The 72089-nt window shown below is 44.9% G+C and overlaps 1 protein-coding gene and 1 long non-coding RNA gene across 2 annotated transcripts; both read right to left on the reverse strand.

Annotated features, from left to right (window-relative positions):
• Positions 1-2533: 2533 nt before the first annotated feature.
• Positions 2534-47593, reverse strand: LOC108444079 (mucin-19-like). The gene is made up of 33 exons (XM_037543392.1): positions 34244-47593; positions 34064-34148; positions 33785-33940; positions 33495-33703; positions 33292-33380; positions 32946-33064; positions 32443-32598; positions 31049-31257; positions 30821-30906; positions 30601-30728; positions 29868-29993; positions 29530-29720; positions 29327-29421; positions 29106-29236; positions 26514-26638; positions 25828-25945; positions 25535-25747; positions 24067-24237; positions 23181-23318; positions 23010-23059; positions 22740-22872; positions 22132-22214; positions 21185-21311; positions 19688-19878; positions 18823-18913; positions 18536-18683; positions 17322-17503; positions 17016-17171; positions 10413-10546; positions 9728-9861; positions 5123-5217; positions 4028-4271; positions 2534-2836 (listed from the first exon to the last, which is right to left on the reverse strand). Exons 1-33 carry the CDS (start codon positions 47362-47364, stop codon positions 2751-2753), a joined length of 17520 nt encoding a protein of 5839 aa, XP_037399289.1. The 5' UTR covers positions 47365-47593; the 3' UTR covers positions 2534-2750.
• An 11082-nt stretch (positions 47594-58675) lies between these two features.
• LOC108415125 lies at positions 58676-60062 on the reverse strand. Its single transcript, XR_005131163.1, has 5 exons — positions 59996-60062; positions 59820-59848; positions 59652-59673; positions 58840-58867; positions 58676-58729 (listed from the first exon to the last, which is right to left on the reverse strand). It is a non-coding gene; the product is annotated as an uncharacterized LOC108415125 (long non-coding RNA).
• Positions 60063-72089: the final 12027 nt, after the last annotated feature.

Genomic DNA, 72089 nt, shown 5'->3' on the forward strand with positions numbered 1-72089 from the left:
ACCCTTTTAGTGGTAACACCAGGGAGTGTGGGGGAAGAGTGTCTAGGGAGGAGGCTTCCTTGTTGATTTCGTCATGCGCAGCACTGCAGTAGTGACGCAAGTCCCTGATTGGTCGTGCCTTTATATTCTACCGGCCCTGCGTGTTGAGGATTGTTTGGCATGGTGTGCGTTAGCTGTCTGAGCTTGACGGTTCGTCGTGATTTCACTGTCTAAGTACACATTTAGTGATCTGTGGTATTAGTAAGGTTGCATATTGGTAATTGATGTGTTGGTTAACACTTATAGATTGAGAGCTGTGCCTGAGAGTCTTAGAAGAGCACATTTTATGGGTACTTTGTGCGGTGTCAAGAGATTTTATGAGCTGCGGAAGCAAGACAGTAGCAAGAAGCCTGACGCATTCTAGGTTGGTATTTTAGGAATTTGTAGTGATACTTTGTAAATGTAATAGAGTACGTTTATTTATGCTGGTCTAATTTTTATTTTATTAGACACAGAAACTCCCAGTAGAGGAATACAAGTAGTACCACTTGCTGAAAACAGACCAGTCCCAGTGAGCAAGTGCTTGAAGGTAATGGGGGGTGTGGGTGAGAGTGGTTGTGCGTGAGCCTACCTTTGCGAGGGAATGTATACAAGTTAATGTCCTGTTTTTGTTTTATTCCTCATCGGCACCAGTCGCTGTTTTGTTATATTATTTTTTTATTTCTTTTTTGTTTGTGCTTTGTTTGCTGTATGTTTTTATTATAATAACAATAAGGACTTATTGCTATTGTTTTTAGTTCTTCCTGTTCTGTCTTCCTGTGTCTATTTGAGACGGGCAATTGAGTGATGTGCCTGGTGTTGTCACTGCATCACGAGCCCTGAAGAATTTGCTCTGCAAGTGAGATTGGAAGCTGGCGGAAGAGTATATTTTTAACTAGAATAAACAAGTGTGAATTTCATTGTGATATTAATAACTTTGATAGTAAGTTTTGTTTTCTCCAAAGGTGCTGTTGGTGGGATGCTGTCCAGTGTGGGGTTGTGTGAGATTTTGTAGTGGTTTTGTCGGACTTCACCAGAGTGCGGTGGTTTTACTGCACAGAAGGAAGTTTGATGTGAACCATTTGTCCATTTTATAGTGTTAAACCCTCCACTGGAGTTGTGACCACCACAGTGGCCTGGAGACTTTTTGTGGTTTTTTTTGTTGTTTTTTTTGGTCTTAAACTTTGGTATTGTTGACCTCTACTTTGTTTGCCGTCTATACTCATGCAGTTGAGACCCCTGTGAGTGAGGAAGGGTCACCCAAGTGATTGATGGTGTATGCAGGTGTGAGGTTGTTTTGCCAGTGTTGATGTGATTGTCTTTGGGCTAAATTGGTACACCCCATCGCCTGTTACATTCAGTAAAACTCTCTGCCTCTTTAATAAAAATTTTCTTCATTTAAAATTTTGTTCATTTAAAAGGTTTTAGCTTTTAATCCACAGCAATAAAGAAAAGAAATTAACTTCAAAATTAAATTCTCTTCTGCCTTAAATTTTAGAAATTTTACCATAGCCTGTTAACAAATATTCCAATCAAAACCCAGTTTTTGCTTTATAGTGCATTTTTCTGATCTCACAAATTAAATTAACAGTCTGCAATGCTAATACTAATAGAAATTTAAAGTAACATAACAATGGTTGTTAAATTAGAATGTTCTGAAATAAACTTGTATTATTAAGTACAAATAAAAATTCATGTTAGTGTTGAACTTAACTGTAAAAGGTTTACAATTTCTATTTTGTTTCCAAACGGTAAAAGTTTAATTACAAATAATGTTTGAACTGTTAATTTTTTTATTCTTGAACTGAAGTGAAATAAACTGTTACCTGCACAAATGTAATTATTATATGTAAGGTTTTATTATTTACTGTTTTACTTAACTACATTTTTCCAAGAAAATTTTTTTTTCTAAGCCGCTTCTCCCTCAGGGTCATGGGGGGTGCTGGAGCCTAACCCAGCGGTCATCGGGCGGAAGGCAGGATACACCCTGGACAGGTCGCCACTCCATCGCAGGGCAGACACACAGACACAGACAGTCACTCACACCCAGGGGCAATTTAGCATGTCCAACTGGCCTGACTGCATGTCTTTGGACTGTGGGAGGAAATCGAAGAACCCGGAGGAAACCCACACAGACACGGGGAGAACATGCAAACTCCACAGAGAGAGGATCCCGGTCGCCTGGCCGGGGAATTGAACCCAGGCCCTCCTCGCTGTGAGGCTTTTTTTTAGCCTCGCTTTTTTTTAAAGCCCAAAAAATCAATTCAAACATGTAAAAATGAAAATTTCATCACGTCAAGAAATGTTAATATATGCTTTAATACAGTTTTATTTGGTCTTTCATAGTGGTGGAAAGTGATACTTGGAAAAAAACAAACACAAACCAGTAGTTGCATGCTAAGTTTATTGAGCACAAATTAGGAAGTTAACACTGAGGTTTTTGTTAATCAAGATTAAAAACAATTCATAATTAAGAATTATTAAATTAAGAATTTCAAAATTGATTTTAGTCCCATCCCAGTTCAAATCAAAATAAAAGTAATCTTATATGCTAAAACATTAATAAACATCTACAGAAATTACATAAATATTACTGGATTGATTTGTCTGTATAATTATAAACAAGTGAAACAAATATTAAGTGTTTTAAAGTGAAACTGTATAGTGAGTTAAATTAGAGTGCAGTGCATTAGAAGTGAGCTATGTGTGAGGGTTATTTGGGCTGATGGTTATCATAGTGTGTGCAGTGTGATGGTCAGAAGTCCTACACACAGAGAGATGAGCCACAGTCCTGAACCACGGTGTACAACAGCTGAACCTGAAACAGATACACACTGTCAGTTACAGGACTCCAAGCATTCAATAAGCATTTCACTTCTGCTCAATGTAAAAAAAAATGTCATTTTAACTTTAAATTCAGTGCCTTAAAATTTTGAGTTAACAGAATTTGAATGGTAAGTTTCACTGAACAGGAATCTGTGTTTTAGTATGCCAATATACATTATATTATAAATTATACATTAAATACTTATATATAGAATATGAGTATATAAGAATTTTAGACCGTATATAAAGTAAAAGGCATAAAATGTAGGACAGCATGGACAGTTACTTTAAGTTAAAACCCATTTTTTTAGTGTGTAATAATAAAATGTGTTGGTGTTACAGTTTAATCTGATGTTATGCTACATTACAAAACACAGCGGCATGTAACCGTGTTTTCTCGTGATGTGAATTACATTTTTAGCTAAAACTATATATATAAATTATTTCCTTCTGTTGTAGTATAAATACTGAAGCTGAATCATGAACTACACTCATTAAAAAGAATGAACTTCTAAAGGTACTTTAGTTAAGACAGCAGTTCTATGTAGAACCACATACATGATACATACAGCATGATGAAATGGTTCTTCAGACTGACAAAGAATGTGATATCTACAGTTCTGTATGTGGTCTCTTTGGAAAAGGTTTTATTGGGAAAGCACCAAAAAGGATTGTTCAATTGTTATAATGTCAAGCATGTAACAGTAGCAGAATCCTTTGTGGTGCAACATAGAACCATAAACAACTTATTCTCCATCAATCTGATGAATGATTACACCACGTAGAGAACCATTTATTTATGCCAATGGTTCTACATCAATTTCAGAATGAAAGCCATTAAAGAAAAATGATGAGCCAAACTGAAATGCAATGCTGCAAGAAGTTGAAAACTTCTTACTGTAGATGCCAAGAAACAGGTTTTCAGCAAAGCAGTAATGCTACTAAATTATTGTGTCTGGTTTGTACTATTAATCTTTTGGATATTAAATATATTTATGTTTATGTTTATGGTTACATTTTTGTCTCTCTTTAAAAGTATAAAGCCAAAGACATTATGTGTGTAAATGTAAAGTGGACATATACACAGGAGGCATCAAAACTGTCTAAATTCCTGTTTCCTCCTCACTGTAGCTCAGTGCTGGGTTCTTCTATGAATGACTGGTTTTGATAAACAGTGTCTTACCCGTTGTGTTGACGGTCTGGTTGGTCTGTGTGATGGTGATGCTAGTTAATACTGTTGTGAACGTAGTGGCGGGTGCAGCCGTAGAGCTGACGGGGTCCGCTTTGCCTCCTGAAAGTCCGAGTACAGCCAACTCAGAATTGTACTGCTGAGCCGCCCACATCCTGACCGTTGTGGTGTTCTCAAACAGCTTCAGGTCAGCCTTGTTCTGTCCCATCAGGCTGATCACTGTGTTTACATTCAGGGCCTGAAACACAAACATGAAAAAAATCACAGAGTTAGAGCTTTTCTGGAAATTTGATCATTCAATGTATAAAAATTGTATAAATTTTTAATAGGTTTATAGTTTTTTTTTCTTAGTAAATAAAGAGCGACTATGTTACAGAAACTTTTTCTTTTTGATCTTAACTTCTCTGACAGATAAAAATAAGATTCTCACAAATTTGTATTACATAATCAAATCTGATCTTAATTTAGGAATGTTATCTGATCTTACAGCATCTTGTCTCCAGTTAGGAAACCTCCTTGATCAAAACCAATCATCATTATCAATATTGACAAATATTGGCCAAAACCAAATTAAAAGTGTGGCAATTTAAGTTCTGTATATTGTGAGAGTGCCCCCTGCTTTTTATGGAAGCATCACTGCTCCCTAGTTTCAGTCTCCATTTCCTAAATGGAGAAAAGCCGCATGGTGAGGAAAGCAGCTATTATGGAAAGCTTCCCAGAAGAGTGGAAGCTGTTATAACTGCATAGGTATGCAGCTCCATATTAATGCCCACGGATTTGGAATGGGATGTCCAACAAACGCATTTAGGTGCACACATTAATTTATTTTCTCAGAGAACATTTTATTGATTTTACCATAAAATTTTGCTGCACACTTGGCCATTTAGTGCAGCTCCAGCAAACAGAGCAGATGAAGTCCAACACATCTTCTTCAGAAAAAGTACAACATTATATGTCTAAGTGAGTTTAGCAGATTCTCTTGTTGGCAAGAACAGCTCTACCCTGCATTGTGGAACAGTATCAGTGGACTAAAGAAGCCAGGCCTGGTAGAGCCATTCTGTTCTAGTCAACTAGATGACTGTTTCATACCTTGATCACATCTGGGTTCAGATTCAAGAAGGTGGTGATGTCCATGCTGACGTTCAGAGCAGAAAGAGCAATTATGTCCTCCACAGGAGCTCCACCTAAACATACAGACAAAATAAATTAAATTTAGCAAGACTGAATTACATGAAATATGGACAGTAAACATTCTCAGACATCAACATCATTCCTGGGAAAACATGGCAGTGATTTTACCACAGAAACTCAAGCCAATATTAACTGGCAGTTACTTGCCATCTTTGCAATTTACTTTTTTTTTAAACTATTGAATTATTATGCAGTTACAAGCATAAACAGCCTGAAGCCATCTTGCTTCCTAGATGTTGATACTTATTACTTCCCAACGGAAGGCAGACAGCGCAAGCTCAATAAAACTTCTGAATTGGTATTTCCAATAGTGTCTCAATATATACATTTTCTGGTGTCATTTCTTTACATGTTTTTGCTTCAACCCAATTAATAAAAAGACACCCAGCTAAATTCTAAATAAATTCAATAACTGAAATTAACAATTGTGATTGGCCTAGTGCTACAGATGTGCTCTGGACTCCAGTGACCAGTATCAAGTGTGCTGCAATGCAGTGTGCAGTACCTTTAGAAGGCTGCAGTAGTCTGTAGACAGAGTGGGTTGCCTTGAGACAGCTACATTAATCTATGGACAGTGTGTACTGGCATTTAGACAGCTTCATTAGTCTACAGACAGTGTGTAGTGGCCTTTAGACAGTTACATTAGTCTATAGACAGTGTGTAGTAGCCTTTAGACAGCTACATTATTATGTAGATAGTGTGTAGTGGCCTATAGGCAGCTACATTAGTCTATAGACAGTGTGTAGTAGCCTTTAGAAGACTGCAGTAGTCTTCAGATGATGTGCAGGACCTTTAGACAGTAAAATATGACATAAAAACACTATGGTATGATATTTTCTTTAACTCTGAAAGCTAATGAAGTGTATAAGCCTTGATAAAATGCTAAATATGATAGTGATATGATATTGGGCTCCAATATGCATCCAGCTGTGTGCTATCTGAAAACACTATGTGTGATTTTTTACTTTGTATGGAATGTGTGAAGGGGGCGCAGGTTTAAAGCTCCAGATCCCAAGAGAGAGATGGGCCACTCATTTTCTCCCTTTTAGCTTCAGAATAAGGTATTTTAATAGAAACCAGATGTGGACTATACCTTATGTCAAAAACAACTGGGGTATAAAAGCATGCACTCAAAGCTTTGTGGGCAGAGAAAATATTGGCTGGTTACTAAATGCAAATAAACATCTTTTTCATGCAAGAGACGGGTGTCAACGAAGAGTTTCTTCCTTCACCTTCACAGCACAATCTTCTTCTTCTTCTTCTTCTTCTTCTTCCTCTTCTTTCAGCTGCTCCCTTTAGGGGTCGCCACAGTGGATCATCTGCCTCCATCTTGCCCTATCCACTGCCTCCTCTACTTTCACACCATCCGTCTCCATGTCCACCTTCACTACATCCATAAACCTTTTCTGAGGTCTACCTCTTCTCCTTCTACCCGGCAGCTCCATCTCCAACATTCTTTGCCCAATATATCCACTATTCCTCCTCAACACATGTCCAAACCATCTCAACCTGGCCTCTCTGGCATTATCTCCAAACTGCTCCACCTTCACTGTCCCTCTGATCTGCTCATTTCTAATCTTGTCACTCCCAACGAAAATCTCAGCATCTTCATCTCCGCCACCTCCAGCTCAGCCTCTTGTCTTTTAGACAGAGCCACATTCTCCAAACCATACATCATAGCAGGATGTACTACTATCTTGTAAACCTTCCCTTTCACTCTTGCTGCTGTCCTTCTGTCACACATCAGCCCTGACATCCGTCTCCACCCATTCCATCCTGCCTGCACCCTCTTCCTCACCTCTTTTTTGCACTGTCCATTGCTCTGGATGGTTGACCCAAGATATTTGAAGTCATCCACCTTTACGACCTCTACTCCTTGCATCTTCACCTTTCCACCTGCCTCCCTCTCATTCACACACATGTATTCCGTCTTGTCTCTACTGACCTTCATTCCTCTCCTCTCCAGTGCAAACCTCCACCTCTCCAGATTCTCTTCCACCTGCTCTCTACTCTCACCACAGATTACAATGTCATCTGCAAACATCATGGTCCATGGAGCCTCCTGCCTGACCTCATCTGTCAACCTGTCCATCACCATTGCAAACAAGAAGGGGCTCAAACTGATCCCTGATGTAACCCTACCTTCACCTTGAAACCATTTGTCACTCCAACTGCACACCTCACCACTGTCTCACTATCCTCATACATGTCCTGCACCACCCTTACATACTTTTCAGCTACACCTGACTTCCTCATACAGTACCACAGTACTGTCTTGGCACCCTATCATATACCTTCTCTAGATCCACAAAGACACAATGTAGCTCCTTCTGAACTTCTGACTCTGTACTTCTCTACCAACACTATCAACGCAAAAATTGGGTACTGTGGTACTCTTTCTGGGCATATAACCAAACTGCTGCTTACTTATCTGAACCTCTCGCCTTAGCCTTGCTTCAACAACTCTTTCCCATACCTTCATGGTGTGGCTCATCAATTTTATACCTCTGTAGTTACTGCAGCTCTGCACATCACCCTTGTTCTTAAAAATGGGGACCAGTACACTGCTTCTCCACTCATCAGGCATCCTCTCACTCTCCAGGATTTTGTTAAACCTGGTTAAAAAGTCCACTGCCTTCTCTCCTAAACCTCCACAGGTATGTCATCTGGACCAACTGCCTTTCCATTCTTCATCCTTTTTAAAGGTGCCCTCACTTCCACGTTACTAATTCTCTGCACTTCCTGATCCACTATCTCTCCCCCATTGTCCTCCTTTCTCTCTCGTTTTCCTCATTCCTTAGTTCTTCAAAGTACTCCTTCATCCACTCATCACTCTTTGTTCACTCACTAGTACATTTCCCTCTCTATCCATTATCAGCATAACCTGCTGTACATCCTTTCCAGCTCTATCTCTCTGTTTAGCCAAATGATGCAAGTCCTTTACTCCTTCTTTACTGTCCAGCCTCTCATACAGCTCTTCTTCTGAATGCGCTCCTGGGCTTCCTCATTCCACCAGCAACTTTCCTTGTCTTCTTTCCTCTGACCAGATGAAACACCCAACACATTTTTGCCAGTTTCTCTCACCACCTTAGCTGTAGTTTCCCAGTCCTCAGGTAGCTCCTCGCTGCCCCCAAGGGCCTGTTGCAATTTTTCCCTGAACTGCCTGCAACCATCCTCCTTCAGCTTCCACCATCTAATCTTTGGCTCTGTCTTCACTCTCTTCCTCTTCTTTGTTTCTAATCTCACTCTACAGACAACCACCCTATGCTGCCTTGCTACACTTTCCCCTGGTACCACTTTACAATCTCCAATCTCCTTTAGGTGGCATCTCCTGCCAAAGATATAATCCACCTGTGTGCACCTCCCTCCACTCTTGTATGTCACCCTGTGTTCTTCCCTCTTCTGAAAAGACGTGTTCACCACAGCCATTTCCATTCTCTTTGCAAAATCTACAACCATCTGACCTTCCGCATTTCTGTCTTTCACACCATACATACCCAGCACCTCTTCATCCCCTCTCTTTCCTTCACCACCATGTCCACTGAAGTCTGCACCAAACACCAATCTCTCCTTTCTAGGGACATCATCTACCACTTCATCCATCTTACTCCAAAATTCCTCTTTCTCCTCTAACTGACAACCAACCTGTGGTGCATATGAACTGACCACATTCAAAATCACACCATCAACCTCCAACTTCAGGCTCATGATCCTGTCTGACACTCTTTACATCCAGAACACGTTTCCCAAGCTGTTCCTTTAGGATCATCCCTACTCCATTTCTCTTCCTCTCTACACCATGATAGAACAGTTTGAATCCACCCCCAATGTTCCTGGCCTTGCTTCCTTTCCATCTGGTCTCCTGGACACACAGAATATCTACCTTACATCTCTCCATCATGTCTGCAAGCTCTCTGCATTTACCAGTCATTGTCCCTATGTTCAGAGTCCCTACTCTAACCTCCACACTCCTGCCTTTCCTTCTCTCTCGCTGCCTTCTAACCCGTCTTCCTCCTCTCCTCTTTGATGGTCTTCGACGTACAATAGTCCAATTTCCACCGGCACCCTGCTGGTCAACAGTACCGGAGGCGGTCGTTGTTAACCCGGGCCTCGACCGATCCGGCATGGCAATCATATTTGTGATCCGCATGATAGTTTTGGCACAAGTTTTACGCCGGATGCCCTTCCTGATGCAACCCTCACCATTTATCCGGGCTTGGTACCGGCACCAGAAGTACTCAAAGTACACCCCAAATGGCTGGTTTGCATCGCTATTGAAATAAACCACACTAATCAGAGCTGGACAGGCCTACTTACTATTGCTAAGCAGAAATGAGATATTCTGCATTTATGGAAGAGAAGTGAGGTGGGCTTTATTCATGAAAATGCATAATTTTTTGTCTTTGCATTATGGAAAATCTTTTTTTGACTTTACAGCATTTTGCACAGATTAAAGACTAAGATGAAATGAGAACTTGTTCATAGCTTTTTTGTGGACGTTACCCAGGTAAGAGCTGATGAGTTGGTAGTATGCTGTTGGGTCGCTGTGTTGAGTGCTGAACGAGGACTTGGCAATGCTGTACAGAGCTGATTTCTGATCAATGGAACATGAGGATACATTCATAGCGTTCGCTGACCTGCAGAAAGAAAGAAAGAAAACAACTCAGGACTTTTTACAAGAGTTTTAAACATAAAACACTAGTTAATCTACACCTTTTGTTGTTATCTGTAAGACACAAACAGCTACAGATGAGAAAGCACTAAAATATGCAGTTCATCCATCCATCCATCCATTTTCTAAGCCGCTTTTCCGTCAGGGTCGCGGGGGAATATGTAGTTCAATGAAACCAAAACACAAATCCATGAAATTCTTCCATTCACTTCTCCCAGAACAGGTGGGTCAATGGGTACGAATGTTATTCCTTCAAATTTACTACTTCCAGTAGATTTAAGTGGACTGTCAGTTCCTGCAGAAGCTCTACACCAGGCATGTGAAGATAGTGAGACACTGTACTGTAGTTAAAGTGTGGGTACTGCTTGAATATCTTACTCAGTTAAAAGTGTGTAGCCAAAAATATCCTTGAGTAAAAGTCAGATAGCATCTACATTTTAAACATACTCAAGTACATAAAATTAAAAATAACAAAAGTAAATGTATTACATAATGTCTACTGAAAAGTGTACTTACTTCAGGCTTTTAGCAGTGATGGATTTGAGGACACTGGAATCCAAAGAACAGAGGTTGGAGCTGATTGCGTTTATCTCAGCAGTTCCCAGAGTGTTAACAGCCACGCTCAGATACTTCATGATGATCGCTTTACTCTACAACACACAAACACAATATTCAAGCTTCACACAAACTCATATGACAAAACCGGGTGACAGAGAAACAGACTTCTCAAAAGCGCCCCTAGAAGCCCTTACTGCAGCCTTTGACTCTGTGCAGGCCAGTCAAGTTCTTCCACACCAAACTGGCTCATCCATGTCTTTATGGACCTGCTTTGTGCACTGGTGCGCAGTCATGTTGGAACAGGAAGGGGCCGTCCCCAAACTGTTCCCACAAAGTTGGTGTCACGATTGGCCCTGCAGTTACCCCTCCTGCCCACAGGAGGTCACTCTCGCCCCAGTTCTAGCACTCACTCACCTGCATCTAATCTGTAATTAGCTCAGTATTTAAGCACGCTGCTCTGAACTCACCTTGCGACGTCTTGTCTTCCCATAGCCATTTCGAAGCGTTTTGTCCTTTCTCTGTGTTTTTTGTGTATGACCTTGCTCTGTTTGAACTTGACCACGATTTAGGATTTCCCTTTGTTTGTATGCCTCTGGATGATCTTTCTTCTGTGTACCCCGACTACGATGATTGGATTCCCCTCTGTTTGTACGTTTTTTGGATTGGTTTAACCTTATCCTCAATAAACCTGCGATTGGATTCTACCCTGGTCTCGCGTTACATAAGACGTCGCCCAAAATGGATCCAGCAGGTTTGGAACAACGGCTGACTTCCCAGGACCAGAAACTGGACGAGTTGGCACAGCTAGTCCAGGGTTTGTTGCAGCGAATTTCCACGCCGGCAGCCCCACATGGCCAGGATTCGGATCAAGCTGCGAGTCCCGAACCACGAGGCCATCCTTCGCACTCCTCTGCATTTATAGCTGTACCTGAACGTTATGACGGCTCTCCGGGTATGTGCAATAGTTTTCTAATGCAATGCACTCTCTATATTACTCACAATCCCTCACAGTTTCGCCTTGAGACAGATAAAGTGCATTTTGTTATCTCGTTGCTCACTGGCAGGGCTAAAGAATGGGCCACTGCTCTATGGACAGTAAATAGTGCGATATTACAGTCCGAGAGCCGGTTTCTTTCTCAGTTTAAGGCTGTGTTCGACCATTCTCCCACCGGAAAAGAGGTGGGATCTCAAATATGTGACTTAAAACAAGGCACCCGCTCTGCGGCTGACTATGCTCTGGACTTCCGCACGCTCGCGGCGGGCAGTGGCTGGGGTGAACCTGCGCTAAAGACCATGTTCATGAGAGGGTTAAGAGAGGATGTTCAGGCTGAACTGGTGTTTCGTGGTCCTGAGCTGACTCTTAATCAGGCTATTGAGGCAGCCATATCTCTCGATACATTACTCCGTGGAAGAAGGAGGCTTTTGAGGGAGTCCCTTCCTCCTGTTTTTTTGGGAGAACCTTCTCCACGTGAAGCTGAGCCTATGCAATTGGGGAGGACACGGTTAACTCCGGAGGAGAAACAATGCAGGCGCAGAGAGGGCCTGTGTCTGTACTGTGGTCAAGCTGGCCACTTATGCTCATCATGCCCGACTCGTCCTGGTCAAACCAGGACGGCAGAGGTAAGCGTGTCATTCACTGATATGTTGCTGAATCACATGTCTATAGATGTTACGTGCATACTGGCCGCTGAGACATTTTCTGTATCAGCCCTTGTAGATTCGGGAGCAGCTGGGAATTTCATGGACATTGCTTTGGCGGAACAACTCAAAATCCCCCTCCAACCCATGAACAACCAGCTGAGGATAAAAGCTCTGGATGGTCGTCCCCTGGGCACAGGGACAGTTACCAAACAAACACCTGACATCGACCTCCAGGTTGGACTCTTTCATCGAGAAAAAATATCCTTTTTTCTCGTTGACTCTCCCGATCACCCCATTATCTTGGGATATACTTGGTTGGCTAAACATGATCCTGTCATCTCATGGAAACATGGGGAGATTCTCAAATGGAGTAATTATTGCCAGGACCATTGTCTCGACCTGCCATGTCGTGCTACGACTATTGAAAGCCCAGAGGAACCGGATTTTTCGACCATTCCGGACTGTTATCACGACATAATGGAGGTATTTAGCAAGGAACGCGCCACCCAACTCCCCCCACACCGTCCCGGCGACTGTTCCATTGATCTGTTACCTAATACTACTCCCCCCGGGGTCGAGTGTATCCTTTGTCAGAACCAGAATCTCAAGCACTTGAGACATATATAGATGAAGCTCTTGCGATGGGCCACATCAGACCCTCCAAGTCTCCATTTGCTGCTGGGTTCTTTTTTGTCCAGAAGAAGGACGGTGATCTCCGTCCTTGTGTGGATTATAGGGGTCTCAATGCTATTTCTGTTAAGAACCCATATCCGTTGCCCTTAGTCCCCTCAGCCCTGGAGAAGTTGAGAGACGCTCAATGGTTCACTAAATTGGACCTCCGGAGCGCCTACAACCTCATACGTATAAAGGAGGGAGACGAATGGAAAACGGCATTTGTCACCACCAGAGGGCACTACGAGTACCTGGTCATGCCCTTTGGTTTATCCGGATCTCCTTCCGTTTTCCAGGCGTTTGTTAATGATGTCCTAAGGGACATGATAGACAGGTGGGTCATAGTTTTTATGGATGATATCCTAGTATACTCGTCCTCCCTCTCGGAGCACATCAGACATGTGAGGTCCGTGTTACAGAGACTGCTTCGCCACAGATTGTTCGTGAAGGCCGAGAAATGCAAGTTCCATGTGCAGGAACTCTCTTTTTTGGGATACGACATTAGACCAGGAGGTGTCAGCATGAGTACTGACAAGGTCAAGGCGGTAGTCAATTGGCCACAGCCGAAAACTGTTAAGGATATGCAAAGCTTCCTCGGATTTGCCAATTTCTACCGTCGCTTCATCAGAGGCTTCAGTATGGTAGCTGCTCCTCTCACCGCCTTGCTCAAGGGTCAGAAGAAACACCTGCTGTGGACACCTACTGCTGATCTTGCGTTCAAGGCTTTGAAAGAGAGATTCACCACTGCGCCTATTCTGACGCACCCTAACCCAGATCTGCCTTTTGAAGTAGAGGTGGATGCGTCTGATACTGGGGTAGGGGCTGTGTTATCCCAGAGAACCGGAGTGCCACCCAAACTGCACCCGTGTGCGTAATTCTCACGTAAATTGAATTCTGCCGAAAGAAACTATGACGTGGGAAACCGGGAGCTCCTGGCCATGAAGTACGCTTTGGAGGAGTGGAGACATTGGCTGGAGGGTGCAAGACATCCTTTCTTGATTTTCACGGATCACCGCAATCTGGAATACATAAGGTCGGCTAAGAGACTCAATGCCCGTCAGGCTCGCTGGTCTTTGTTTTTTAATAGGTTTGATTTTTCTGTCACCTACAGGCCTGGCTCCAAGAACGGAAAGGCAGATGCTCTTTCACGCATGTTTTCCGTCACCGAGGATGCCAACCACTGTGAACCTGAGGCTATACTCCCTCACTCTTGTGTCTTAGCACCTGTCAGTTGGGATCTGGAGGGAGAGCTACAATTGGAATATGCCACAGATCCGGTCCCCGCTGAATGTCCCGAAGGTAAAATGTATGTACCCAAGACCATGCGCACTCGTGTACTGACAATTGTTCATGCTTCCCCTAGCGCTGGACACCCTGGCATGAGACGCACCGTGGAGTTGCTTCAACGCAAGTTTTGGTGGCCTACCTCTGAAGAGGATACTCATCGCTTTGTTAAAGACTGTGAGGAATGTGCCAAGAGCAAGACTCCTCGCTCCCCTCCGTCGGGGTTGTTAGTCCCTTTAGAAATCCCTAGACGTCCATGGTCTCATTTGGTGGTAGACTTCATCACAGACCTACCCTCCTCCAATGGTAACACTACTATACTCGTGGTTATAGACCGGTTCTCGAAGTCCTGTCGTTTGCTACCCCTTAAGAAACTACCCACAGCCTGGGAGATGGCTGAAACCTTATTCGAAATGGTATTCAGGTTTTATGGTCTACCCGAGGATATAGTATCCGACAGGGGCACCCAATTTACTTCACATGTATGGCGGGCCTTCTGTAAAGTCCTGGGCTTCAACATCAGCCTCAGTTCAGGATACCATCCCCAATCCAACGGGCAAGTGGAACGTTTAAACCAGGAGATTGGACGTTTTCTTCGCTCATACTGCTCACGCAATCAACATGACTGGAGCTCGTTTCTCCCTTGGGCGGAATATGCACAGAACTCCCTGATCAGCTCTGCCACAGGTATCACACCTTTTCAATGCGTCCTAGGATACCAGCCTCCCTTCCTCCCTTTGGATTCTGAGCCTAGTCAGGTACCAGCAGTAGATGAATGGAGGAATAGGAGCCAACAAACATGGGAGGAGGCTCACGTACGATTACGAAGAGCCGTCCGCCGCATGGAAGTACAGGCTAACCGGAGGAGAGGTCCTACTCCAGCCTTCCAGGTTGGACAGAGGGTTTGGCTGTCAACACGTGATCTGAGACTACGACTTCCTTCTAAGAAGTTAAGTCCACGTTTTATAGGTCCCTTCCGTATTATCAAAAGGGTTTCTCCAGTATCTTATCGTTTAGAGTTGCCTTCACACTATAGGATAGCTCCCACTTTTCATGTTTCCCTTCTCAAACCTGTTTCTGCCTCTGCTACTCAGATTTCTGTGCCGGTGGCTGACCCTCCCCCACCTCTGGACATCGACGGAGCCCCAGCCTACTCAGTGCGTACCTTGCTGGACTCTAAACGTTGTAGGGGACGACTGCTCTATCTTGTGAACTGGGAGGGCTACGGGCCGGAGGAGAGGTCATGGGTTCCGGCTGTGGACATTCTGGACCAATCCCTTATCAATGACTTCCACAGGGCTCGCCCTGATCGTCCTGCCCCCCGTCCTCGTGGTCATCCTCGTAGAGCAGTTAGGTCGGCTGGGGCCGACCGTCAGGGGGGGGGTTCTGTCACGATTGGCCCTGCAGTTACCCCTCCTGCCCACAGGAGGTCACTCTCGCCCCAGTTCTAGCACTCACTCACCTGCATCTAATCTGTAATTAGCTCAGTATTTAAGCACGCTGCTCTGAACTCACCTTGCGACGTCTTGTCTTCCCATAGCCATTTCGAAGCGTTTTGTCCTTTCTCTGTGTTTTTTGTGTATGACCTTGCTCTGTTTGAACTTGACCACGATTTAGGATTTCCCTTTGTTTGTATGCCTCTGGATGATCTTTCTTCTGTGTACCCCGACTACGATGATTGGATTCCCCTCTGTTTGTACGTTTTTTGGATTGGTTTAACCTTATCCTCAATAAACCTGCGATTGGATTCTACCCTGGTCTCGCGTTACAGTTGGGAGCATGAAATTGTCCAAAATCTCTTGGTGCTGAAGCTTTAAGAGCTCCTTTCACTGGAACTAAGGGGCCGAGCCCAACTCCTGAAAAACACCCCCACACCATGATCCCCCCTCCACCAAACTTTACAGTCGGCACAATGCAGTCAGACAGGTACTGTCTCATGGCAACCGCCAAACCCAGACTCATCCATCGGACTGCCAGACGGAGAAGCGTGATTGGTCACTCCAGAGAACACAACTCCACTTTACACCACTGCACTCCACGCTTTGCATTGCGCTTGGTGATGTAAGGCTTGGATGCAGCTGCTCGGCCATGGAAACCCATTCCATGAAGCTCTCTACGCTGTTCTTGGGCTGATCTGAAGGCCACATGAAGTTAGGAGGTCTGTAGTGATTGACTCTGCAGAAAGTCGGTGACCTCTGCGCACTATGCCCCTCAGCATCCGCTGACCGCTCTGTCATTTTACGTGGCCGACCACTTCGTGGCTGAGTTGCTGTCGTTCCCAATCACTTCCACTTTGTTATAATCCCACTGACAGTTGACTGTGGAATATTTAGTAGTGAGGAAATTTCACGACTGGACTCGTTGCCCAGGTGGCGTCCGATCACGGTACCACGCTGGAATTCACTGAGCTCCTGAGAGCGACCCATTCTTTCACTAATGTCTGTAGAAGCAGTCTGCAGGCCTAGGGGCTCGGCTTTATACACCTGTGGCCATGGAAGTGATTGGAACACCTGAATTCAATGATATGGATGGGTGACTGAATACTTTTGGCAATATAGTGTATGTGACCAATCAGAGCAGAGTAGATTTGTTTACCGATTTCAGATATTCAGATGTATTACGATTTTAATCTATATTGATCTGTTGTAGATAAATTAACCCCTTTTAAAGAACGAATGTGACCGCTATGATAATTTTGAGAGAATTCTACCCTCAAAATCTCTTGCCATCTATTTGGGCATATTGCATACTTTTGGTATCATGTCTGTGGATGTCCTGACTTGGGATGCCATTTGGGACAGGGCTATAGACTTGCTGAGCTGGTTTGTCCATGTTACAAGCTCCACCTAGTGGATGCCTGTGAATTCATAACCAGCAGTGACCATCAGCTGGTTCCTGTAGTAAAGTTCTAGCCACAACTAAAATCCATTACATCCCACAAACAGGCACACATAGACATGCTACCTGGTCTGAGGTCCAGTCTCCATTAATCAAATTCATCAGAGAGGACAGTGTGTCAATTGTGGTGATGTTCCACTTGCTGATGTCACTAACAGTGGCCACACGAGACACAGCATTCAGAATCTGCACCACACCGTCAGAAAGGCCTGATGGGAACAACTGCAACAACACACAAACACAGACCATCAAAAAATTCTCATAACCACATGATCCAAAATGCTGTAAGAGGAACACATGCTTGCTGCATCATAGTAGGTCATAAACAGAAATTCTCATCATCCATTGCAGATGGTCTGAAGAAATGCTGACCTGGTTTAATTTGCTCAGAATGCTTGTCAGGAAGCTGGAGTCTATGACTTTCTCAGTGATGGCTGCTATGTTGTTCTTCAGTAATGTGTTGTCCAAGCATGCATCAAACTGGGTGGAGTCGTAGCCAAAAGGGAATGAGGGATCTGCAATTGTTGCCTTTGTGATGTTGCCTGTTGTGCATGCTGTCAGGCACAAAGAGAAAATAGAAATTTGATTAAGGAACCAGGAGTTTGCATATAATAGCCACTTAAAGTGGGCAATGTGGTGTCCCACAAAGCAACATTTTAAGACGCTTGCAGTTCCTCCTTTCAAACACCATAAACACTGTTTCTAAGAGTTGGTGATGCAGATACACATGAAAGGAGATCATGTTAAAGACATAAAAGCCTGGATGACCAGGAACTTCCTTCTGATAAACAGTAATGAAGCACTAATACTGCAAATTTGTCACACCTGCTACCAATCCACATATGCTTCAGGACTACAATTCCCAAGATCCATTGCAGGATCATGTGACCCAAGTCACAACACCATTGACCTATCAGAGATCCAGATCACCTGAATACTGATTCCTCACAGCTGTGTAGTATGGTCATGTGATAGTTTTGGATAGATGTAAGCCCGGGCTTTAGGTCAGATCTTTACGAAGTATTGTTTTCTTTTGAACATTCTTTCCTGTATTTATTATCTGCGTGTATGACTTCCTACAAACATCTTATATTGGCTCTAACTAGTTTGGAATGCAGCAGCCAGAGTGCTAACCAGGAAAAGAGCATATTACTCTGCTTTTACTCATCTCACACTGGCTTCCTGTTAAGCTCCACGTTGACTACAAGGTCTTGCTTATGATATTTTACGCAATCTCAATGGCTGATCAGTTAAAATGTCATCACATTTTTGTGATGGAATTAAAAAGTCTTCTGCAAATTAAATATTATTATTAATTATTATTTATTTATAATTATTATTACTACTAACACAACTAATACAGTCACAGCACATATATACTTCTGTTAAATTACTTCTGAAAACCTTAAAATCTCCCAGGTGCTCCTTGAGGAAAAGGTTTTGGATTTTGGTGCTAGTGAGCACCAGAAAAGGGGACCCAGTAGATCTTTTATTTATAATTACTACACTTGTGAAGATACATAAGCAACAGAGGACACAATCAAATCCTATAGTCCCTCTGTGCTAAAATTTGTAATGTGGTATACCTGCTCTTGTGACCGCTCTGGCTTTGGTGTTAATGCTTTTTGCTGTAAAACTGTTGGCTGCTTTAAACAATCTCTCGAGTTTCCAATTCTGGACTTTCTGTTTCCTCAGGGTTGGAATGAATGAACTCAGGAAGGTTGTTGTTGTCGTCTTCAAGAGACACACAGGAAAAACGTTTACATGGCACACCCAAAAATCAGATCAACACAGATAAAAAAGCAGATTACACAGGAGAATAAGTGAATGAAGTGAAAAAGACAAACATCACCAATGAAACTGCTTTACGTACAGAGCTAAATTTGCCCCAGAAGCTTTGGTCGAGGTAGAGGGGCAAGATGCCCAGCTGGTCCAGAGTCTGCTGTGTCCATGTTGAGGGATTACTGAAGACAAACAATGTGTATGAAACTTTATATTCACATACACTTGAGTACAAGTACACAATGATGAAAACCTAAATGATTATCCAGTGACTATTAGTACTGGACATTCTCTGGACATTTAACAAACCTCTACACTGACCAAACAAGTCCAAATGTAATAAAGGCCAGTCTCTTTGAAGTCTGATCTCCAAATCCAAAAAAGTCAGCCCAATCAAACACATAATAGCCCAGCACTTTCTTTAGGTAAATGATTTTGATATTATCGATGTTGAAAAAGAACATACATGCACCCATGTTTGCGTTTTAGGGTGCTTCTATGTTTCATAAAAATAGAAAATGGAATCCTGTCTATAACTGTGTCTAAACTATAAAATGGACTTCTAGAGCAACTATCTAGATTCCGTAAATTCTTTGGGAGTCTTTGTGTCCTAATGATGGGCTAATGTTTACAGTTTATCTGTGCCATTGTCTGCCACTTTGTTTTACGTGGGTCTGTTTTTGTTGCAGAGGTCAACTACCCTTACATATCGTGGTCTGTGGTCATAATGGTCTGTGGTCAGCCAGTCTGCACATCAATCACATTGTCTCTCCTTGTTCAAATAAGTAATACTTAGGAACCAATTATATCTTTGTTGCTTATTTATTTATTAGTTTTAATGCTGATTAGAAAATTAGCACAACATTTTGGTCACCTTCATAAAAGTGAACACAAAACATTTTGAAGCTTCTCCTACAGCTGTTCACCATAAGCACATAAGCTAATGTCTTTCTTACCCATAAGAAGTGTTGCCAGAGAAGAGCAGCGTCTGTATTGCGGTGACTTGAGAGTCAGAAAGATCTCCACAGTTCTTCAGTTTCTCCAGGATGAGTGGGTCAGAGTTCTGGATGTAGGTGGGGTCCAGTGTGCAGGCCATATTACCCAGAACCTCCACCTGAGTCCTGTTCAGACTCACACCAGATATACCCTACAAGAGCACAGATGATGTGTGAGTGTGACAACGTCCATGTAGAAGTGGATCACCTGCCAGTCATATGTACTTTTGAAAAGGACAGTCACATTATGGGTGCGCTAGAGTGGAATTATGTGCATTGTGCTGAACATTTAATTGGCACTGTGTTGCAGCATGGGGGGAGGTGTGGTGGAACCAAATGCAGCCAGAATTTTTATCTTTACAGTCATTTTGTGACACTGGGGCATCAGCCCATACCAGATTCGAAGTGTCTGCCTACGTATTGGCAGACCAACAGTTTACCACGTCTTCGCTGGCTCAAGAAGGGAAAAGCTTTCTTGTTGTTTCTGATAAAAACAGAGCTCTGTGAATTAACCACAGATCTAAGCTGGGCTCCTGATGGTCCATCTCAGCTTTCTTCTCAGATCTGTTTGGCTCCTGACTGAATTTCTTGTTTCTTCTTCCTTTTCTTTTCTTGCCTTTTTCTCAAATACAAACCTTTTTCTACTGTAACGTTCGGCCCTTTTGGAAGGCACGACAGAGAACTTTTGCTGTTGTGGGCATTTAAGCTGAGCCCAGCAGGTGTGACTCCTCAGTGATATTTAGTGCTGGGCATTCTGGGACTTGAAGTTCCTTGACCCAGATCCACCAGCTCTTCTACTGCACTGCCTTGGCCTCCTACCTGCGACCACCAGCACAGGCTAACCCCTGACATGGTGCTCTTCTACCATTCCTTATTCTCAAACACATGGGTGGTCTATTTTTGCTTCAAGGCCCTGTAGAGACCCTTCTGAAATGTAATAGAAAGCAAAGCCTAGAAACGAGACTCTTACTGACATTTTCGGTTGGATGCCTTTCTAGGAGTGTCCAAAGACCAAAGTCAGACAGTCACTTCTCCCCGCAGTTAAGACGCTTATGATCTGGTTAAAGCTGATTTAGGACCAAAGCAAAATAAGCTTTGTGGAAAGCAGACACATCTGTGTTTTTATGCCAGAGGACACTTATTGCTGTCAGACTCTATTCAGTTGTACTGGTTCAGCTGTGATGTCATAAACCACAAAGCTCAGCCGGCCTGTGTGTGTAACAGAAATGGACGAAGTACAATGAGTTGTTATCCTTTTAACTGTCACCCCATGAAACAGCATCCCTGAAGTTAAAGGGGGTGCTGTTCCCATACACTTTGCTCTACAGTCATGATCTGACAATAAGCATAACTGGCCCCTCTTTAGTCTTTCACTACCAGTAACCATGCAACAGACACTTTCTTGCTTTTGTGTCCATTTCTGCATAGGTACTGTGTGGCCACAGGTGAGCGGTTTACCAGGCAGTCCTTTGCTTTCGTGAACAAGGCAGACTGTCTATTGAGGACGCTGGAGAGAACCGAGAAATCCGCTCCACCCAGAGCTTTGAAATACGACCCGCAGTTCACCTTCGTCAGTGTCTGAAGGCTACAACACACACAAAGACATGAATCAGCTAATTAAGCAAATTACAATGAAATCATTTTTTCAGATTTTTAGATAAATTGCATCTGTAACATCTCGTAAACTGCAATCTCCAGAATATAGAAACGGGACAGATGTTTGTTTATTTCGGCGTGTTTAGTCAGTTCTCTTCCACTCGTGGATAACTGCACTGTCTAAAAGTTTATAAAAATGTGGTAACTTTAACAAAGGCTTAGCTCCGCCCCCTCTCTGGACAATCTAGTCATGCCATATATTAATTTCTAAACTTGTTCTGAGGGACGTTACAGACGATACACTGCTCATGTGAATTTATGCTGGTCTATAAACTACAGAAGTACCTGAAATTGTTTATAATAATAGTAAACAGTGTTTTCTTGATTTAACAATAAAACACTAATAATCAGTTCTATTTTTAATTTATTTCATTTCTCTGGAATGAAACATGTTTTTTTTATCAAATGCTAGATCTTTGGTTTTTGAAAGTAAATAGAGAACATCTCAAATCTCAATAAACAATGGGGCATCGATAGTCATATCTGTTGTTTTAAAGTAAACTATCCTCTGTAGTCTCAGGCCTCAAATAGATATCGACTGCCCCCAAAGAGACGTACTATTTTACTTTGAAGAATAATTTAGAAACATAATAACAGCCCCTCCAAATAAAGAGTGCACTAATAGTTAATAATGTGTTGACTACAATCTTCACCACAGCTTCAACTTTTGAATACTTTTGGTTTGTATTTAAATTTACAATTTCTTATTAGGAAGCAGGTGAAATGTTACTTGTGAATCTGTTACCCACTTGTAGTACAGAAGCATGTCAGCAGGAAGGTCAGTGAAGGTCAGATTTGAATCATCTTTCACGTAGTTGTACATGCAGGTCAGCTGCAAAACAGAATGCTCTGCGTTAGATGACGTCACCACTGACCACTGAACACTGCGTACCACTGGTGCATAACATTTATCTTGAAAATAATAACATATCTCCATGTTGCATCTAAACTGCTCTAAATCCAAACAGACTTAATGTAATTTCTTTATAATGAAACTTGGTCCAAACTTTAATTATACACTTCTATAATCTGACAACAGTGTAGTCACTTTGCAAGTCCCTGTAGTTACTGAATAATAAGCCTTTTGTAATAAGCCTGGGATTTTAAGGGGCTCAGCACAGATCATCTACTTGATATATTCTCAGATAAATATATTTTAATGTCTTTTATCACAGTAACAATAAATGTCATCACACTGCCTTCCTACAGCCGAGTATGACGCAGGCTTTGGTATGTGAGTGGCTGAAAACCTTGATGATATAGAATTAGATCTTCAGGATAAGCACTGTGTTTTACTTGCTGTGGTAATTCCTGAATGACCCGCTAATATGACCTGATTGAGTAATGCTGTATGTACCTGAGGCTCTTTCAGGACGACCTTGTTCCTGCCAGCACGTGCTCTGCAGGCTCTCACCAGCTGTGTGACTTTTGAGCGTGGTAGATTCTGAACTGCACTGCAGGTGAATCCCTGCAGTATTGATTCAGACAGCCTGCAGGGGGAGACACATGCACATTTTAACACCTACCAACCTGTATGTCTTAGTACTGAAAATGGCATGTAAACATCCAGTGTGGTTGGATAATGGAAGGATTAAATGTATTTTCTGCTTGGCTTGCGTTAACTCACTCTTCTGTGTTGTCACTGGCGCTGGCCACTGAGCTGAACAACACCACCGCCTAGTAAAAAGAAAACAGAGAAAAACATTTAAATGTTTGAAAGATTAAAAGACTTTTTTAATTTTATGTGAACCTACTTACATCATCACTACTAAGATGCATCAGCAATATGTTCTGTTACCTGTTCTGGTCTCCAGCTCTTCTTGTTAATGAGTGTAATATTAACAGAGGTGGGAGACGACAGCAGCACTGGTGGGATAAACCCTGCCAAAGCATCTGGGACATTCTCCACCACTTTAGTCTGATCTATAGAGACAATCTGGAAGAGAAGGTGGGAAAAGAACTGAATAAATTTAGCTTGGGGTTGAATTTTTAATAATAACATTTGTAATCTATAAGGAAAGTGGTCAGAGTGCCCTCTAGGCTTGAGCCTTGATGATCGCCACTTCTCATCTATCACAACTATCAATCACGTTGCACAATGTAAGTGTCTGAAAACAAGTCATTTGTGGATTTAAGTTTCATGAGTAAGAGCTACCAAACCATACTCAGAACAAATAAACCATATCAAGAACAAATTAACTGTACACAGAGCTACTAAATCATATCGCAAACTACCAAACTAAGAACAACCAAAAAACAAAAATTACATTATAACATTATATCAGTGTTACAAATGATTAACTGTCAGAGAAAGACTGAAATAAAGTTATTATAAGACAATTTGATGATGCTGATGACATCACTATCACCCATCCATAGGGTCACTGACAGTGAGCCATGGGTTTTGTAGTTTAATTGAAATTTAATCTTTATTGTTGTTTCTCATAAAATATTCTGCTATTAGTGTTTTTGTGCTGGTCTGATTGCATAATGATTGTTTTAAAAAGGATTTAGCTGTAAGAAATTTTTCAGGCACTTTCCCTACCAATGTTCTCTCAATCACTGGGGCTAAAAATGCATGATGCAGCTGTGTCATTTTTGCCTGTGGTAGATTCTGAACTGAGCTGCAGGTCAATCCCTGCAGTATTGATTCCGACAGTGTGTGTATGTGTATATATGTGTACCTTCAGTACGTATGTTTCTTGAAGGATCACTGGGGCTGTCTGAATGTTGGTGATGAATGTTGGATTCTGGGAAACGGTGAAAAGTTCAGTGGCTGGAATTTCAAAGATGGTTGCTGAGGGAACACCTCCAATGAGTGTACCCAGAGTCACCAGGGCGGAGCCACTGTTGATCTGTCAACAGTTAAACAAGAAGAAATCCTCAAAACCCAAAATCAAAAACAAAGTCATGACGCATTATGGTATGTAAGCTTAAACAGAATATACACCACAGATTCTTTGGTCAGCACACTGAACTTGAAATTTGTAATGACTTGGCAACCTGCTAGGCCACCTCTGGCTGCTAAGAGGGGCCAGAGAGCCAGGACTGAGTAATTAGGGCTGAGCGGTAGCAGCTGTGGGCATGCTACTTAAGGGGTTCTTACACGCTGCTCGGCGCTCAGTCTTGAGTTCACACTGCCATGCACCTTTTGCTTTGACTCAGCCAGGAACCTTTGTAGCCATTTCAAATTTCAAGACTTTGCTTTTCTCAAACTGTCGAGCATGAAAATATGTTTTTAAAAAAGGTTGAGGTGAGGGTGAGATTATAGGAGGGAGTTTTTCTAATTCAATGTTATGGAGCCCTCATTTTGAGTCATTCTCTTAAGTCACTGCCATTGATTGTCATCCCTTGGGGTCAGTCTTCATATATGACAGCACTGTCAACTGGGTTTCTTTCTGCTTATTCAGGCACTTGCGTTCCAGCAAGTCTTAGCGTTCCCCTGGCTGCAACTACATAATCCACGCCTCTATTGGCTGACTCAATTTGTGGCAGGCTGGGGCCTTCAATATAAGGGCTCTTGCCTCAAAATTCCCACAGCGGACCCACCACCATCTAAGGCTTTCTCTACCGACACTGACGAAAGCCCCACTGGGTGACAAGACTTGTCAGAGGTATTTAGTAAAGGCAACAAGGTTCAGAACCCTCTAAATACCTCAGCCATTGAGGCACTGCAGCAGGCATCCATCTCCACTAAGTTGGACCTCCATGGTGCCTTTAACGTATTTTGAGTTTGCCAGGGAGACAAGTGGAAAACAGCTTTTATCATGCCCTCTGTCAATTATGAGTTCAATCCTTACTCAGGGTGGACCCCCTCACACTTTATAAAATTGAACACAGATGTTGCAGTTCAATTACTAGAATGTCACTCAATATCTGCTGTCTGGCTTCCCTTCTGCTTTCCAGTAATTAGCTAATGAGTTCTCCCCCTTGTAGTACATACATCATGTCAATGCTACAGAATCTCCTGAAGAACTGCATGTTATAGTATTGGTTCCACCAAACAGTGTCTTTTCTCAGGTACGTAACTGAGAAGGGGCATATTTAGAACCCAGACTCGTTTACTACAGAGCGATGATGCTGCAATATGTGTAAAATGTGGTTTGGCATTACTCTGATTAAATGAGCAAGGACTGTGTAATGTACACTCACACTGAAGCCAGCATTAGTGATGCTCTGGATGATGTTGTTGACCTGACCCTGGTTCCAGCCTGTGATGACGCTCAGTGATGGCAGATTATTGTTAATGACATCGGGTTTAGCATCACTGATCTGGCCTTCAGTCAGACCAATGCTCTGGTTGCCAAGTGACTTGATGGTATCCGAGGACAAAGTGGGGAAGTTTGCCACAAGAGCCGCAGTAGCCTGAGTGAAGAGCAGGATTTTGGGTAACTAAGACTATTACAGAATGCCTGATAAGAAAATGAGCTTAACTGATGATTTACCGCTTGACTAATTTGTTGACAGGATTTATTGAGGCTCTGCAGGATGGTCAGGCTGTCTGCAGTTGTCAGAGACACAAATACAGAGCCAGGAGCTCCACACAGGAGGACACCTGGCAAACTACACACAAACGTAAACCGGTAAACAATTGAACAAGTAGATAAAAAGATAATGTGTGGCAATAAACATGAGAATCGAAGGACAGGTTCTGTGTTTATAAGTGGTCTGAAAAAGTTTGTTGTATATTATGAATCCTGAGAGGGTTCACATTATGATTCTGGATGTATAACTGTAGTATTTAGTGTGTAGTGTGGTACCTGAGGGGACTGAAGTTAGGATTCTGGATGTATAACTGTAGTATTTAGTGTGTAGTGTGATACCTGAGGGGACTGAAGTTAGGATTCTGGATGTATAACTGTAGTATTTAATATGTAGTGTGATACCTGAGGGGACTGAAGTTAGGATTCTGGGAGTATAACTGTAGTATTTAGAGTGTAGTGTGGTACCTGAGGGGACTGAAGTTAGGATTCTGGATGTATAACTGTAGTATTTAGTGTGTAGTGTGGTACCTGAGGGGACTGAAGTTAGGATTCTGGATGTATAACTGTAGTATTTAGTGTGTAGTGTGGTACCTGAGGGGACTGAGGTTAGGATTCTGGATGTATAACTGTAGTGTTTAGTGTGGTACCTGAGGGGGTTGTATTTTGGATTCTTCATATATAGCTGCGTGCCGTAGTATGTGGTGACATTGGATGAAATCCCTGAGTTGTTAAACAGCTGAATATTCTGTGAGTTTTCCAGGAACACACCGATCTACAGAAGACAATCAGACTCAGTAAGTTATAAGTAGTATTGCACCAGTAAAATGATCATATTGGCATCAGTTCTGAGACTGGCATTTAAACGTGGTCTTTCTATTAGCAATAGAGAGTACAGATATAATGAAGCATTTTCCAACACACGTGTTTAACTGGGTGAATGTAGATGGCCCTTAATTGAAGCAGTGGTGTGCTGGTGGTGTGGGATGGCAAGCAGTAGTAAAAATGTTCATAATAAATATTGCCAGTATTTTGAGTGAGACACTAGTAGTTACATCTTTTCTCAATGAATAAGTTTTACCAGTTTCCCAAAAATGAGACAGATGATACAGTATTCATACAGTACAAATCCCTCTAATGTTATTCCCTAAAGCTGAACTACCGTCAGGGATGTTAGCTGAATGTCAGTCAGAGATCTTTCAGTAGCCCCTCATCTGCTGCAGTGTAGTCATTTACACTCTGAATTAAAGTTAGTCCAGGTTGTTTTTGAGGGAGTGAACATTAGAGAGATGTTTGAAAGAACCTGTCAGTATCTTTGAGTAATGATAGTGTGATGTGGCAAAATCTGCCCTCACCATGAAGACATCACTGCCATCTCCTTGAAGCCGCTGGTGTTCTCATCTCTGGAGTATTTTTTTACATAATGACTATTGGTGCTTGAGATGTTTAAAGGCAGTGGTTTATTTTTAAGCATATGTGAGGCTTTGAGCCATAATCAGGCTTAGTGTGCTGATTGACCTCTAGTTAGGGCTGAACAAATTGGGGAACATATCTAATTGCGATTCTTCTGACCATTATTACAACTTCGAATTACATTGTGATTATTTTCTATTTATTAAAAATCAGACCTGTTCTTTTTACAAGATGAGAATACTGACTTTTTCTGGCGTGAGGTTTTACCCATGAATACAGTATGTCAGACAGCCAGTAATGACTGTAGTGTTGACTGAACTATAGCAGTCTAAACAGTTGTACATAACACAAAAATATTTTTTAAAAATTCCTCTTTGGCTCTCAACGAAGGCGGTCGCACTTTCTCCCTCTCCTCTCCCTTATCTCTCCTGCTTTGCTTCTGTGTCTAGTCTACTGTATGAGCTCTTTACTGAGAGACTCTCTCCGCGCTGCTCAACAAACTATAAGAAATAGATTTGATCAAATGGTCTCTCAATGATACTAACACCATCTTCTCAATAAGAAGTCTGGTTTCAGGGGAACCAGCTGGCTACACGATGGACACATGGGAGAGGTGGCGTGTCGTGTACCTGGCGGCTCTCTCCGTGGAGGATATTGAGGATGTCTACCTATTCGGAACCATGATCGCAGGTGTTTTGCTGATTGGATTAGGCATTGCCCTGGTGTATCGAAAAATTCGCAGGATGGGGGCAGCTGTCCATGGCCCCTTGAAGCTGCCTGACATGATTGACGTGGTGGGCAGAGCTGTCAACACTCAGACTATGACTGTAAGTCGTACCCTGGATAACATCGTGGAGAAGTTGGCGGCTTTGCAAAGGAAAATGGATCATTGGAGTGACCATAATGGACTTGGTAAGCTACCGTAAAAAATTACGGCTACTCGCTCAAAGCCTGCAACCCCTTTCTTATCTGCTTTCGGCTCCCCGTATCAGCGTGGGCCTTGGCCTTGGCTGGTACATCACATCTCCCCCAGAGGAACACTGCTGCAAGACGCTCTTCATCCTCCTCCACTTCCCTGGATCTGCTGATTGTTGACTCTGCCTGGGCCCGATCAAGGTTGTCTCCATGGCAATTTTGCTGTGTTATCGCCATACCACCCTGCGAACTGAGATACCTGGACTGGGATGCCGAGCAGGGCGCCTTCTTCAGGCCCTTATCCCCCCCTCCCCTTCCCCCTCCACTCCCTCCTATCCTCCCTCCTACCCCTCCCCCTTCCCAACGCCTTCGCCGCTTTTAACAAGCCGGTATGGTATGACAGGTCTGTTGATCAGCGCCGGATTAATGGCTGCAGATCCGGATGGCCACTTTGCTGTGCTGGGTTTGTCCGCACCCCCCCGCCCCCATCCCCATTGCAAGTCATTGTCTCCTCCCTCACCCAATGTATCCCGTTTCTCTGTAGTTTTTCCATTATTCCTGTCTTCCTGTCCTGTCTCCCACCTTGTCATATTGTATGTGCTCGGATGTGTTGATAAAAATTTCGCTGGTTACTTTGGTGACTATGTGACAATAAAGGCTTCATTCAAAACTTACCCTTACCACTACCATTACTGAGTCAGAGATGCTGCTGTATTCATTGCTTAATTTAGTTTTTATATTTTACATGCCATTCTTTCAAGCTTAGTATTTGCCATAAAAAAATAAGTGGTGGAATGGTGTAAATATCAGGATGTAGAATTAGGCTAATCAGGTTTGACAGAGTTAGTATCAGTGTTGGTAGATACTTGATGAACAGGTCTCGGCATATTCATGCAATTATGTCTGTGTGTTACCTGGCTGCCTGATACAAAGGACTGGAGATCAGTGAGGGAGATGAAGGTGATGAAGAATCCAATGTTATTGGCAAACCAGGCAGTAGAGTTCAGGAGAGGATTGGAGGAGTTATAGCAGCGTGGAGAGCCATCTAGAAGATACCACGAAAATACACATATAGACACATATATGAATGTAAATATACACAAATTAAAACACAGAGCAATGTAGCTGTGCTTACCGCTGCTGTTCAGATAAGCCTTCATAGAGCTGTACACAACAGCTGGAGTGAAATCCGTGGCTGAGTAATTATAGCTGTTCCCCAGGACTGAAACCCTGCTCAGAGAAATACAATCATCAGTCATTTCTGAACTATTTTAGATAATAAAGTTATTTTATTTGTGCTCCGAGAACAGTTTAGCGCTACACCAAACAAAGACTCACAGTTTCCTGTATGACAGGCAGGAGGCGCCACTGAGCTGGGTGGGGCTGATGAGCTGAGAGCTGAGGAGGGGCAGGTACTGAGCCAGTCTGACATTAAACCACTGATCCACCTCATCCTGAGACGCGCTGAGAGCACGAGACCAAACGCACCCCAACGTCTGTCTGCCCACAGCTGCAGATACAACTGGCTGCTGCACAGAGAAACAGAGGGAGGAAAAAGAGAGAAAGAAGCAGAAAAGAGAGATTTACATATGGACCACTGCAGTAAACGAGTCTCAGAGAGTGAAACTGGGAGAGAACGTGCAGAAATGAATGAATGAAAGAGGACACAGCTGTACCGTCTGCAGGTACTGGTTGGTACTGTTGTAGTTGTTGAGGAGCGTGCAGAGGTCTGACCCGTTCCTGACTGTGTTCAGCCCATTCAGAAACACGCTCAGTTCTGCTGGAGAGATGGAGCCCAACAGCTACAGAGCACAGAGGAGAGCAACTCAGTCAACTCAGTCTCACCACTGCTGACAGGCCTTATGGGCACATTAGTGACAGTATCATCAGTGAGTCCTACGCTGTATTACTGACTAGCAGCATCACTCAGTGGCCCATTATTTGTTTTATTGATTACCAATATAACAGAACTACTGGCAGACTGTATTACTGGATGACTTTATTATGTCAGTAATTAGCAGTTTAACTGATTCTTTGGCTATATTAGTGATGGACTCACAGTCTAAAGTACATTAAAGTAAAGCTTAATGTGGCCAGATTTGCTGTCTTGCTAGCTGTCAATATTTAGTACCTCCTAACTAACGACAGAAGAACATTACTCATCGCTGCCCTCTAAAGGTGGTTCTGCATCTGTCAGAAGTTAGAACTTATCCTTTCTTATTTACATGCATTTCCACCAACCTAACAACAACAGCTCAGTCCACTGCCACTCTGTTCATCCTGAAATGTAAACATTTTGAAAGCTAAGAGCTGTCAGACAAAAAAAAATGACAGCAATCAGGCGATTACGAAATAACTGACGGGCCTGCTCATCTGCTGTACTTCCGGCTGATACCTAGACGTAAGTACCTCTTGCTGTCGGCTGGCTGGGATGAGGGACAAAAAGGTACTCAGGTCAGGAAACCCAAAACTGAGGAAGGAGTTCTTGAGGAAGGCATAGAAGCTCCCGCCACTGTAGCAGTCCAAACCATTCAGCCCTGTGGAGCAGAAAACAGCCACAAAACAGTCAAAACATTGTTTGTAAACATTTACTGTGCACTCTATGAGCATGAGAGTGAGCATGTTATACCAGTGAGGAGCTGCTGGATGTTGCTGTAGATTTGGGTCTGTGTGTCGCTGTTGAAAGACGATCTCACAGAGTCCAAACTGCTCACTCTGTTACAGCACAGATAAACATTAATCACAGTCATGCTACACAACGCTGAACACCTGAGCCCGCTCTAAACAATCAGCAGAAATGAAGCACTGCGATAAAATCTGCTCATGTCCACAATATGCTCTTTGAAGAATTTCTCACGCTGTCTGTCTGGTGTTGCAGCTCCTGCCTCCGATGATGCTGAAGTATGGTGTTACATCTGCAGAGGAGAGGCTGGAGAGGAGCGGCCTGAGCCGAACGGTCACCCACTGCTGCACTTCTGAATCAGGCACTGCTGCAGAGGACAGTCTCAGCAGAGCCGCCTGGAGGAAAGCTTCCTTCACCGCAGGGGAGTACAGTGACCCATTCCGCTGAGATTTTACCAAACATATCAGGAGACGAGGTTAGAGATACAAGCACCACACAGCATTAGCTAAAGCACAGTCTGCACCACCTGTCTGGGAACATCCAGGCTTCACATTATATGTGCTTGCTGAACATCTCATTCCAAAACCATGTGCATTTGTACGAAGTTTGGCCCTCTTTGCTGCAGTAACAGCCTCTGGATTAATTTCCATTCAGCTACAAGAGCACTAGCGCGATAGAGCTTGTTTCTAATAAGGCCTGACTTACAGTCAGCATTCCAGTTTATCCCAAAGGTACTGGATGAAGTTGAGGTCAAAGCTCTGTCAGGTTGTTCTACACCAAACTCACTTTGTGAAAGGGGGGCACTGTCCTGCTGGAAACAGCCTTGTCCAGACTGGTACCACAATGCCCGGAGACACACAGGTCTCTGAAATATGATTGTACGCTGTAGCATAAAGATGTTCTTTCTGTTAAAACCTAATCCATGAAGATCAGTACTTGTGCTAAAGTAGTGAGTGTTCTGACCAAGGATAGAATCTCTGCTTTAGAATCTCTTGGGCATGGATTTTATACGGTGCTGGATGTGTCGTGCAGGAATGTTGTACCTTTTGGGAATTATTATGTTGTGCAGTTGCTGCAAATAAGATACTGTTTTCCTGTAAACACCTCTTTCTACCTCATCCCAAAAATGCCTGGGGACTGTGCAGGCTACCAAAGCAATGAAAACTTGATGCTATGTTCCTGGAACCATTAGGTGAGGATACAGGCCTTGTAATATGGCATATTATCATGCTGGAAGTGTTGTGGCATGCTGTTAGACTGGATAAACTGTAGTTGATAAAGCAAGTATGTTCTTCATTCTTCATCAGGTCCCTTTATGTGTACCAGGAAAACATTCCCCACACACACACACACACACACATACATATATATATGAACATGAATTGTGATGGTATTTGCTTGGTTGTGACTCATCTCTTTACATATAATCATCATTATAATTCTTGGGAAAAATACATGGAAAGGCACAGAAAAGTGCATGGAAAGCTCTGGACAAAGCTAGAACCTCTACACCAAGTTTGAATTAACCACATTAAATTAACCACAAGCTCTTGATGCATCAATAAGTGAGTGTCTGCCTATCGAGAGAACTATGAATGCGTGATCTAACACAGAGAAGTTTTAAGTACCTGGATGCTGGAAGTGAGGTTGTCAAAGAAGGAGGTGAATTGGTTCGGGCTGACAGCTGCCATCACAGTGTTTACATCCTGGGGAACAGTAAGTCGAGTGGGGTCGGAGCAAAGTTCTGCCAACTGGGATGAAGTTAGAACCTCTGCTGCATTTACCTGAGAGAAAGAGAAAGTGTGAGAGGAGGGAGAACCAGTTACAGAGTTTATGAGAAAGAGATAAAAGTAAGGGAAGAGTGGGAAGGAGTGAACAACTGGTCACCAGCTAAATCAGCTTGTGTTTTGCTGTGGACGCTGGTAGGCTGGTGAAACTGCATGACCACGCTGGGTTAACCAGCAAAAGAAGAACCAGACCAGCACTAGACCAGCATAAACCAGTTGTTCTGTGCTGGGCTTTTCAGCAGGGTTAAGATTACTATGGTGGTTCCCGCTGAGTCCCAAGAAGGTGGCCTTATGACTGCACGACTTTATAGTAAATGCACACTTCAGAATGCTTTGTAACTCACTCCATTGAAGTCACTCTTCAGGCTGATGAAGTCAGAAAATGAAGCAGAACTCCTGAATTGGCCAAAATTCTTCACCAGCCAGTCTGAGTCGTTGCTCCCGGGCAGCACACAGGACTGACCTGAAACACCACATTGTGTTACACAGACTGAATATCATCACATATAACCATTAGATTCAGTCATTTACTGCTGCCAGGAGTCTTGGAAACACAGCCATGGTCACAGTGCAGAAGGGGACCTAATCAGAATAGAATCTGTTTTCTTTCATTCCACTGAACAACTAACGATTGTTTCACAATCTAAGACAGAAAGAAAGAAATGTTAATATGCCATTCATTTTAATTACCTTTGAGGAAGGGCTTGATGAAATTACTGATGACGGACAATTTTTGCTTATCTTGCATGGCCGGTTCTTGTGAGCTAAATGCTTGTACCCTAGGTTGGATAAGAAGAGATCAGATGTTGTGAAGGATTGTTTGCTTTATCTTTAAAATGTTCATGCTTTAAATACCATCTGCAATGTTCAACATTTCCACTGCCCATACTTACACAACTTGGTAGGTCTCACAGCTGAAGGTCCTGGAACTGAGAATGGAAAGGAAGTTTGCAGGCACTGATGATAAAAATGGTCTGAGCTGAATCTGGAACCACTGGGTGATGAAAACGGCATCCCTTAGCTGTGCAGTACTGAAGCTGCTGACTATCACGTCTCCGATGGCATTAAGAAAAGATGGGTCAGGCAGAGTGATGCTGGGGGTCTGTAAGAGTCAGTGGATATTTCAATGTACAATTCAGACCAAATGTTTAGTTTTACTGCAACACAAGTGAACATCCCATACCACGCTGGAGTACTTATCCAGAGCTGCCGGGAGAGGTGCTGCAAACTTTTGGAGGAAAAGCACCCAAATGTCTTTAGAGTAGACCACGTTGCTTGGCAGTTTGCAAGTCAGTAGTTTGAAGAGATCATCAGAGGACAGAGCAGCAACCTTAGAGGACTAGAACATACAAGTAAAGACAAAAAAGAAGAAGGAATATAGACAGGTATATGACAGAAAACCTGATACCTAAAAAGATCAAACCTATGAATTGATTTATTTTTGCTCTATTGGAAAACTCACGGATGAACAGGCATATTCAGAGATGTTGAAGTTGCAGAGCACAGCAGAAACATCTCCAGACAACAGCTGATTCTCTAGTGTATAACTGTGAAGAAAAAAATTTTGTCTAATATTAATATATTAATACATAATATCTTTGGGAATATCCTCTTACTTTTAATTTCAACAAACATAGTTTACCTATTTACACCTTGGCAAATGATCTGTGGTGCCATGGTAGTGGAAGTAGGTATAGTGACAATGGTGATGGTGGCAGAGGAGGTGATTTCACCAGTGGTGATAATGGTACTTGCACTGGAGCTGACACTAGGGCTCATAGTGACCTTGGATGGTGTTGCATTGTTAGAACTAATGGTAATTCCAGTTGTGGTAATGGCACTGGTAGGTTCATCAGTGGGAATAGGAGTATTTTTACTAGGAATTGTGCTGTTGAGACTGATCTTGTCACTAGTGCTGGTAGTTACAGTAGTGCTGGCAGCAAAGGCTTTTGTAGCCTTATGGCTGTCTGTGAAAACAGGAGGGGTGGTGGTGGTATTAACAGTGGTTTTGAAAATGGTAGTCATAGAAGCAGAAGTGTTGTTGCTGACTTGTGTGTTATTATCATATGTAGTGATGCCACTGGCAATGGTGCTGGTGCTGCTGGAACTCAGAATAGGACTGACTGTAGTGTTGTAGCTTGCAGCAGTGGCAGTGACACTGGTATTGTTGGCATTGCCAGCTATGGTGTTGACAGTGGCAGTGCTAAGACTAGCAATGGTGATAGTGGTGGTGTTGAAACTGACTGTGGGACTCACACTGGAGTTGAGGCTTGCATTGGTGGCACTGATAGTGGTGTTAACATTGTGAGTGGCTGAGTTAACAATGGCACTGCTGACACCAGCAAGGGTGATGGTGGTGTTTACAATGGCAGGGGTACTAATGTTGGTGTTCTGACTTGCAGTAGTTGCACTGGCATTGGTGTTGTTAACATTATTAGTTGTGGTATTAACACTCACAGTGCTGACACTAGCAAGGGTCATTGTGGTGTTTACCATAGCACTGGGACTAACAGTGATGCTCTGGCTTGCAGTGCTGGCACTGATGGTGGTGGTGTTGAAATTGCCAGTTGTGGTGTTAACGTAGGACGTACTGCCACTAGCAAAGTCAACAGTGCTGTTGAATATAGCAGTAGGAGTGATGGTGGTGCTGAGGCTTGCAGTGGTGACACTGGTGTTAGTGTTGTCCACATGGCCAGTTGTGATATTAACAGTGGCAGTCCTCCCAGAAGCAATGGTGACGGTGGTATTTGCACTTGCAGTGGTAGTGACATTGGCGTTCAGGTATGCAGTGGTGGTACTGAAGGTGGGGTTCTCAACATTGCCAAATGTGGAGTTTATAGTGGCAGTGCTGCCACTACCAAGGGAGATAGTGGTGTTTACAATTGCAGTGGGACTGACAGTGGTGATCTGGCTAGTAGTAGTGGAAATAATGGTGGTGTTGTCAACATTGCCAGTTGTAGTAATAAGAGTGGGAGTGTTGGCACCAGCAGTAGTGACAGTGGTGTTGAAATTGACATTGGAATTGACACTGGAGTTGAGGCTTGCAGTGGTGGCACTGATGGTGGTGTTACTGACATTACCAGGTGTGTAGATAACATTGGCATTGCTGCCACTACCAAGGGAGACAGTGGTGTTGAGATTTGCAGTGGTGGCAATGATGGTGGTGTTGTTCGCAGTGCCAGATGTGGTGTTCATGGTGCCAGTGCTCACAAGTGCAGCAGTGATGGAGCTGTTTACACTTGCAGTGGGACTGACAGTGGTGTTCTTGCTTGTACTTGGAGAAATAGTGGTGGTGGTGTCGACATTGCCAGTTCCAGTAATAAGAGTGGGAGTGCTGCCACTAGCAATATTGAATGTGGTGTTGAAACTGACATTGGGACTCACACTGGAGTTGAGGCTTGCATTGATGGCAGTGATGGTGGTGTTACCATTTCCAGTGGCGGAGTTAACATTGGCAATGCTGACACCAACAAGGGTGAGGCTTGCACTGGTAGCACTAATTGTGGTGGTACTGACATTACCAGCTGTGTAGATTAAATTCGCATTGCTGCCACTTCCAAGGTTGACAGTGGTGTTGACCTTGGTGGTGGGAGTGACAGTGGTGTTGAGATTTGCAGTGGTGGCAATGATGGTGGTGTTTTTCACATTGCCATTTGTGGTGTTCTTGGTGCCAGTGCTCACAAGTGCAACAGTGATGGAGGTGTTAACAATGGCACTGCTGACACCAGCTAGGGTGATGGTGGTGTTTACAATGGCAGGGGTACTAATGTTGGTGTTCTGACTTGCAGTAGTTGCACTGGCATTGGTGTTGTTAACATTATTAGTTGTGGTATTAACACTCACAGTGCTGACACTAGCAAGGGTCATTGTGGTGTTTACCATAGCACTGGGACTAACAGTGATGTTCTGGCTTGCAGTGCTGGCACTGATGGTGGTCTTGTTGAAATTGCCAGTTGTGGTGTTAACGTAGGACGTGCTGCCACTAGCAAAGACAACAGTGCTGTTGAACATAGCAGTGGGAGTGATGGTGGTGCTGAGGCTTGCATTGGTGGCACTGATAGTGGTGTTCCCATTGCCAGTGGCTGAGTTAACAATGGCACTGCTGACACCAGCAAGGGTGATGGTGGTGTTTACGATGGCAGGGGTACTAATGTTGGTGTTCTGACTTGCAGTAGTTGCACTGGCATTAATGTTGTTAACATTATTAGTTGTGGTATTAACACTCACAGTGCTGACACTAGCAATGGTCATTGTGGTGTTTACCATAACACTGGGACTAACAGTGATGTTCTGGCTTGCAGTGCTGGCACTGATGGTGGTGGTGTTGTAATTGCCAGTTGTGGTATTAACGTAGGACGTGCTGCCACTAGCAAAGACAACAGTGCTGTTGAACATAGCAGTGGGAGTGATGGTGGTGCTGAGGCTTGCATTGGTGTCACTGATAGTAGTGTTCCCATTGCCAGTGGCTGAGTTAACAATGGCACTGCTGACACCAGCAAGGGTGATGGTGGTGTTTACGATGGCAGGGGTACTAATGCTGGTGTTCTGACTTGCAGTAGTTGCACTGGCATTAGTGTTGTTAACATTATTAGTTGTGGCATTAACACTCACTGTGCTGACACTAGCAAGGGGCATTGTGGTGTTTACCATAACACTGGGACTATCAGTGATGTTCTGGCTTGCAGTGCTGGCACTGATGGTGGTGTTGTTGAAATTGCCAGTTGTGGTGTTAACGTAGGACGTGCTGCCACTAGCAAAGACAACAGTGCTGTTGAACATAGCAGTGGGAGTGATGGTGGTGCTGAGGCTTGCATTGGTTGCACTGATAGTGGTGTTCCCATTGCCAGTGGCTGAGTTAACAATGGCACTGCTGACATCAGCAAGGGTGATGGTGGTGTTTACAATGGCAGGGGTACTAATGTTGGTGTTCTGACTTGCAGTAGTTGCACTGGCATTAATGTTGTTAACATTATTAGTTGTGGTATTAACACTCCCAGTGCTGACACTAGCAATGGTCATAGTGGTGTTTACCATAGCACTGGGACTAACAGTGATGTTCTGGCTTGCAGTGCTGGCACTGATGGTGGTGGTGTTGAAATTGCCAGTTGTGGTGTTAACGTAGGACGTGCTGCCACTAGCAAAGACAACAGTGCTGTTGAACATAGCAGTGGGAGTGATGGTGGTGCTGAGACTTGCATTGGTGGCACTGATAGTGGTGTTACCATTGCCAGTGGCTGAGTTATCAATGACACTGCTGACACCAGCAAGGGTGATGGTGGTGTTTACAATGGCAGCGGTACTAATGCTGGTGTTCTGACTTGCAGTAGTTGCACTGGCATTAGTGTTGTTAACATTATTAGTTGTGGTATTAACACTCACAGTGCTGACATTAGCAAGGGTCATTGTGGTGTTTACCATAACACTGGGACTAACAGTGATGTTCTGGCTTGCAGTGCTGGCACTGATGGTGGTGGTGTTGAAATTGCCAGTTGTGGTGTTAACGTAGGACGTGCTGCCACTAGCAAAGACAACAGTGCTGTTGAACATAGCACTGGGAGTGATGGTGGTGCTGAGGCTTGCATTGGTGGCACTGATAGTGGTGTTCCCATTGCCAGTGGCTGAGTTAACAATGGCACTGCTGACACCAGCAAGGGTGATGGTGGTGTTTACAATGGCAGGGGTACTAATGCTGTTGTTCTGACTTGCAGTAGTTGCACGGGCATTGGTGTTGTTATCATTATTAGTTGTGGTATTAACACTCACAGTGCTGACACTAGCAAGGGTCATTGTGGTGTTTACCATAACACTGGGACTAACAGTGATGTTCTGGCTTGCAGTGCTGGCACTGATGGTGGTGGTGTTGAAATTGCCAGTTGTGGTGTTAACGTAGGACGTGCTACCACTAGCAAGGACAACAGTGCTGTTGAACATAGCAGTGGGAGGGATGGTGGTGCTGAGGCTTGCATTGGTGGCACTGATAGTGGTGTTCCCATTGCCAGTGGCTGAGTTAACAATGGCACTACTGACACCAGCAAGGGTGATGGTGGTGTTTAGAATGGCAGGGGTACTAATGTTGGTGTTCTGACTTGCAGTAGTTGCACTGGCATTGGTTTTGTTATCATTATTAGTTGTGGTATTAACACTCACAGTGCTGACACTAGCAAGGGTCATTGTGGTGTTTACCATAGCACTGGGACTAACAGTGATGTTCTGGCTTGCAGTGCTGGCACTGATGGTGGTGGTGTTGAAAGTGCCAGTTGTGGTGTTAACGTAGGACGTGCTGCCACTAGCAAGGACAACAGTGCTGTTGAACATAGCAGTGGGAGTGATGGTGGTGCTGAGGCTTGCATTGGTGGCACTGATAGTGGTGTTCCCATTGCCAGTGGCTGAGTTAACAATGGCACTGCTGACACCAGCAAGGGTGATGGTGGTGTTTACAATGGCAGGGGTACTAATGTTGGTCTTCTGACTTGCAGTAGTTGCACTGGCATTGGTGTTGTTAACATTATTAGTTGTGGTATTAACACTCACAGTGCTGACACTAGCAAGGGTCATTGTGGTGTTTACCATAACACTGGGACTAACAGTGATGTTCTGGCTTGCAGTGCTGGCACTGATGGTGGTGTTGTTGAAATTGCCAGTTGTGGTGTTAACGTAGGACGTGCTACCACTAGCAAAGACAACAGTGCTGTTGAACATAGCAGTGGGAGTGATGGTGGTGCTGAGGCTTGCATTGGTGGCACTGATAGTGGTGTTACCATTGCCAGTGGCTGTGTTAACAATGGCACTGCTGACAGCAGCAAGGGTGATGGTGGTGTTTACAATGGCAGGGGTACTAATGCTGGTGTTCTGACTTGCAGTAGTTGCACTGGCATTGGTGTTGTTAACATTATTAGTTGTGGTATTAACACTCACAGTGCTGACACTAGCAAGGTTCATTGTGGTGTTTACCATAGCACTGGGACTAACAGTGATGTTCTGGCTTGCAGTGCTGGCACTGATGGTGGTGGTGTTGAAATTGCCAGTTGTGGTGTTAACGTAGGACGTGCTGCCACTAGCAAAGAAAACAGTGCTGTTGAACATAGCAGTGGGAGTGATGGTGGTGCTGAGGCTTGCATTGGTGGCACTGATAGTGGTGTTCCCATTGCCAGTGGCTGAGTTAACAATGGCACTGCTGACACCAGCAAGGGTGATGGTGGTGTTTACAATGGCAGGGGTACTAATGCTGTTGTTCTGACTTGCAGTAGTTGCACTGGCATTGGTGTTTTTAACATTATTAGTTGTGGTATTAACACTCACAGTGCTGACATTAGCAATGGTCATTGTGGTGTTTACCATAGCACTGGGACTGACAGTGATGTTCTGGCTTGCAGTGCTGGCACTGATGGTGGTGGTGTTGAAATTCCCAGTTGTGGTGTTAACGTAGGACGTGCTACCACTAGCAAAGACAACAGTGCTGTTGAACATAGCAGTGGGAGTGATGGTGGTGCTGAGGCTTGCATTGGTGGCACTGATAGTGGTGTTCCCATTGCCAGTGGCTGAGTTAACAATGGCACTGCTGACACCAGCAAGGGTGATGGTGGTGTTTACAATGGCAGGGGTACTAGTGTTGGTGTTCTGACTTGCAGTAGTTGCACTGGCATTGGTGTTGTTAACATTATTAGTTGTGGTATTAACACTCACAGTGCTGACACTAGCAAGGGTCATTGTGGTGTTTACCATAGCACTGGGACTAACAGTGATGTTCTGGCTTGCAGTGCTGGCACTGATGGTGGTGGTGTTGAAATTGCCAGTTGTGGTGTTAACGTAGGACGTGCTGCCACTAGCAAAGACAACAGTGCTGTTGAACATAGCAGTGGGAGTGATGGTGGTCCTGAGGCTTGCATTGGTGGCACTGATAGTGGTGTTCCCATTGCCAGTGGCTGAGTTAACAATGGCACTGCTGACACCAGCAAGGGTGATGGTGGTGTTTACAATGGCAGGGGTACTAATGTTGGTGTTCTGACTTGCAGTAGTTGCACTGGCATTGGTTTTGTTATCATTATTAGTTGTGGTATTAACACTCACAGTGCTGACACTAGCAAGGGTCATTGTGGTGTTTACCATAGCACTGGGACTAACAGTGATGTTCTGGCTTGCAGTGCTGGCACTGATGGTGGTGGTGTTGAAAGTGCCAGTTGTGGTGTTAACGTAGGACGTGCTGCCACTAGCAAGGACAACAGTGCTGTTAAACATAGCACTGGGAGTGATGGTGGTGCTGAGGCTTGCATTGGTGGCACTGATAGTGGTGTTACCATTGCCAGTGGCTGAGTTAACAATGGCACTGCTGACACCAGCAAGGGTGATGGTGGTGTTTACAATGGCAGGGGTACTAATGTTGGTGTTCTGACTTGCAGTAGTTGCACTGGCATTGGTGTTGTTAACATTATTAGTTGTGGTATTAACACTCACAGTGCTGACACTAGCAAGGGTCATTGTGGTGTTTACCATAGCACTGGGACTGACAGTGATGTTCTGGCTTGCAGTGCTGGCACTGATGGTGGTGGTGTTGAAATTGCCAGTTGTGGTGTTGACGTAGGACATGCTGCCACTAGCAAAGACAACAGTGCTGTTAAACATAGCACTGGGAGTGATGGTGGTGCTGAGGCTTGCATTGGTGGCACTGATAGTGGTGTTCCCATTGCCAGTGGCTGAGTTAACAATGGCACTGCTGACACCAGCAAGGGTGATGGTGGTGTTTACAATGGCAGGGGTACTAATGCTGTTGTTCTGACTTGCAGTAGTTGCACTGGCATTGGTGTTTTTAACATTATTAGTTGTGGTATTAACACTCACAGTGCTGACATTAGCAATGGTCATTGTGGTGTTTACCATAGCACTGGGACTGACAGTGATGTTCTGGCTTGCAGTGCTGGCACTGATGGTGGTGGTGTTGAAATTCCCAGTTGTGGTGTTAACGTAGGACGTGCTACCACTAGCAAAGACAACAGTGCTGTTGAACATAGCAGTGGGAGTGATGGTGGTGCTGAGGCTTGCATTGGTGGCACTGATAGTGGTGTTACCATTGCCAGTGGCTGAGTTAACAATGGCACTGCTGACACCAGCAAGGGTGATGGTGGTGTTTACAATGGCAGGGGTACTAGTGTTGGTGTTCTGACTTGCAGTAGTTGCACTGGCATTGGTGTTGTTAACATTATTAGTTGTGGTATTAACACTCACAGTGCTGACACTAGCAAGGGGCATTGTGGTGTTTACCATAGCACTGGGACTAACAGTGATGTTCTGGCTTGCAGTGCTGGCACTGATGGTGGTGGTGTTGAAATTGCCAGTTGTGGTGTTAACGTAGGACGTGCTGCCACTAGCAAAGAAAACAGTGCTGTTGAACATAGCAGTGGGAGTGATGGTGGTGCTGAGGCTTGCATTGGTGGCACTGATAGTGGTGTTCCCATTGCCAGTGGCTGAGTTAACAATGGCACTGCTGACACCAGCAAGGGTGATGGTGGTGTTTACAATGGCAGGGGTACTAATGCTGGTGTTCTGACTTGCAGTAGTTGCACTGGCATTGGTGTTGTTAACATTATTATTTGTGGTATTAACACTCACAGTGCTGACACTAGCAAGGGTCATTGTGGTGTTTACCATAGCACTGGGACTGACAGTGATGTTCTGGCTTGCAGTGCTGGCACTGATGGTGGTGGTGTTGAAATTGCCAGTTGTGGTGTTGACGTAGGACATGCTGCCACTAGCAAAGACAACAGTGCTGTTAAACATAGCACTGTGAGTGATGGTGGTGCTGAGGCTTGCATTGGTGGCACTGATAGTGGTGTTCCCATTGCCAGTGGCTGAGTTAACAATGGCACTGCTGACACCAGCAAGGGTGATGGTGGTGTTTACAATGGCAGGGGTACTAATGTTGGTGTTCTGACTTGCAGTAGTTGCACTGGCATTGGTGTTGTTAACATTTTTAGTTGTGGTATTAACACTCACAGTGCTGACACTAGCAAGGGTCATTGTGGTGTTTACCATAACACTGGGACTAACAGTGATGTTCTGGCTTGCAGTGCTGGCACTGATGGTGGTGTTGTTGAAATTGCCAGTTGTGGTGTTAACGTAGGACGTGCTACCACTAGCAAAGACAACAGTGCTGTTGAACATAGCAGTGGGAGTGATGGTGGTGCGGAGGCTTGCATTGGTGGCACTGATAGTGGTGTTCCCATTGCCAGTGGCTGAGTTAACAATGGCACTGCTGACACCAGCAAGGGTGATGGTGGTGTTTACAATGGCAGGTGTACTAATGCTGGTGTTCTGACTTGCAGTAGTTGCACTGGCATTGGTGTTGTTAACATTATTAGTTGTGGTATTAACACTCACAGTGCTGACACTAGCAAGGTTCATTGTGGTGTTTACCATAGCAATGGGACTAACAGTGATGTTCTGGCTTGCAATGGTGGCACTGTTGGTGGTGGTGTTGAAAGTGCCAGTTGTGGTGTTAACGTAGGACGTGCTGCGACTAGCAACGACAACAGTGCTGTTGAACATAGCAGTGGGATTGATGGTGGTGCTGAGGCTTGCATTGGTGGCACTGATAGTGGTGTTCCCATTGCCAGTGGCTGAGTTAACAATGGCACTGCTGACACCAGCAAAGGTGATGGTGGTGTTTACGATGGCAGGGGTACTAATGCTGTTGTTCTGTCTTGCAGTAGTTGCACTGGCATTGGTGTTGTTAACATTATTAGTTGTGGTATTAACACTCACAGTGCTGACACTAGCAAGGTTCATTGTGGTGTTTACCATAGCACTGGGACTAACAGTGATGTTCTGGCTTGCAGTGCTGGCACTGATGTTGGTGGTGTTGAAATTGCCAGCTGTGGTGTTAATGTAGGACGTGCTGCCACTAGCAAAGACAACAGTGCTGTTGAACATAGCAGTGGGAGTGATGGTGGTGCTGAGGCTTGCATTGGTGGCACTGATAGTGGTGTTCCCATTGCCAGTGGCTGAGTTAACAATGGCACTGCTGACACCAGCAAGGGTGATGGTGGTGTTTACGATGGCAGGGGTACTAATGCTGTTGTTCTGTCTTGCAGTATTTGCACTGGCATTGGTGTTGTTATCATTATTAGTTGTGGTATTAACACTCACAGTGCTGACACTAGCAAGGGTCATTGTGGTGTTTACCATAGCACTGGGACTAACAGTGATGTTCTGGCTTGCAGTGCTGGCACTGTTGGTGGTGGTGTTGAAATTGCCAGTTGTAGACTTAACGTAGGACGTGCTGCCACTAGCAAAGACAACAGTGCTGTTAAAAATATTAGTGGGAGTGATGGTGGTGCTGAGGCTTGCATTGGTGGCACTGATAGTGGTGTTCCCATTGCCAGTGGCTGAGTTAACAATGGCACTGCTGACACCAGCAAGGGTGATGGTGGTGTTTACAATGGCAGGGGTACTAATGCTGGTGTTCTGACTTGCAGTAGTTGCACTGGCATTGGTGTTGTTAACATTATTAGTTGTGGTATTAACACTCACAGTGCTGACACTAGCAAGGTTCATTGTGGTGTTTACCATAGCACTGGGACTAACAGTGATGTTCTGGCTTGCAGTGCTGGCACTGATGTTGGTGGTGTTGAAATTGCCAGCTGTGGTGTTAACGTAGGACGTGCTGCCACTAGCAAGGACAACAGTGCTGTTGAACATAGCAGTGGGAGGGATGGTGGTGCTGAGGCTTGCATTGGTGGAACTGATAGTGGTGTTACCATTGCCAGTGGCTGAGTTAACAATGGCACTGCTGACACCAGCAAGGGTGATGGTGGTGTTTACGATGGCAGGGGTACTAATGCTGTTGTTCTGTCTTGCAGTATTTGCACTGGCATTGGTGTTGTTAACATTATTAGTTGTGGTATTAACACTCACAGTGCTGACACTAGCAAGGGGCATTGTGGTGTTTACCATAGCACTGGGACTAACAGTGATGTTCTGGCTTGCAGTGCTGGCACTGCTGGTGGTGGTGTTGAAATTGCCAGTTGTGGTGTTAACGTAGGAAGTGCTGCCACTAGCAAAGACAACAGTGCTGTTAAACATAGCAGTGGGAGTGATGGTGGTGCTGATGCTTGCATTGGTGGCACTGATAGTGGTGTTCCCATTGCCAGTGGCTGAGTTAACAATGGCACTGCTGACACCAGCAAGGGTGATGGTGGTGTTTAAAATGGCAGGGGTACTAGTGTTGGTGTTCTGACTTGCAGTAGTTGCACTGGCATTGGTGTTGTTAACATTATTAGTTGTGGTATTAACACTCACAGTGCTGACACTAGCAAGGTTCATTGTGGTGTTTACCATAGCACTGGGACTAACAGTGATGTTCTGGCTTGCAGTGCTGGCACTGATGTTGGTGGTGTTGAAATTGCCAGCTGTGGTGTTAACGTAGGACGTGCTGCCACTAGCAAAGACAACAGTGCTGTTGAACATAGCAGTGGGAGTGATGGTGGTGCTGAGGCTTGCATTGGTGGCACTGATAGTGGTGTTCCCATTGCCAGTGGCTGAGTTAACAATGGCACTGCTGACACCAGCAAGGGTGATGGTGGTGTTTGCGATGGCAGGGGTAGTAATGCTGTTGTTCTGTCTTGCAGTATTTGCACTGGCATTGGTGTTGTTATCATTATTAGTTGTGGTATTAACACTCACAGTGCTGACACTAGCAAGGGTCATTGTGGTGTTTACCATAGCACTGGGACTAACAGTGATGTTCTGGCTTGCAGTGCTGGCACTGTTGGTGGTGGTGTTGAAATTGCCAGTTGTAGACTTAACGTAGGACGTGCTGCCACTAGCAAAGACAACAGTGCTGTTAAAAATATTAGTGGGAGTGATGGTGGTGCTGAGGCTTGCATTGGTGGCACTGATAGTGGTGTTCCCATTGCCAGTGGCTGAGTTAACAATGGCACTGCTGACACCAGCAAGGGTGATGGTGGTGTTTACAATGGCAGGGGTACTAATGCTGGTGTTCTGACTTGCAGTAGTTGCACTGGCATTGGTGTTGTTAACATTATTAGTTGTGGTATTAACACTCACAGTGCTGACACTAGCAAGGTTCATTGTGGTGTTTACCATAGCACTGGGACTAACAGTGATGTTCTGGCTTGCAGTGCTGGCACTGATGTTGGTGGTGTTGAAATTGCCAGCTGTGGTGTTAACGTAGGACGTGCTGCCACTAGCAAGGACAACAGTGCTGTTGAACATAGCAGTGGGAGTGATGGTGGTGCTGAGGCTTGCATTGGTGGAACTGATAGTGGTGTTCCCATTGCCAGTGGCTGAGTTAACAATGGCACTGCTGACACCAGCAAGGGTGATGGTGGTGTTTACGATGGCAGGGGTACTAATGCTGTTGTTCTGTCTTGCAGTATTTGCACTGGCATTGGTGTTGTTATCATTATTAGTTGTGGTATTAACACTCACAGTGCTGACACTAGCAAGGGTCATTGTGGTGTTTACCATAGCACTGGGACTGACAGTGATGTTCTGGCTTGCAGTGCTGGCACTGTTGGTGGTGGTGTTGAAATTGCCAGTTGTAGTGTTAACGTAGGACGTGCTGCCACTAGCAAAGACAACAGTGCTGTTAAACATAGTAGTGGGAGTGATGGTGGTGCTGAGGCTTGCATTGGTGGCACTGATAGTGGTGTTCCCATTGCCAGTGGCTGAGTTAACAATGGCACTGCTGAGACAAGCAAGGGTGATAGTGCTGTTTACAATGGCAGGGGTACTAATGTTGGTGTTCTGACTTGCAGTAGTTGTACTGGCATTGGTGTTGTTAACATTATTAGTTGTGGTATTAACACTCACAGTGCTGACACTAGCAAGGGTCATTGTGGTGTTTACCATAACACTGGGGCTAACAGTGATGTTCTGGCTTGCAGTGCTGGCACTGATGGTGGTGGTGTTGAAATTGCCAGTTGTGGTGTTAACGTAGGACGTGCTACCACTAGCAAGGACAACAGTGCTGTTGAACATAGCAGTGGGAGTGATGGTGGTGCTGAGGCTTGCATTGGTGGCACTGATAGTGGTGTTACCATTGCCAGTGGCTGAGTTAACAATGGCACTGCTGACACCAGCAAGGGTGATGGTGGTGTTTACAATTGCAGGGGTGCTAATGTTGGTGTTCTGACTTGCAGTAGTTGCACTGGCATTGGTTTTGTTATCATTATTACTTGTGGTATTAACACTCACTGTGCTGACACTAGCAAGGGTCATTGTGGTGTTTACCATAGCAATGGGACTAACAGTGATGTTCTGGCTTGCAGTGCTGGCACTGTTGGTGGTGGTGTTGAAATTGCCAGTTGTGATGTTAACGTAGGACGTGCTGCCACTAGCAAAGACAACAGTGCTGTTAAACATAGTAGTGGGAGTGATGGTGGTGCTGAGGCTTGCATTGGTGGCACTGATAGTGGTGTTCCCATTGCCAGTGGCTGAGTTAACAATGGCACTGCTGAGACCAGCAAGGGTGATAGTGGTGTTTACAATGCCAGGGGTACTAATGCTGTTGTTCTGACTTGCAGTAGTTGCACTGGCATTGGTTTTGTTATCATTATTACTTGTGGTATTAACACTCACTGTGCTGACACTAGCAAGGGTCATTGTGGTGTTTACCATAGCACTGGGACTAACAGTGATGTTCTGGCTTGCAGTGCTGGCACTGTTGGTGGTGTTGTTGAAATTGCCAGTTGTGGTGTTAACGTAGGACGTGCTACCACTAGCAAAGACAACAGTGCTGTTGAACATAGCAGTGGGAGTGATGGTGGTGCTGAGGCTTGCATTGGTGGCACTGATAGTGGTGTTACCATTGCCAGTGGCTGTGTTAACAATGGCACTGCTGACAGCAGCAAGGGTGATGGTGGTGTTTACAATGGCAGGGGTACTAATGCTGGTGTTCTGACTTGCAGTAGTTGCACTGGCATTGGTGTTGTTAACATTATTAGTTGTGGTATTAACACTCACAGTGCTGACACTAGCAAGGTTCATTGTCGTGTTTACCATAGCACTGGGACTGACAGTGATGTTCTGGCTTGCAGTGCTGGCACTGATGGTGGTGGTGTTGAAATTGCCAGTTGTGGTGTTGACGTAGGACATGCTGCCACTAGCAAAGACAACAGTGCTGTTAAACATAGCAGTGGGAGTGATGGTGGTGCTGAGGCTTGCATTGGTGGCACTGATAGTGGTGTTACCATTGCCAGTGGCTGAGTTAACAATGGCACTGCTGAGACCAGCAAGGGTGATGGTGGTGTTTACGATGGCAGGGGTACTAATGCTGGTGTTCTGACTTGCAGTAGTTGCACTGGCATTGGTGTTGTTAACATTATTAGTTGTGGTTTTAACACTCACAGTGCTGACACTAGCAAGGTTCATTGTGGTGTTTACCATAGCACTGGGACTAACAGTGATGTTCTGGCTTGCAGTGCTGGCACTGATGTTGGTGGTGTTGAAATTGCCAGCTGTGGTGTTAACGTAGGACGTGCTGCCACTAGCAAGGACAACAGTGCTGTTGAACATAGCAGTGGGAGTGATGGTGGTGCTGAGGCTTGCATTGGTGGCACTGATAGTGGTGTTCCCATTGCCAGTGGCTGAGTTAACAATGGCACTGCTGACACCAGCAAGGGTGATGGTGGTATTTACGATGGCAGGGGTAGTAATGCTGTTGTTCTGTCTTGCAGTATTTGCACTGGCATTGGTGTTGTTATCATTATTAGTTGTGGTATTAACACTCACAGTGCTGACACTAGCAAGGGGCATTGTGGTGTTTACCATAACACTGGGACTAACAGTGATGTTCTGGCTTGCAGTGCTGGCACTGTTGGTGGTGGTGTTGAAATTGCCAGTTGTAGACTTAACGTAGGACGTGCTGCCACTAGCAAAGACAACAGTGCTGTTAAAAATATTAGTAGGAGTGATGGTGGTGCTGAGGCTTGCATTGGTGGCACTGATAGTGGTGTTCCCATTGCCAGTGGCTGAGTTAACAATGGCACTGCTGAGACCAGCAAGGGTGATGGTGGTGTTTACAATGGCAGGGGTACTAATGCTGTTGTTCTGTCTTGCAGTATTTGCACTGGCATTGGTGTTGTTATCATTATTAGTTGTGGTATTAACACTCACAGTGCTGACACTAGCAAGGGTCATTGTGGTGTTTACCATAGCACTGGGACTAACAGTGATGTTCTGGCTTGCAGTGCTGGCACTGTTGGTGGTGGTGTTGAAATTGCCAGTTGTAGTGTTAACGTAGGACGTGCTGCCACTAGCAAAGACAACAGTGCTGTTGAACATAGCAGTGGGAGTGATGGTGGTCCTGAGGCTTGCATTGGTGGCACTGATAGTGGTGTTCCCATTGCCAGTGGCTGAGTTAACAATGGCACTGCTGAGACCAGCAAGGGTGATAGTGGTGTTTACAATGGCAGGGGTACTAATGTTGGTGTTCTGACTTGCAGTAGTTGTACTGGCATTGGTGTTGTTAACATTATTAGTTGTGGTATTAACACTCACAGTGCTGACATTAGCAATGGTCATTGTGGTGTTTAACATAGCACTGGGACTAACAGTGATGTTCTGGCTTGCAGTGCTGGCACTGATGGTGGTGGTGTTGAAATTGCCAGTTGTGGTGTTAATGTAGGACGTGCTGCCACTAGCAAAGACAACAGTGCTGTTGAACATAGCAGTGGGAGTGATGGTGGTGCTGAGGCTTGCATTGGTGGCACTGATAGTGGTGTTACCATTGCCAGTGGCTGAGTTATCAATGACACTGCTGACACCTGCAAGGGTGATGGTGGTGTTTAGAATGGCAGGTGTACTAATGTTGGTGTTCTGACTTGCAGTAGTTGCACTGGCATTGGTTTTGTTATCATTATTACTTGTGGTATTAACACTCACTGTGCTGACACTAGCAAGGGTCATTGTGGTGTTTACCATAGCACTGGGACTAACAGTGATGTTCTGACTTGCAGTGCTGGCACTGTTGGTGGTGGTGTTGAAATTGCCAGTTGTGGTGTTAACGTAGGACGTGCTGCCACTAGCAAAGACAACAGTGCTGTTAAACATAGTAGTGGGAGTGATGGTGGTGCTGAGGCTTGCATTGGTGGCACTGATAGTGGTGTTCCCATTGCCAGTGGCTGAGTTAACAATGGCACTGCTGAGACCAGCAAGGGTGATAGTGGTGTTTACAATGGCAGGGGTACTAATGCTGTTGTTCTGACTTGCAGTAGTTGCACTGGCATTAGTGTTGTTAACATTATTAGTTGTGGTATTAACACTCACAGTGCTGACACTAGCAAGGGGCATTGTGTTGTTTACCATAGCACTGGGACTAACAGTTATGTTCTGGCTTGCAGTGCTGGCACTGATGGTGGTGGTGTTGAAATTGCCAGTTGTGGTGTTAACGTAGGACGTGCTGCCACTAGCAAAGACAACAGTGCTGTTGAACATAGCAGTGGGAGTGATGGTGGTGCTGAGGCTTGCATTGGTGGCACTGATAGTGGTGTTCCCATTGCCAGTGGCTGAGTTAACAATGGCACTGCTGACACCAGCAAGGGTGATGGTGGTGTTTACAATGGCAGGGGTACTAATGTTGGTGTTCTGACTTGCAGTAGTTGCACTGGCATTGGTTTTGTTATCATTATTAGTTGTGGTATTAACACTCACAGTGCTGACACTAGCAAGGTTCATTGTGGTGTTTACCATAGCACTGGGACTAACAGTGATGTTCTGGCTTGCAGTGCTGGCACTGATGTTGGTGGTGTTGAAATTGCCAGCTGTGGTGTTAACGTAGGACGTGCTGCCACTAGCAAGGACAACAGTGCTGTTGAACATAGCAGTGGGAGTGATGGTGGTGCTGAGGCTTGCATTGGTGGCACTGATAGTGGTGTTCCCATTGCCAGTGGCTGAGTTAACAATGGCACTGCTGACACCAGCAAGGGTGATGGTGGTGTTTACGATGGCAGGGGTACTAATGCTGTTGTTCTGTCTTGCAGTATTTGCACTGGCATTGGTGTTGTTAACAATATTAGTTGTGGTATTAACACTCACAGTGCTGACACTAGCAAGGGTCATTGTGGTGTTTACCATAGCACTGGGACTAACAGTGATGTTCTGGCTTGCAGTGCTGGCACTGTTGGTGGTGGTGTTGAAATTGCCAGTTGTAGTGTTAACGTAGGACGTGCTGCCACTAGCAAAGACAACAGTGCTGTTAAACATAGTAGTGGGAGTGATGGTGGTGCTGAGGCTTGCATTGGTGGCACTGATAGTGGTGTTCCCATTGCCAGTGGCTGAGTTAACAATGGCACTGCTGAGACCAGCAAGGGTGATAGTGGTGTTTACAATGGCAGGGGTACTAATGTTGGTGTTCTGACTTGCAGTAGTTGTACTGGCATTGGTGTTGTTAACATTATTAGTTGTGGTATTAACACTCACAGTGCTGACATTAGCAATGGTCATTGTGGTGTTTAACATAGCACTGGGACTAACAGTGATGTTCTGGCTTGCAGTGCTGGCACTGATGTTGGTGGTGTTGAAATTGCCAGTTGTGGTGTTAATGTAGGACGTGCTGCCACTAGCAAAGACAACAGTGCTGTTGAACATAGTAGTGGGAGTGATGGTGGTGCTGAGGCTTGCATTGGTGGCACTGATAGTGGTGTTCCCATTGCCAGTGGCTGAGTTAACAATGGCACTGCTGAGACCAGCAAGGGTGATAGTGGTGTTTACAATGGCAGGGGTACTAATGCTGTTGTTCTGACTTGCAGTAGTTGCACTGGCATTAGTGTTGTTAACATTATTAGTTGTGGTATTAACACTCACAGTGCTGACACTAGCAAGGGGCATTGTGTTGTTTACCATAGCACTGGGACTAACAGTTATGTTCTGGCTTGCAGTGCTCGCACTGATGGTGGTGGTGTTGAAAGTGCCAGTTGTGGTGTTGACGTAGGACGTGCTGCCACTAGCAAAGACAACAGTGCTGTTCAATATAGCAGTGGGAGTGTTGGTGGTGCTGAGGCTTGCATTGGTGGCACTGATAGTGGTGTTACCATTGCCAGTGGCTGAGTTAACAATGGCACTGCTGACACCAGCAAGGGTGATGGTGGTGTTTACAATGGCAGAGGTACTTTGGCTGGTGTTCTGACTTGCAGTAGTTGCACTGGCATTGGTGTTGTTAACATTATTAGTTGTGGTATTAACACTCACAGTGCTGACACTAGCAAGGGGCATTGTGTTGTTTACCATAGCACTGGGACTAACAGTGATGTTCTGGCTTGCAGTGCTGGCACTGTTGGTGGTGGTGTTGAAATTGCCAGTTGTAGTGTTAACGTAGGACGTGCTGCCACTAGCAAAGACAACAGTGCTGTTAAACATAGTAGTGGGAGTGATGGTGGTGCTGAGGCTTGCATTGGTGGCACTGATAGTGGTGTTCCCATTGCCAGTGGCTGAGTTAACAATGGCACTGCTGACACCTGCAAGGGTGATGGTGGTGTTGACAATGGCAGGGGTACTAATGCTGTTGTTCTGACTTGCAGTAGTTGCACTGGCATTAGTGTTGTTAACATTATTAGTTGTGGTATTAACACTCACAGTGCTGACACTAGCAAGGGGCATCGTGTTGTTTACCATAGCACTGGGACTAACAGTGATGTTCTGGCTTGCAGTGCTGGCACTGATGGTGGTGGTGTTGAAATTGCCAGTTGTGGTGTTAACGTAGGACGTGCTGCCACTAGCAAAGACAACAGTGCTGTTGAACATAGCAGTGGGAGTGATGGTGGTGCTGAGGCTTGCATTGGTGGCACTGATAGTGGTGTTCCCATTGCCAGTGGCTGAGTTAACAATGGCACTGCTGACACCAGCAAGGGTGATGGTGGTGTTTACAATGGCAGGGGTACTAATGTTGGTGTTCTGACTTGCAGTAGTTGAACTGGCATTGGTTTTGTTATCATTATTAGTTGTGGTATTAACACTCACAGTGCTGACACTAGCAAGGGTCATTGTGGTGTTTGCCATAGCACTGGGACTAACAGTGATGTTCTGGCTTGCAGTGCTCGCACTGATGGTGGTGGTGTTGAAAGTGCCAGTTGTGGTGTTGACGTAGGACGTGCTGCCCCTAGCAAAGACAACAGTGCTGTTCAATATAGCAGTGGGAGTGATGGTGGTGCTGAGGCTTGCATTGGTGGCACTGATAGTGGTGTTACCATTGCCAGTGGCTGAGTTAACAATGGCACTGCTGACACCAGCAAGGGTGATGGTGGTGTTTACAATGGCAGAGGTACTTTGGCTGGTGTTCTGACTTGCAGTAGTTGCACTGGCATTGGTGTTGTTAACATTATTAGTTGTGGTATTAACACTCACAGTGCTGACACTAGCAAGGGGCATTGTGTTGTTTACCATAGCACTGGGACTAACAGTGATGTTCTGGCTTGCAGTGCTGGCACTGATGGTGGTGGTGTTGAAATTCCCAGTTGTGGTGTTAACGTAGGACGTGCTACCACTAGCAAAGACAACAGTGCTGTTGTACATAGCAGTGGGAGGGATGGTGGTGCTGAGGCTTGCATTGGTGGCACTGATAGTGGTGTTACCATTGCCAGTGGCTGAGTTAACAATGGCACTGCTGACACCAGCAAGGGTGATGGTGGTGTTTACAATGGCAGGGGTACTAATGCTGGTGTTCTGACTTGCAGTAGTTGCACTGGCATTGGTTTTGTTATCATTATTAGTTGTGGTATTAACACTCACAGTGCTGACACTAGCAAGGGTCATTGTGGTGTTTACCATAGCACTGGGACTAACAGTGATGTTCTGGCTTGCAGTGCTGGCACTGCTGGTGGTGTTGTTGAAATTGCCAGTTGTGGTGTTAATGTAGGACGTGCTGCCACTAGCAAGGACAACAGTGCTGTTGAATATAGCAGTGGGAGTGATGGTGGTGCTGAGGCTTGCATTGGTGGCACTGATAGTGGTGTTACCATTGCCAGTGGCTGAGTTAACAATGGCACTGCTGAGACCAGCAAGGGTGATAGTGGTGTTTACAATGGCAGGGGTACTAATGTTGGTGTTCTGACTTGCAGTAGTTGCACTGGCATTGGTTTTGTTATCATTATTAGTTGTGGTATTAACACTCACAGTGCTGACACTAGCAAGGTTCATTGTGGTGTTTACCATAGCACTGGGACTAACAGTGATGTTCTGGCTTGCAGTGCTGGCACTGATGTTGGTGGTGTTGAAATTGCCAGCTGTGGTGTTAACGTAGGACGTGCTGCCACTAGCAAAGACAACAGTGCTGTTGAACATAGCAGTGGGAGTGATGGTGGTGCTGAGGCTTGCATTGGTGGCACTGATAGTGGTGTTCCCATTGCCAGTGGCTGAGTTAACAATGGCACTGCTGACACCAGCAAGGGTGATGGTGGTGTTTACGATGGCAGGGGTACTAATGCTGTTGTTCTGTCTTGCAGTATTTGCACTGGCATTGGTGTTGTTATCATTATTAGTTGTGGTATTAACACTCACAGTGCTGACACTAGCAAGGGTCATTGTGGTGTTTACCATAGCACTGGGACTAACAGTGATGTTCTGGCTTGCAGTGCTGGCACTGTTGGTGGTGGTGTTGAAATTGCCAGTTGTAGTGTTAACATAGGACGTGCTGCCACTAGCAAAGACAACAGTGCTGTTAAACATAGTAGTGGGAGTGATGGTGGTGCTGAGGCTTGCATTGGTGGCACTGATAGTGGTGTTACCATTGCCAGTGGCTGAGTTATCAATGACACTGCTGACACCTGCAAGGGTGATGGTGGTGTTTAGAATGGCAGGTGTACTAATGTTGGTGTTCTGACTTGCAGTAGTTGCACTGGCATTGGTGTTGTTAACATTATTAGTTGTGGTATTAACACTCACAGTGCTGACACTAGCAAGGGTCATTGTGGTGTTTACCATAACACTGGGGCTAACAGTGATGTTCTGGCTTGCAGTGCTGGCACTGATGGTGGTGGTGTTGAAATTGCCAGTTGTGGTGTTAACGTAGGACGTGCTACCACTAGCAAGGACAACAGTGCTGTTGAACATAGCAGTGGGAGGGATGGTGGTGCTGAGGCTTGCATTGGTGGCACTGATAGTGGTGTTCCCATTGCCAGTGGCTGAGTTAACAATGGCACTGCTGACACCTGCAAGGGTGATGGTGGTGTTTACAATTGCAGGGGTGCTAATGTTGGTGTTCTGACTTGCAGTAGTTGCACTGGCATTAGTGTTGTTAACATTATTAGTTGTGGTATTAACACTCACAGTGCTGACACTAGCAAGGGGCATTGTGTTGTTTACCATAGCACTGGGACTAACTGTTATGTTCTGGCTTGCAGTGCTGGCACCGATGGTGGTGGTGTTGAAATTGCCAGTTGTGGTGTTAACATAGGACGTGCTGCCACTAGCAAAGACAACAGTGCTGTTGAACATAGCAGTGGGAGTGATGGTGGTGCTGAGGCTTGCATTGGTGGCACTGATAGTGGTGTTCCCATTGCCAGTGGCTGAGTTAACAATGGCACTGCTGACACCAGCAAGGGTGATGGTGGTGTTTACAATGGCAGGGGTACTAATGTTGGTGTTCTGACTTGCAGTAGTTGCACTGGCATTGGTTTTGTTATCATTATTAGTTGTGGTATTAACACTCACAGTGCTGACACTAGCAAGGGTCATTGTGGTGTTTGCTATAGCACTGGGACTAACAGTGATGTTCTGGCTTGCAGTGCTCGCACTGATGGTGGTGGTGTTGAAAGTGCCAGTTGTGGTGTTGACGTAGGACGTGCTGCCACTAGCAAAGACAACAGTGCTGTTCAATATAGCAGTGGGAGTGATGGTGGTGCTGAGGCTTGCATTGGTGGCACTGATAGTGGTGTTACCATTGCCAGTGGCTGAGTTAACAATGGCACTGCTGACACCAGCAAGGGTGATGGTGGTGTTTACAATGGCAGAGGTACTTTGGCTGGTGTTCTGACTTGCAGTAGTTGCACTGGCATTGGTGTTGTTAACATTATTAGTTGTGGTATTAACACTCACAGTGCTGACACTAGCAAGGGGCATTGTGTTGTTTACCATAGCACTGGGACTAACAGTGATGTTCTGGCTTGCAGTGATTGAACTGATGGTGATGGTGTTGAAATTGCCAGTTGTGGTGTTAACGTAGGACGTGCTACCACTAGCAAAGACAACAGTGCTGTTGAACATAGCAGTGGGAGGGATGGTGGTGCTGAGGCTTGCATTGGTGGCACTGATAGTGGTGTTACCATTGCCAGTCGCTGAGTTAACAATGGCACTGCTGACACCAGCAAGGGTGATGGTGATGTTTACGATGGCAGGTGTACTAATGTTGGTGTTCTGACTTGCAGTAGTTGCACTGGCATTGGTGTTGTTAACATTATTACTTGTGGTATTAACACTCACTGTGCTGACACTAGCAAGGGGCATTGTGGTGTTTACCATAGCACTGGGACTAACAGTGATGTTCTGGCTTGCAGTGCTGGCACTGTTGGTGGTGGTGTTGAAATTGCCAGTTGTAGTGTTAACGTAGGACGTGCTGCCACTAGCAAAGACAACAGTGCTGTTAAACATAGTAGTGGGAGTGATGGTGGTGCTGAGGCTTGCATTGGTGGCACTGATAGTGGTGTTCCCATTGCCAGTGGCTGAGTTAACAATGGCACTGCTGACACCTGCAAGGGTGATGGTGGTGTTGACAATGGCAGGGGTACTAATGCTGTTGTTCTGACTTGCAGTAGTTGCACTGGCATTAGTGTTGTTAACATTATTAGTTGTGGTATTAACACTCACAGTGCTGACACTAGCAAGGGGCATTGTGTTGTTTACCATAGCACTGGGACTAACAGTGATGTTCTGGCTTGCAGTGCTGGCACTGATGGTGGTGGTGTTGAAATTGCCAGTTGTGGTGTTAACGTAGGACGTGCTGCCACTAGCAAAGACAACAGTGCTGTTGATCATAGCAGTGGGAGTGATGGTGGTGCTGAGGCTTGCATTGGTGGCACTGATAGTGGTGTTCCCATTGCCAGTGGCTGAGTTAACAATGGCACTGCTGACACCAGCAAGGGTGATGGTGGTGTTTACAATGGCAGGGGTACTAATGTTGGTGTTCTGACTTGCAGTAGTTGAACTGGCATTGGTTTTGTTATCATTATTAGTTGTGGTATTAACACTCACAGTGCTGACACTAGCAAGGGTCATTGTGGTGTTTGCCATAGCACTGGGACTAACAGTGATGTTCTGGCTTGCAGTGCTCGCACTGATGGTGGTGGTGTTGAAAGTGCCAGTTGTGGTGTTGACGTAGGACGTGCTGCCCCTAGCAAAGACAACAGTGCTGTTCAATATAGCAGTGGGAGTGATGGTGGTGCTGAGGCTTGCATTGGTGGCACTGATAGTGGTGTTCCCATTGCCAGTGGCTGAGTTAACAATGGCACTGCTGACACCAGCAAGGGTGATGGTGGTGTTTACGATGGCAGGGGTACTAATGTTGGTGTTCTGACTTGCAGTAGTTGCACTGGCATTGGTTTTGTTATCATTATTAGTTGTGGTATTAACACTCACAGTGCTGACACTAGCAAGGGTCATTGTGGTGTTTACCATAACACTGGGGCTAACAGTGATGTTCTGGCTTGCAGTGCTGGCACTGCTGGTGGTGTTGTTGAAATTGCCAGTTGTGGTGTTAATGTAGGACGTGCTGCCACTAGCAAGGACAACAGTGCTGTTGAATATAGCAGTGGGAGTGATGGTGGTGCTGAGGCTTGCATTGGTGGCACTGATAGTGGTGTTACCATTGCCAGTGGCTGAGTTAACAATGGCACTGCTGAGACCAGCAAGGGTGATAGTGGTGTTTACAATGGCAGGGGTACTAATGTTGGTGTTCTGACTTGCAGTAGTGGCACTGGCATTGGTGTTGTTAACATTATTACTTGTGGTATTAACACTCACTGTGCTGACACTAGCAAGGGGCATTGTGGTGTTTACCATAGCACTGGGACTAACAGTGATGTTCTGGCTTGCAGTGCTGGCACTGATGGTAGTGGTGTTGAAATTGCCAGTTGTGGTGTTAACGTAGGACGTGCTGCCACTAGCAAGGACAACAGTGCTGTTGAACATAGCAGTGGGAGTGATGGTGGTGCTGAGGCTTGCATTGGTGGCACTGATAGTGGTGTTACCATTGCCAGTGGCTGAGTTAACAATGGCACTGCTGACACCTGCAAGGGTGATGGTGGTGTTTAGAATGGCAGGTGTACTAATGTTGGTGTTCTGACTTGCAGTAGTTGCACTGGCATTGGTGTTGTTAACATTATTACTTGTGGTATTAACACTCACTGTGCTGACACTAGCAAGGGGCATTGTGGTGTTTACCATAGCACTGGGACTAACAGTGATGTTCTGGCTTGCAGTGCTGGCACTGATGGTAGTGGTGTTGAAATTGCCAGTTGTGGTGTTAACGTAGGACGTGCTGCCACTAGCAAAGACAACAGTGCTGTTGAACAAAGCAGTGGGAGTGATGGTGGTGCTGAGGCTTGCAGTGGTGACACTGGTGTTGGTGTTGTCCACATTGCCAGTTGTGATATTAACAATGGCAGTCCTCCCAGAAGCAATGGTGATGGTGGTATTTACACTTGCAGTGGTAGTGACATTGGTGTTGAGGTACGCAGTGGTGGCACTGAAGGTGGTGTTCTCAACATCACCAATTCTGGAGTTCATAGTGGCAGTGTTGCCACTACCAAGGGACACAGTGGTGTTTACAATTGCAGTGGGACTGACAGTGGTGATCTGACTTGCAGTGGTGGAAATAGTGGTGGTGTTGTCAACATTGCCAGTTGCAGTCATAAGAGTGGGACTGCTGCCACTAGCAATATTGAATGTGGTGTTGAAACTGACAGTGGGACTCACACTGGAGTTGAGGCTTGCATTGGGGGCACTGATAGTGGTGTTACCATTGCCAGTCATGGAGTTACCCGTGGCACTGTTGACACCAGCAAGGGTGATGGTGGTGTTGGCATTGGCAGCTGGAGTGACAGTGGTGTTGAGGCTTCCAGTGGCCGCACTGATAGTGCTTTTGTCGACATTGCTGGTTGTAGTGTTAAGAGTGGCAGCTAGGGTACTGTCATAGAAATTGTGGTCAAAAAAGTGAAAATCAATATAAAATCCCATTCAATATTATTCAGTTTCATTTTATATTTTAAGAAATTTAAAACAATAAAGATCACACACCTGGAGTCTGGACTGCATGTCGCTGTTCCTGAGGTGGTTATAAATATTTTTTAAGTATTACAAATGCATGTCATTGTTTGTGATGTAAGCTGTTTTGCAGTAATATAGAAAATACCACTGTTGGTCAAACTTCATAAAAAATGAGCAGGATATGCTAACATTTACTCTACAAAATTAGCTAAAATATATGTTTAAACAGTTGTTATAAATGGTATGCCTATTAATTTCTTGTCGTCTGTATCCAAACTTATTTCATGAGGCCTCTTTCATTTTAGCTGTGATCTGTAGGAATTGGCCTGTCTTCGTGATTCTATTCCTATGGTGAGAAATCACAGCCTTGGACCACAACCAGGATCAAAGCTTGTCTGACATAGCAACAGTAATCAAGAGGAAAGGGACTCAACAAAGGGTGAATTCTCACATCAGAAGCATGATCTCTACAGAGGACAGTAGGTGGAAAAGCCCCCTACGAGCAATGACCTCTTTACTGTAAAACTAAACCGTATCTGTGCAGGATGATGGGGAATAAGCCGGCAAACAACTAAACCACAAGATCAGTTTATTCTGTTTTTATACCACAGATACACAGAAACATGCCCTTCTACCTGGGATAAAAAGTCCCTCTGGTGCCTCTTTAATCATTGTTCTCTGCTTTGTAGAACGTAGCTGACAATATAATGGAATTTATATTTCGAACATTTTTGCTAAATATATATTAAAGTCCACACCCATTATAAAATCTTCATTAACCCAACATGAAGGGATCATAACAGCAGTATTAGCAGCTTTATTAAATGTTTAACTACTCTTACCATTAGATTGAGTTGAACTGCACTGAAAGAAAGTACAACAAAAAACATAAGTCTTGTACAGTTTGCCTTTGTTTATTTAGATATTTAGTTATACTTATTAAGTAGATGAACATATAATAAAAGCATTTTTACGTAAAGATAGACAGACATTTAAACAGATGGTTTTACCTGTGCACTGACCAGAACTGACCAGCATCCTAGGCATAAAAAAGTGCATTAGTATTCGTGATAATTCAGTGTGTCTGTACATTCTTATTTTTACATGTTGACTCAGACCACCCAGGACAGCTTTGCTGCATTTGTCCTTGTTTGATGAAGTGGAAATGTTGGCTGATGTATCTCACCTATCCAGAGAGCTAAAAGGATGAGTGCTCTGCTGCTGAAGCTGTTTGCTCTCATTTTGGTTTAAATACGGTCAACAGCTCATTGTTCACTAATCCTAAAGGAAACAGGAGAGAAGATGTAAATATAAGGAAGCCTGCTATGTTTCCCCCCATTCCCAGAACCCCACTCCCGATCACTTGACTCTCCAACGTTCTGCCTCACCTGACTACTGATCGCTCGCACCTCTTCTTTGTTGTGTGTGTGTTAATTAGTAGATAAACTTTAGCTTTAGCTTAGATCAGTGCCAAGTATTACCTTTGTTATCAGAGCCTTCCAGTTCATCTGTTTGCCATTTTGAGCATGAACCTTGCTTTGTTTTCTTCAACCTTGTCTTTTTGCCTTGCCCTCTCAGTGGTGTTGTGAGTTCTGGTTTGACCCTGTTTCTGTTTGTGGACATTGCCTTTTGGACTCCACTTGCATTTCCTGTTTTGATGCATTGGTTTTTGACTTTTGACTGGCTGACCTTGATTATGGACTCTCCCTTTGTTAATAAACCCTTTTTAGCTAAGCGTGATCTGCAAGCATCTGAATTCTGTCTGAGCCTGAAAAAGCCCTTTCAGTTCTGTCTTATTTAGCACAAAAAACAAAACCCTATGTGACACCCTTAATGTGTCATCACATTTAAGTAATTATTTATTTCACATATATTTTATACATATGTTCTTTTGGGTTTTTTTGTATGGGTTGTTGTACTATAATGTGATGCCTCCAGTCCTGTAGAGGGAGCTGTGCCGGGGGCGGGCGCTAGACTTTGGCTTAGGTGGGCAACAGGAGAATGTTCTCAGATGAATATGAGAGCTCAAGCTGAACGGACTGTCTCATCGTGTCTTCTGTGTCCTGTTGTCCAGGTGGGGAAATATGTGGAAATTTGCAGGTATAAATGTTCACAAAGCACTATAGTTAAGGGTTGATGAGTGTGTTATTGAAGGTTGAGCTGTGTGTAATATGAGCCGCTATGGCCTGGTGCATTGGCAGACGTTCTGCGCCGCTAGCATTAGCTACCGCGGCCCGCTAACCTCGCGCCTGGCCGACGCTATTGGGTGCTATTAGCCTTCCGTTAGCATTAGCTACCGCGGCCCGCTAACCTCGCGTCTGGCCGACGCTATTGGGTGCTATTAGCCTTCCGTTAGCATTAGCTACCGCGGCCCGCTAACCTCGCGTCTGGCTGACGTTATTGTGTACGATTTCTCGCTCTGGCGCTCCCTAACTGGGCTCTGTAACTGCGTGTCTCCCTGTCGCTATCCCTTGTGTGCTCTCGCTAGCGTTAGCCACCGTGGCCTGTTAGCCAACACTATTGTGAGTTATTAGTCTCTCACTAGTAACTTTATACTTGGCTGGCACCATTACTCACATGTAATAAGCAGCATTAATCATTTTGGCCTTATAAACACCTTTAATCTATTGGTTGTAAATAAGTAGGCAAGATAAGTAAATATATGTGAATATAAAACCATAGTAGGTCGCTGTGAGGGAAGTTGGGGGGTTCTAAAACATTTTGTTTTATTTGTATTTCCTATTAAAGAGCCTGTTTGGCCTCATTTAAGTGAAGCTAGAGCCTCTCCCAACCACTGGAATGTGTTTACCAACTGTAGCTTATATAGCTTGTAACAGCTCTGGGGTTTTTCTACTTATTGTTCTTGTTCACATTCAGTTTTATTCAGGTTTCATACTTTGGTCAATTGTAAATACACTCTATTCAGATAAAGTATATGAAGCTCAACTTAACAATGAGATTAAAGCACTAAGAGAAAGTCAGTGTACTCAGTAGGAGTTAAAGCTATTTTTGGTGAAGCTGCAACAGTGTAATGAAGTAAATTTACTAGAGAAAGTAGTAACAGCTCAGCTTCATTCTCATCTATTAAACAATAATTTCTATGAAAAATTTCAATCTGGTTTCCGTTCTTCTCATAGTACAGAAACAGCACTTGTTAGAGTCACTAACGATCTCCTCTCTGCAGCCGATTCTGGACTTCTCTCTATTCTAATCCTTCTGGATCTAAGCGCTGCCTTTGACACTGTCTGCCATTCCACTCTTCTTCATAGATTGTCTTCCATTGGGATAACTCATACACCACTAAATTGGTTTAAATCATATCTTTCAAACCGTACTCAGTTTATCCAGCTCAAAACTTTCACTTCTCAACCGTCTCCTGTTATTACTGGTGTTCCTCGGGGCTCTGTCTGTGGACCCCTTCTTTTCATAGTCTATCTTCTCCCCCTAGGTAAAATCTTTTGCAAATATATCAACTTCCACTGTTATGCGAATGAAACCCAGCTCTACCTTTCCAGCATGCCCACTTCCACTTTCCCCCTGCCCTCCCTTAATGACTGTCTATCTGAAATTGAAACCTGGCTTTCTCACAACTTCCTCAAATTAAATGGTGATAAAACAGAGCTGCTATTGTGGGCACCAAATTAAACCTCTCCAAAACAAATAACTTTTCTCTTACTATTGATAATTGTTCTGTCTCTCCCTCAGTTCAGGTAAAGAGTTTGGGTGTCATCCTTGACAGTACCCTGTCATTTCAATCCCACATTAATAACATCACTCGATCTGCTTACTTTCACCTCAGAAATATTAATCGCTTGCGACCCTCTCTTTCCTCTGACACTGCACTGGCTCCCGGTTACTCAACGCATACAATACAAAATATTACTCCTTACTTTCAAAGCAATTCATAACCTCGCCCCTCCGTATATTTCTGACCTTATTAATCTCACCTCACATTCACGATCACTGAGATCATCTGCCTCTATCCACCTGTCTGTACCCACTATACGCCTTAGCACCATGGGAGGTAGGGCTTTAAGTACCTCTGCCCCCAGGCTATGGAATGCTCTACCTCCTGACTTAAGGAACTCTGACTCTATTTTACATTTCAAGTCGGGTCTCAAAACATATCTCTTGAGATCTGCATATAACTCCTAACTCCAATCACTCTGTTTTATTAATTTTATCCATTTTTATTTTATTTTCATTTATTTTATTTTATACTTTGAGTGGTATCTCTTGGTTTTTACTGTGTTTTTTTACTGTGTTTTATTGTTTTACTGTTTATTTACTTTTATTATTGTCTCATTTTATGTAAGGTGTAACATGTGTATGAGTATTGGAGTATATATATGTGCATGTATAGATGTATAAATATAGAGTAATATTTTTATATACATATATACATTTTTATATATATTTTTGGATACAGTGTTAGAGCCCAAGTATATTGATGAGTTGTAGACCCAAGTGTTTACTGCGATGTGCAGTTTTGTTATTTGAGAAGTTGAAATTATCTTCTTTGTGAATGTATATGAAGTGCAAGTAATATGCAATGTTGCTGTGAAACTGCGATAAGAAGAGAAGTACAAGACCAAAGATTGTTGAAAAGTTTTGTATGTTGGTGAATAAAAAGAAATAGATGAATCTGAGAGCTCAAGCGGAACACACTGTCTCATCATGTCTTCTGTGTCCTGTTATCCAGATTTTATCTAGGCCCTGCTAACCCCAGGGTCGCATAACTTATGTCCCATCCCGCACACCACGGGGGTGTAACACCTACATAAAAAGGTACAAAAAACAGCCCTTCTGGCAAATCTCACATTAATGTGTTTGTCAGATGTAATACACGTCCTCGCCATCAGCATCACCCATACTGACATTCTCCCTCGTTGTACCCTGACCCCTCACCTGCAGCTCATTTCACCTGCCTATTTAAGGACCTGCAGTACACTGACTCAGCGTGAGGTATTGACAGTTTACCTGTGTGCCGAGCCTCGTCTCCGCATTGTTGTTTTTTTTTTGGATTGCCTTGACCCTTTCCTGTACTTTTGACTCTGCTTCTGGATCTCCCTTCGGTGCTTTTGCTGGTTTTGGATTTTTCTAGTGTTTTGATCTTTGGATTGTTTTTGCCTCTGACTCTGGTGTTTTGGATTAAACAGGATTATGGATTCTAATCAGTCTGGAGAGTCTTCCTCACAGAGTCATCTAAACTGTACAGAATGAAGAAATAAATTAAAATGAAATTGAAGACTTGGTCAATTTATATTTAATAGATTCTATTTCATTTGAATAATTTTAGCAACATGCTGGGTTGGTTTCCCCAGCAGGGATCAAGCCTAGTCCTGGACCACACAGCATTCAGAGATTCTATATTGAAAAGAAATATTACTGAGGACTAGATTTAGTCCCTGTCAGGGAAAGACCATAAAACTAGAAACGTAAATCTAAAGAATCAAACCTGGACTCTAAAAATTCACCAATGACAATGGAATGTAGTTCAGGCATGTTAAAGTGGGTTCCTTCTGGGCCAAAACTCTGGATTCCACTCAAGACTACATTAATTCACTGATGTATTCAATCGGGCTAATCCAGTTAATGTCTAGAATCTGTTTGGCATTTCAGTGTAATTTAGTTAGACTGTCTTGGATTTTGCCATCATGTTACCCAAAATGAATATCTAGTACATTGGAGCTTGTTTGTTACAATTGCCTGGTTAAAATGTAGAACTTAAGGGATTGTAAAGAAAAGCACAACAAAGTAACACATATCTGCAGTAGCTTACTAGCATTAACTATAGCATTTTTTACAGTGTAATAACATATTGCCTTCATTACTGGACAGACTGTTGTCAGTTCATTTACTCTTGTTCTTTTAACATAATTTGGAGCCATGCATTCCCTGCAGCATGGTTCAATGACCATTAATTCCTGCTAAACAATGGTCAGAGTTACTGAGAAAATAGTGAGAAAATCAGAAAATAAACAATGGAATCAATGGGATAATTTCACATTATATTTACAAATATATTTGATGAATACGTAAAATTTTTATGGTACATTTCTATGTGCAGCATTTCCCATATACTTAAAAAAAGATTTTTTAAATATATTTGGTTTATTTTGCAATATGTTCTAAATTTGTTTGAATGGTATTTTAGTATGGATTGCACTGTTTTTTTCATGTATTTCAAATATACAAAAATATATGTCGACATATATGTCGAAGGTGCCAGAAGATGTTTATGAAGTGTTCTGAATTCACTGTGTATTGAAGTGATGTTTGTGAGTTTGCGCCCATCTGAAGGCTGAAAGTTTAACTTCCAGAGATCAAGGATTAAGTAACTGTATTAATATATACACAGACAGTATAAATAGTCACATGGTTCCTCTTTGCTTTCAGGAAATGAAACTTTCAACTTCAGATCAGTGCAAAATCAAATATCACTCCAATGCCTGGTGTATTCAAACACATTGTTTGAAGTTGGTGTTTGTAATTTTGTATACTTTGAGGCATTGCTGGTCACATTTTAGATCTCAGGTGCCAACCCCAGGGGACAGTGTTTCCACAGAGGGGTTGGTTATGGAATTGTTCATTACCTGTGACCCTGTGCTGCCTCAATTACGTTTGTTTTTCAGCCTTTATTGACCCTGGAGCCTAAGGCAATTTCATCTACCAGTCTCTATCAGTACAACTCTGGCTTTCAGTGTTTTCCCTTCAAGCCTCTCTTCGCCTGTCAGCCATGGATGGAGACCCATTTGGAGAAGGAACTATTGACGCACTCACTAAACCTGTAACCATGTGTACTAGTGTTCTCCATAATGAGGAATTTAGCTTTGTGTTAAAATCCTCAGCCTCCTCTGTTATTCTAAGTCTTCCCTGGATAACAAACATAACCCCAATATTTCCTGGTCAGATCATGGAAGAGTCAATTGGTCCACTTTTTGATAGGAACCAATGTCTTGAGTACCTTCTACATCCGTTGATGGTCCTTATTCAGACAGCCCTGTGTCCATTCCCTCTGAATATGAAGATCTCAGAGAGGTTTTTAGTGCGAATAAAGCCACTGAACAGCTTCCTCCTTGATAGTATGATTGTGCTATTGAGCTTATTGAGGGTGCTATTTTCCCTAGATCTAGAATATATCCTCTTAAACAAGCATAAAAGGCCATGGAGAAATCTGTTGAGGAGGCTCTAGCACAGGGATTTATTCATCCTTTCACATCACAACAGATTCTGGCTTCTTTTTTGTGAAGAAGAAGGATGGTGGACTCAGTATTGATTACAGAGGTCTTAATCAGGTCGCTAGAAGTTACCCTTAAACTGTGCCTTTAGTTCTGGTAACTTTGTAACAGATTAGATGTACTACAATCCTAGACTTAGGAAGGGTGAGGAATGGATGATTGCTTTCATTAACATTAGAGGGCACTACAAATAATTGGTATTGCCATTCAGTCTGTCTTTCAAGCTGTCATCAATGTTGTCATAATAGACATGTTAGGTAGACTTGTTACAGCCTACATTGGGCTATGACAGCGGTGCGAAATGTGAATTTCATTTTCTATTAACATTTTTTCTGGTCCCATGACCCTGAGGGAGAAGCGGCTTGGACAATTGATGGGTGGATGGATGGATGGACGGATTGATTATGGTTTATATTAAGTTCAGATGAAGTCACAGTGGAAGGCTCTAAGGTTGGGGCAGTTTTGAACTGACCTGGACCTACCGCTTTCAAAGGTATGCAGTGTTTTCTTGGCTTCATGAAATTTTATTGCAGATTTATTTAAGATAAGATAATCCTTTATTAGTCCCACAGCGGGGAAATTCACAGTATTACAGCAGCAGCAGAGTAACAGGAGTAAGGCACTCAGTAATAGAGATGGGAAACAGTATAAACCTTATCAACATTATAAATAATAAAAATTAAAGCTAAATCTCTAGACCATTTACAACAAAATAAGGATAATCCATCCATCCATCCATCCATCATCTTCCGCTTCTCCGGGGTTCGGGTCGCGGGGGCAGCATCCTGAGCAATGAAGCCCAGACCTCCCTTTCCCCAGCCACTTCCACTAGCTCCCTGGGAGGGATTCCGAGGCGCTCCCAGGCCAGCTGGGCGATATAGTCACGCCAGCGTGTCCTGGGTCTTCCCCGGGGTCTCCTCCCCGGTGGACTTGCCTGTGACACCTCCCAAGGGAGGCGTCCAGGAGGCATCCTAACAAGATGCCCGAACCACCTCAACTGGCTCCTCTCGACGTGAAGAAGCAGCGGCTCTACTCCGAGTCCCTCTCGGATGACTGAACTTCTCACCCTATCTCTAAGGGAGAGTCCAGCCACCCTGCGGAGGAAACTCATTTCAGCCGCTTGTATTCGCGATCTCGTTCTTTCGGTCATTACCCAAAGCTCATGACCATAGGTGAGGGTGGGAACATAGATCGACCAGTAAATCGAGAGCCTAGCCTTATGGCTCAGCTCTTTCTTTACCACAACAGACCGGTAAAGAGCCCGCATCACTGCTGACCCAGCACCAATCCGCCTGTCAATCTCCCGCTCCCTTGTACCATCACTCGTGAACAAGACCCCGAGATACTTAAACTCCTCCACTTGAGGCAAGAGCTCATCCCCGACCCAGAGAGGGCTCTCCACCCTTTCCCGCGTGAGAACCATGGCCTCGGATTTGGAGGTACTGATCCTCATCCCGGCCGCTTCACACTCGGCTGCAAACCGATCCAGTGAAAGCTGAAGTTCACGGCCTGATGTCCCCAATAGGACCACATCATCTGCGAACAGCAGCGATGTGACCCTGAGGTCACCAAACCGGACACCCTCCATCCCCTGACTGCGCCTAGAAATTCTATCCATAAAAATTATGAATAGAATCGGTGACAAAGGGCAGCCCTGACGGAGTCCAACTCTCACTGGGAAAAAGTCTGACTTACTGCCGGCCATGCGAACCAAGCTCCTGCTTTGTTTGTACAGGGCCTGAATGGCTCGTAGCAAAGAGCCATGTACCCCGTACTCCCGAAGCACCTCCCACAGAATACCCCGGGGAACACAGTCGAATGCCTTCTCCAAATCCACAAAGCACATGTGGACTGGTTGGGCAAACTCCCATGAACCCTCGAGAATCCTGGAGAGGGTAAAGAGTTGGTCCAGTGTTCCACGACCAGGGCGGAACCCGCACTGCTCCTCCTGGATCTGAGGTTCGACTATAAGCCGGACTCTCTTCTCCAGTACCCTTGCATAGACCTTACCAGGGAGGCTGAGGAGTGTGATTCCCCTGTAGTTGGAACACACCCTCCGGTCCCCCTTTTTAAAAAGAGGCACCACCACCCCAGTCTGCCAATCAAGTGGCACCACCCCCGATGTCCACGCAATGTTGAAAAGGCGTGTCAGCCAAGACAGCCCCACAACATCCAGAGCCTTGAGGAACTCGGGACGGATCTCATCCACCCCTGCAGCCCTGCCGCCAAGGAGCTTTTTAACTACCTTAGCGACTTCGGCCTCAGTAATGGACAAGCCTATTCCCGTGTCCCCAGACTCTGCCTCCTCACTGGAGAACGTGTCGGTGGGATTGAGAAGGTCCTCAAAGTATTCCTTCCACCGCCCAATGACGTCTTCAGTCGAAGTCAGCAGCACACCATCTCCACTATATACAGTGCTAGTGGCACACTGCTTTCCCCTTCTGAGTCGCCTGACGGTTTGCCAGAATCTTTTTGGAGCCGACTTAAAGTCACTTTCCAAGGCCTCACCGAACTCTTCCCACACCCGGGTTTTTGCCTTGGCAACGACTGAAGCCGCAGATCGCTTGGCCTGTCGATACCTGCCAGCTGCCTCTGGTGTCCTACAGGCCAACCATGTCCGGTAGGACTCCTTCTTCAGCTTGACGGCATCTCTCACCTGGGGTGTCCACCACCGGGTTCGAGGATTACCGCCCCGACAGGCACCAACTACCTTGCGACCACAGCTATAGTCAGCCGCTTCAACAATGGAGGAGCGGAACATGGCCCATTCTGAGTCAATGTCCCCCACCTCCCCCGATATCTGGTCAAAGTTCTGACGGAGGTGTGAGTTGAAGATCAATCTGACAGGTTCTTCTGCCAGACGTTCCCAGCAAACCCTCACTATACGTTTGGGTTTGCCTGGTCTGACTGGCATCTTCCCCCACCACCTGATCCAACTCACCACCAGGTGGTGATCAGTTGACAGCTCAGCTCCTCTCTTTACCCGAGTGTCCAGTACACATGGCCGCAAGTCCGCTGACACGACTACAAAGTCAATCATTGAACTGCGGCCTAGGGTGTCCTGGTGCCATGTGCACTTATGGACATCCTTGTGTTCAAACATGGTGTTCGTTATGGACAAACTGTGGTTTGCACAGAAGTCCAAAAACTGAACACCACTCGGGTTCAGATCAGAGAGGCCATTCCTCCCAATCACACCCCTCCAGGTCTTACTGTCATTGCCCACGTGAGCGTTGAAGTCCCCCAGTAGGACAATCGAGTCTCCAGGAGGAGCACTTTCAAGCACCCCTTCCAAGGACTCTATGAAGGCTGGGTATTCTGAACTGCTGTTCGGTGCATAAGCACAGACAACAGTCAGGACCCGTTCCCCAACCCGAAGGCGTAGGGAAGCTACCCTCTCGTCCACCGGGGAAAACCCCAACATACAGGCGCCGAGTCGAGGGGCTATGAGAAAGCCCACACCTGCCCGCCGCCTCTCACCATGGGCAACTCCAGAAAAGAAAAAAGTCCAGCCCCTCTCAAGGAGATTGGACCCAGAGCCCAAGCTGTGTGTTGAGGTGAGCCCGACTATATCTAGCCGGTATCTCTCGACCTCGCGCACCAACTCAGGCTCCTTCCCCGCCAGTGAGGTAACGTTCCAAGTTCCAAAAGCCAGTTTCAGCAACCGAGGATCAGAACGCCAAGGCCCACGCCTTCGGACACTGCCCGATCCACAATGCACCGCACCCCTACTACTGCCCCTCCCATCGGTGGTGGGTCGATGGGAGGGGGGACTCATGTAGCTCCTTCGGGCTGGGCCCGGCCGGGCACCATGAGTGAATGCCCGGCCACCAGACGCTCGCTGGCGAGCCCCTCCCCCAGGCCTGGCTCCAGGGTGGGGCCCCGGTAACCCTGATCCGGGCAGGGTACACGAGTCCTGCTTTGTTGTCCTCATAGGGGTGGTTATGGATCACACTTTGTCTGGCCTGTCACCTAGGACCAGTTTGCCATGGGAGACCCTACCAGGAGCTTTTGCTCCAGACAACATAGCTCCTAGGGTCCTTCAAGCACACAAACCTCTCCACCACGATAAGGTGGTGATCCATGGAGAGGAATAAGGATAATAATAAAATAAAATAAGAGTTGCATAGAAATCTGTATTGCACTTAGTATATTGCACAATGAAAAATATTCGCATTCTGAATGTAAGTGTATATTGTATTGTATGTGGTCTACTGGGAGCAGTGCTGGTTGTACAGTCTCACAGCAGCAGGAAGGAAGGACCTGCGATAGCGCTCCCTCACACACTTGGGGTGAAGGAGCCGGTCACTAAAGGAACTGCCCAGTGCTACCAGAGTCTCACGCATGGGGTGGGAGTCGTTCTCCAGCATGGATGCTAGCTTGTTCAGCATCCTCCTTTCTCCCACCACCTACACTGGGTCTAGAGGAGTCCCTAGGACTGAGCCGGCCCTCCGGATCAGTTTGTCCAGTTTCTTCCTGTCTGCAGTGAAGATGCTGCCGCCCCAGCAGACCACTACATAGAAGATGGCTGATGCCACCACTGTGTCAAAAAAGGTCCTCAGGAGTGGCCCCTGCACTCCAAATGACCTCAGTCTCCTGAGCAGGTAGAGTCTGCTCTGTCCCTTCCTGTAAAGTGCAGCTGTGTTGTCTGACCAGTCCAGTTTACAGTTAAGGTGCACACCCAGGTACTTATAAGAGTCCACTCTTTCAATGTCCGTTCCCTGGATGTTCACCGCTGGAGGGGGATGTGTGCGCCTGCGGAAATCCACCACCAGTTCTTTGATCTTCCCTGCATTGATCTGTAGGTAATTCCGCAGACATCAGTCCACAAAGTCCTGAATCAGTTCTCTGTACTCTCTGTCGTCCTCATTTGTGATGCGGCCGACGATCTCTGAGTCATCAGAGAACTTCTGTAGATGGCAGTTTGGTGAGTTGTACATGAAGTCTGCAGTGTACAGGGTGAAGAGGAACGGTGCTAACACCGTCCCCTGTGGGGCCCCTGTGTTACAGACCACCATGTCGGACACACAGTCCCTTGTCCTCACATACTGTGGACGGTTAGTGAGGTAGTCCAGGATCCAGTGTGTTAGGTGATGGCCCACCCCTGCCTGTTCCAGCTTGTCCTTCAGGAGCCCAGGCTGTATGCCCAGGCAAGCACTGGAGAAATCAAAGAACATGATTCTCACAGTGCCCCCAGGCTTCTCCAGGTGAGAAAGAGCTCCATGCAGCAGGTAGATGATGGCATCATCCACCCCGATGCCAGGTTGGTAGGCAAACTGAAGTGGGTCCATAGATGAGCTCACCATAGGGCGGAGTTGTCTAAGGACCAGCCTCTCCAGTGTCTTCATCAGGTGTGACGTCAGTGCCACCGGCCTGTAGCTGCTGAGGTCTTTTGGGTGCTGTGTTTTTGGCAATGGCACCACACAAGATGTTTTCCACAGTTGTGGTACTCTCCCCAGCTTCAGGCTTGTGTTAAAAATGTGCTCCACTATCCTGCACAGCTGATCTGCGCAGGACTTGAGGAGCCTGGCACTGATGCCATCCGGCCCTGTAGCCTTCCCCACCCTGATCTTCCTGAGCTCATTTCTCACCTGGGCCATTGTGAAGGTCAGACTGGAGCAGGGGGGGTGCTGAGTGTTGAAATGTGTTAACGGGGTGTTACGACAACCAGCAGAAGAACCAGTGGGGGTGGGTGTGAGCTGAAAGTTGTTGTGCTGGGGGTGGTTGTGAGAGAGGGGGTAGAGCAGCATGCTGGAAGTGCCAGACAGGAGGGCTTCAGCAGAGATGTCTGTGTAGTGGGAGGGGTGGGTGAGTGATCAAACCTGTTGAAAAACAGATTGAGATCGTTCACCCACTTTTGGTCCCCTACTGCTTGAGAGTCGGACTTCTTGTGGCCAGAGATTGCTTTAAGGCCTTTCCAGACTCCGCTGACATTATTCTGCTGTAGCTGTTCCTCCATCTTCCTCCTGTAGCTAGCTTTGCCCTCCCGGATCTTCCTCCTCAGCTCCTTCTGCACAGCTTTCAGCTCCTCCTTATCCC

This window comes from Pygocentrus nattereri, chromosome 12 (genome assembly GCF_015220715.1).
Source record: "Pygocentrus nattereri isolate fPygNat1 chromosome 12, fPygNat1.pri, whole genome shotgun sequence".
Classification (NCBI taxonomy): Eukaryota; Metazoa; Chordata; class Actinopteri; order Characiformes; family Serrasalmidae; genus Pygocentrus; species Pygocentrus nattereri.

What these genes read in the sequence shown, in the direction of transcription:
- LOC108444079 (XM_037543392.1), bottom strand. Translation starts at nt 47,364, where the DNA reads ATGTTCAACAGCACTGTTGTCTTTGCTAGTGGTAGCACGTCCTACGTT. An exon ending in GAGACTGGACCTCAGACCAG is followed by an intron (nt 10,547 to 17,015) that starts GTAGCATGTCTA and finishes TGTGTGTTGTAG; the next exon opens with AGTAAAGCGATCATCATGAA. An exon ending in CCAGACCGTCAACACAACGG is followed by an intron (nt 2,837 to 4,027) that starts GTAAGACACTGT and finishes TATCTGTTTCAG; the next exon opens with GTTCAGCTGTTGTACACCGT.